The sequence below is a fragment of the Rhineura floridana genome, chromosome 11 (genome assembly GCF_030035675.1).
Source record: "Rhineura floridana isolate rRhiFlo1 chromosome 11, rRhiFlo1.hap2, whole genome shotgun sequence".
NCBI lineage: Eukaryota > Metazoa > Chordata > Lepidosauria > Squamata > Rhineuridae > Rhineura > Rhineura floridana.
This window is the reverse complement of record NC_084490.1, coordinates 48763620-48835154: the sequence shown is the minus strand read 5'-3', so window position 1 is coordinate 48835154 and position 71535 is coordinate 48763620. Positions and strand designations below refer to the sequence as shown.

The window sequence follows — 71535 nt, the reverse complement described above, 5'->3', positions numbered from 1 at the left end:
GTTCTCACAGTTGCCAGCCAGATGCCTGTCGGAAGCTCACAAGCAGAACCTGAAAGCACAAGTGCCTTCTTTTGCATGCTGGTGTTAGGGTCACAAAATAGTGTGTATGCAGCAGGCAGGAGGGCTTGCTCGTTGTCAGTGATGTCACCAGCACTGTCCAATAGGTACCTGTGACAATTATGCAACTGCACTGAACATATGAACCTGCCTTAGTGTAAGACCATTGGTCCATCTAGCCCCATAGCATCTATTCTGACTGACAACAGCTCTCTGAGTTCTTTCCCAGATCTGGTACCTGAAATTATTTTTCATTGGCAGGATTGAATTTGGGACCTTCTGCATGCACAGCAGGTGTTCTTGCTAGGGCCTTTCCATTTCTAGGTGGTGCTACAAATTGCACTGGCCCCGCTGGCTGACACGCTGCAGTCTGTCATTATTCACCTCTACTCTTGCAAAGGAGAAATCAAAAACATTTTAAATGAACACATTTTCCCAATAAGAAGCATATGCCATTCCCCCCTCCAAAAGCTTTCCTTGAGGAAGGCAATTCCATGCAACAAACGAGGAACAAGTGTGCTTTTTCTGTATGCACACATGCATGCCTTTCTTGTAGCCTTCTAGATGTTGTTGGATTCCAACTCCCATCAGGGATGATGGGAGTTGTGGTCTAGCAACATTTGGAGGGCCCAGATTCTCCATCCCTGCCCCAAACTGATGATGTGGGAAAGGATTGGCCTTGGAGAGGATTAGGCCCAACTCCCTGTGAATCACAGTTCATTCTTTTGACAAGAAGCAACGTGTGCTTTTCTTGCTTGCCTCAGCAGCTTCTTTGCTCTGTACTTCACCGAGGGCTGGGGAGGCCCCAGATCAACCGTGCTGAAACTTGCAGGCAAACTAATTACAGGGATGGGTGAGATTTTCAAAGCTTCTGCATTCCTTCTCACCGAGCCGCACCCGCATGGCTGGACTTTTCTCTCAGTTGCTTAATAAGTGTGCCATACCTTTCCACACCTTGCATGAGAAGGAACCTGGCCTTCTGGGACACAGATGCGTGAGAAAGAGAAATGCACCAACTCTATCTCCTTCCCATCTCCAAACCTGGGTCCCCAACCTTTTTTATGCCCAAGAGGGGGGCCTATCTGGAAACAAAGGAGCAGGTCATGGGCACCACAAAATACCCATTTCACAGAAGAAAAAACAAGGATGCTCATAACTCCCTCCCCCAAACAATGGGCCAAACATCGATGCATGTCCCAAAACACAACAAAAAGCAAGCTACCCCCACCCCGCAACAAGAACAGGCAACCCTCCAACCAAGCAACAGCAACAAAAATGCAACCCACCCCATCTCAATTCTATGATTCTATGCCATAATAGACTTCTAAGCAGGTTATATCCTTGGGCATGCCAAGTGTCACTTCTCACCTGACAACTGTTGGAAACAGTAGGGTACCTAGGAGGACCACCTTCTTCCTCCAGGTGAGAAGTAGCACCTCATGCATTGTTTTTGGCGTGGACTCAGTGCAGCTCTCTGGTGATTTTGCTCAAGAAGTGGAGCTGGTCAGCCCAAAAGGAAAGCAAGAACTAGGGCTGGGTGGTGAATATCACTGGATGGTCTCTAACCCCTGAGCAGATCAACTGGGAATAATCCAGATCTCCAGGCTGATGAACTTGGCTAACTCTGCTCTGTGCCATGCTTTGGACAGATGGAAAGGAGAGCAAAGGTTCCTGCATTTTTAATAGTCCTACTTTAAGGGGGAATTTTGTTGGGCGGAGGTAAAAAAAAACCCTGCACCTTCCCAAATGACCTCCTCTATACCGTTATTAAAGCTGCAGGAGACTTGTCACTTCTTTGCACTTCTAGATTCTAGGAGGTCTTTTCAGAGAAAGGAATTGAATGGGAGGCAGGAAATTGCAGGGCAGTTGGCTTAATGTCTGTTCAAAATAAAACAATTAAGAGCATAGAAGGACAAACCTTGTTGAGGAAGAATCAGCATAGTTTCTACAAAGGGGTTCCTGCCTCACTAAACATTTGAAGTTCTCTGAGAGTGTTAACAAACATGCAGATAAGGGTGATCTAGTAGTCATAATATATTGGTCTTCCCAAAAGTCATTTCAGCTATTCTTCAATCATCCCAGCCATGCCATCAGGTCCTTAAGTATTCTCTTTCCTCTGCTAGTCAAGCAACTAGTATTTAATTCTTCCTTATTTATTTATTTATTTATTTATTTATTTATTACATTTATATCCCACCTTTCCTCCAAAGAGTTCAAGGTGGCATACAAACATGATTCAGTCCTCACAACAACCCTGTGAAGTAGGTTAAGAGACTGTGACTGTCGAAGGTCAACCAGTGACCTTCATGGCTGAGCAGGGATTTGAACCCTGGTCTCTCAGGTTCCAGTCCAACACTTTCACCGCTACACCACACTGGCTCCTTCACACCCCTGCGAGTTGCAAAAATAACTCTCCCACCACCAGGGGTGAGCACACATGCACACCCCACATACACTGAATCCATTATGTCAGCAGCCACCATGGAGGAGACATCATGTCTATACATCAGGGTCAGGGAACCTGTCCAGTTGTTGTTTGACTACAGCTCTGTTCTTTCCTAATCACTGGCTATGCTGACTGGGGCTGATGGGAATTGGAGTCCAAGAACATCTGGACTTCCACATGTTCCACGCCCCTGCAAATTCAGCATTGTCACAATTTTATCATCCAGTTATATGCCTTGCCTTTCAGATATTCCTAGATCTTTGGGTGAATTCAAGCAATCACCACATGGAATTGACAACAGTATGTATCTAATCCCATAATACTCTGGGGTGCATTCAACTAAGTCCTACTCAAGGTAGATCCATTGAAATGAATGAACCTGAGTTAGTCATGTCTATTACTTTCAATGGGTCTACTCTGAGTAGGACTAGCACTGAATGCCATGCCTGGTTATTTACGTTGTCCTAATAAGGGGTGAGGAGAATCTTACCAAATATCTGCATCAGATCCAAAATCTAGAGCAGAGACTGCCAACACGATGCCCTCAGGTGTTGCTGGACTACAGCTTCCACAATCCCTGAACATTGGCCATGCCGGCTGGAGCTGATGGGAACTGTAGTCCAACAACATTTACAAGGTTCCACATTGTCTATCCATGATCTAGAGGAGCAATAAGATTTCCCCCACCACCTTTCAAATTGGGCTACTGTTTGCTGCATGGCTACAGACACACCGTGGGCAACCCCCAAAGCCACCTCTGGATTGTTCAAATGGGCTTCAGGGCCAAGGGCAGCCCCTTCCCCAGTACCATTGCACCTGATCAAGTCACATACTCCATTTGGGTAACCAACCACCGGAGAAGAGGAAGAAACAGAGACTCAGAGATCTCACACTGGTTCCAAGCACAGGAGGATCTCATCCACCTAACCCAAGAACAGTTGTGTTTTGCCCAAGAAAAATACTTTGCAAAACAAGATCTAAAAAGGAAACGCAAGCCATGTGAAAGCCCCTCTTTGAGTTCCATCAAGTGCTATAAGTGCTTAACCAGATAAATATAGTACAAAGCGATTGATCGTTGGCCTCACTGGGCCTCTTCCTACGTCTTTTGTTTGGCCACAATGCCAGGAGGTACAGGCATCTGTGTGACTCATGCTGCAAACCTGGGAACTTGGCGGCAGCCCTAGGAAACTCCCTCACTTTTTGTGCTTGGACACGTTGAGGATGAAGCTCATGCACAGACATGTGAAGGAGCTTCCCAGCACCTTCTGGACACCCACCGGAACAGTCTGTCAAACACAGGAAAATGCCTTACCCTGAGTCAGACCATTGGCCTATCTAGCTCAGTATTGTCTGCCCCAATTGGTAGCAACTCTCCAGGATTTCAGAGACGGGTCTCTCCCAGATGTACCTGGAGATGCCGGGGATTGAATCTGGGACCTTCTGCATGCACAACAGATGCTCTACCATTGAGCAATGGCCCTTCCCAGACAGCACATATGCAACAAATAGTTGATACCAAGCCATTTCCTCAGCATATTTTCTCCAACCTCCGGCTTCCTTCAGCAACCCAAAACTGTGGAATGGAAACAGAAGGCCAGGTCTGCAGCAAGGGCTTGCTCAGACCATTTGGACACAGGTAGCCATGTTTCAGTGTTCTTAATACATACAGTCCAGACATGGACAGTTTGAGTTTAGTTAGGCAAGAGAAGGGAGCCTGTAGCCCTCTAGATCACTGTTCTTCAACTTTGGGTCCCCAGATGTTGGACTATAACTCTGGCCTTTAGATAAGCTGGCTGGGGTTGATGAAAGTTGTAATTTGACAACATCTGGGGACCCAACGTTGAAGAACAGTGTTCTAGATGTTGCTGGACTACATCTCCCATCATCCTTGCCCATTGGCCATGCTCACTAGGGCTGATGGGAACTGGAGTGCAATAAGAGGGGGTTGTGCGAGAAGCTTATGGAATTATAAATTGTGGATTTCTCTGTCAAGACACTTAGAATCATCCAGTGAAATTGGCTGTTAGTTCAAGGACAGATGAAAAGGCACAACTTCTTCACCCAAAGTATAATTCCTCTGTGGAATTCACTACCACAAGTTGTTCCGATGGCCACCAGTATTATTCTTTTATGTTACAGGGCTGTCTTGAGGATGAATAAGAAGATACTCTAGAATAACCGGTGCCAATTTGGGGCCCTCCAGATTTTCCTGGACTACATCTCCCTTCATCCCTGCCCATTGACCATGCCCCAGGAGGCCCAATGCAGTATTGTACCGGAGCATTGTGGGAAATGCCTAGGGCAGGCAGCTTCTAAGCCACTTCTTCCAGGTAAGTCCAAAGCCAGGGGGCCAGGGGAATACCTTGCCAGAGCACTTGCAAACTTGAAGGCAGCCCCAGCAATCTCCCCCTCATCCTCCTCAAACCTCAGACTCATTTCCCATCCCATGCCTTACAAAATACTATCACCCAACAGAGTTAGACCATCCAGGTGTGCAGGCCTGGATAGCCATCCACAGCTCAGGCTCTTGCCAAAAACCACACACACACACAAACATCCCTGCTGCAGGTTGCTTCCTTATATGGTTAAAAATATGGTCTGTTCCCTCGTAGGGTGCGGCAGGCAGCTCAGGTTATACAAACATCCCTTCCCACCTGCCTAACCACCTTGGCAAGGCCTGAAAGAGAAGGAACGCCCTGGGCAGAGCCCCAGAATCCTCTCCAGAGAGAGCACCCAGCTCTTCCCATTAATTAGTGACTAAGCCGGGGTGTGTGCTGCAAAGAAACCGAAGCGTCAGCTGAAAACCAGAGACAGACTGTTCTGCAAAGAATGTCCCATCAGCTAAAACGTGCTGGCCTTGTTTGGGAAAGTGACCTCCTGCTCTGAAAGTTGATGAAAAAGGGGTGTGGTAGTGGTCATAGACGGCTTGCTTTGCTATTCTGGCTTTGCCCCCCCCAGGCCCAGCTCTCACTGAGGGGAGTTAGCCTGTACCACTGCACATGAAGACTCCCATGACTGAATTCTCCTTCATAGACATCCCTGCGCATAGAAAACGCACATGTTGGAACTAGAGGCTAGAACCTTCCTCCCTAACATGCCAGATTTCTATTTGCGGGGATTTATTGTTTGTTTAATTATTATTTTGTATGGAGAAGCAATCATGAGATGACAACCACCTCAGTGAGGACTAGGCCCGTCTTGCAGCTATTCTTAGGTCTCATGGCTCCTCTTTTCTCAGATGGTTGCTGAATCTTAAAACAATATGCGGACTCCTTTTTGGTGTGTCTCATTTGAGTCAAATCTTCAGTTGTGCCTTGGTGGATTAGTACCAACACCAAATCAGTACCAACACCAAATTATGCACCTTAAGGAAGCCAGATTTCTGCCTTGTAAAAAAAAGAAGACGACGACCTCAGATTCTACCATCTGGCATGTGTCTCCTCTGTTTCTTGCAGATTGTGATGAGGGGAGAGAGCGGTGCTGCCCCACTCGTTCGTGGGTGACATTAACCCCCTGGTAAGGGTTGCATTCCAGAATACATTGCACTGCAGTCTCCTGCTGCTGGATAGAGCTGGGACAACCGGAGGCTCTTCTGGAGCCATCTGGTGCAAGGTGCTGTTTTGTAAAAGCATATTGGCTTCTGCTAGCCCACAATGGACAACTGCCCAGAGAGCTTTGGCTATGGGGCGGTATATAAATGTAATAAATAAACCAGCAAGTGCCCAGGCAGAGCAATAAGGACTTAAGAATAGCTGGCAGCCCCCAAGGCAGATCATCTTCACAGACCATGGTGTGCCCCCATCTCCTCTGCAAATACCTAGACTGGGTGGATCCTTCGTTTTTGCTCCTGCCCTCCGCAGCTTGCAGCTGAAGGGGCTATAATAATACAACAGCCCATCCTAATCCCTTTTGATTCTATCTGGGGCATCTTACTTTGTCCTCCAGGAGGGGGAATCCCCCCCCCCACCTTGGAGTCAAATTTAGACACAAGGAAAGATTCTAGCCTGTTAGGGAGAAGGGCCGTAGCTCCGTGTCAGAGCATCTGCTTTGCATGTAGAAGGTCCCAGGCTCATTCCAGGTAGGCCTGGGACCATCCCCTGTCTGAAAACCGAGAGAGTCATTATCAGTCAGTGTAGATCAGTGTTCTTCAACTGTGGGTCCCCAGATTTTGTTGACCGACTATAAACTGGCTGGGGATTATGGGAGTTGGAGTCCAATGTTTCGGGACCCAAGACCGAAGAACACTGGTGTAGATTATACTGAACTAGGTCAGACCAATGGACTGATTTGGTACAAGGCAGCTGCCCACATCCCTATGTTTATGAAATGGCCAGCTGGAGTCTTTCCATATCTTGGCTTTGGCATCTCCTGATGAGTCAGCCCCTCTGCTTGCCACTTGAGACAAAACTGAAATAAGACTTTAAAAGCTTACTGGAAATCTGTGCTTCCCATTTCCATGGGAGTTTTATTTATTTTTATTATTATTGCACTCTTATCCCACCTTTCCTTCAAAGAACTCAAGATGGTGTGCAAAGTTCTCCACCTTCCCATTTTATCCTCCTCGCACAACAACCCTGTGAAGTTGGTTAAGCTGAGAGAGAGTGACAGGCCCAAGGTCACCCAGTGAGCTTCATGGCTAAGTGCGGATTTGAACCCTGGTCTCCCAGGCTGTAGTCCAACTCTCTATCCACTAGACTGTATACGGCAGATCTGACATAGATCCGGTGGTCAAATGCAAAAGAATCCTGGACTCCTGCCCCTTGAATAGCAGCTTCCCCCTCCTTTGCAGTTCAGCTGCACCTACTAATGTTCCGTTTTCTACATCGCCTTTAACAAAATGCTCCTGTTTTGTATGCAATCACCTTAAGATGCTGACCATGGAAAAATGATTGAGTCTAGGTGAGTCAAACAGGCATAAACCTCCCAGAAAACATTTGCTATTCAGCAGTATATAAATACAGTAAATAAATAAAATGTATTTTATCCAAAGATGCCAGAAGGTGGGGGGAAATACCAGTCAAATCCTACTACCCAGTATGTGCTTTTGTTTGAGTAGAGTGGGCTCCCTTGAATGCATGGGGGACAAACATCCTGTGGGGTTTGACTGGAGTTTTGCCTCACACAGGAGCCTCCTTTCTTTTTTTTTAAGCCTTTTGCTCCAGTTTGATATTTCACTGATCAGGCAGAAACAAGAGTGTCTGCCTTGACATGCCGCATCAGTCGAGTTCCTCATGGTTCTTGCAGGGCCTGGCTGGCAAGGAGGAGGAAGCGAGAGAAAGAGAATGTTTCTCCCACCCTCAAGACTTTTGTCCCCTCCAGGCCAAACAGTGGCAGCCTGCCAAACACTCCCTTTTGGGAGCTGTGTGCAAATACCAGCCCTGCTCAGCGCCTGAGAGGAACCTGGGTCCTCAAGGCCTTACGCAGCCTTCCTTCCCATTCTGGAAAGGGGTTTCAAGGGGGATTCCGCTTACCACAAACCCTCTGAGGGGGCTCTGCAGCCTCCTTTTCTCCCTCAGCCCCACCCTATGTTTTTTCATAGGTGTACTTACTTTGTCCTGTGCAAGACAGTGGGGTTCAAGTGCATGGCAAGCCTCGGCATTTTGGAAACCATAAATGCATCAGGCAGACAGACAGACAGACAGACAGACGGATGGACGGATGGACGGATGGATGGATGGATAGATAGATGGATAGATAGATAGATAGATGGCACAAGATGTTTGACAGGTGAACAAACTGCCTCATAAAGTGATAGACTCTCCTCCTTCATTAGAGGTGTTTTAATCAAAGCCTGGATGGATGACCACCCATCGGGAATGCTGAAGCAGAGGATTTCCTGCATTAGCAGGGGGTGAGCTACATGACCTTTGATGTGCCTTCCAACTGTGCTGCTGTCATTTGAGGCCACATATCTTTGGCCACTTCATTCATGCATGGGAGTAATCTCTTCCAGCCTTTGCCAACCTGGGACCTACAGGATATTTCAGACTACCGTCAGCCCCAGCCCAAATATCTGGAGGGCCCCTGGTTGTTGAAGGCTGGCCTGCCCATAGGGGAAAGGCTGTAGCTCAGTGGCAGAGCATCTGCCTTGCATGCAGAAGGTCTCAGGTTCAGTCCCTGGTATCTCTAGGTAGGGCTGAGAGAGACGCCTTGCCTGAAACCCAGAGCTTGGCAAAGTTACTTTTTTTAAACTACAACTCCCATCAGACCCAGCCAGCATGGCCACTGGATTGGGCTGATGGGAGTTGTAGTTCAAAAATGTAACTTTTCCAAGCTCTGCTGAAACCTTGGAGAGCCCCTGCCAGTCAGTGTAGGCAATCCTGATCTAGAATATGGACCAGTGGTCTGACTCAGTATACAAAGCGGCTTCCTATGTTCTTAGGAAGCAGGTTACCTCACCAGGTTCTTGCAGTGCGCAGCTGATACAGCCACTGTATTTTGGGTGTAAAACCCTTCAGAGGTTGCTCTAGTTGTTCAGCCCTTTCATCCTATTGACTGGTGTGCATTTATTGTTGATGTAATTGGTACAAACCATCTGGAAATCACTGCTTAAAGGCAGGATGGGAACATTTTAAATAAACAACACGGTGCCTCTTGCACTGTCTTCTGAACAGATTCCCCCTTTATCTTATTTCAACCCTTGTGACAGGACAGTGGCCTCCACCACTCCTGATGCAGGAAGCCAGAGTCCGGTGACAAGGACAGGCCAAGCAGCAACCGAAAGGAAAAGCTGGGGAACTCAGGAGGAACCGTTGGCAGAAGCTTCCTCCACTGCTGCCCTCTAGGATCTGCCGCTTAAGGTGGCTGCCTCCCTTTGCCTAATGGTAGAGCTGGCCCTGGCTGGCGCCACTGTAACTGCATGGAAATATTTCTTTGGCTGGACAGTGCGCAGGTGATAGGTGGAGAGATGAGTGAGAGGCAGCAAGTTGCTGGAGGACAAGGCTGTGAGCACCACGCAGCCTGGCCTGTACTCCTTTTGTGCAGTGGAGGATGCATTCCCCCTGTGAGTGCTGAAGTTAGATCCAGCTGTTAGTGCTGTTGTCTTCTGCATGTGGAATGGTGGGGGTGGGGGTTCCATCTTGCCCTTTGCCTCAGGCAGCATAATGCTCCCTGCCCTTCTCCCTGCCAGCAGAACACTAGCATGTCAAGGTGAAGGGTGCCAGACTTGCCTTTTCATGGTGTGTTACAAAGCTATGCACAAGGAGATAGTTTTAAGGAGGAGCATTCATATATGCAACACCCTCTGAAACACACCGGCCGTGGTACAGTCTTATAAGGGCTGTAATGCACAATTACTTCTTTTTTTTACCCTGAATGCCTAGAGAAACTCTACGGCTGCCATGTTAAGCGCACGTAACTGGAACAGTCATCAACAAGACTTTCTGACAAGTAAATGTACTATTAAGACTGGGGGTGAAATTGCAGTGACAATCTTGCTCTGCAATGCTGAATTATTCCATTGGATTTCTGAGTTGTGCTTTGGGCTCTCTGATCGTTGTCTTGCCAAGAGTCTGGGGGCTCCCTGGCATCTGCAAACTGATGATGGGAGGACTGGCAAGCAGGGCCAGGTCTGACTTGGCGAATGCTCTTAGCATTTTTCTTGTGTTGGGTGAGTCTGATGCCAAAGCTTTGACTCAGAGACACTGGTGTCAATTCCATCTTGCATCAGAGGTACATACACTGCCACAGCTCTCTGTCATCAGTCTCACGTGCAAGAATCTTGTCTCTCCTGGGGATGTAGCAAGGACGGCCATCATAACCTTCCTTTTGGCAATGTTCTCCAACCTTCCTATACCCTTTTCTCTGCAACTCTCAGCAGAAATCAGTATAGGACACTGAGCACGGATCCTGCAGAGCAACCGAGGCTTTTTTGCAATCAAATGAGGCTCGGTGGTAGAGCATCTGCTTTCCATGCAGAAGGTTCAATCCTCAACAGCTCCAAGTAGGGCTGGGAGAGAGCCATCTTTAAAATCCTGGAGAGCTGCTGCCAGTCAGTGTAGACAATACTGAGCTAGACAGACCCATGTTCTGATTTGGTATAAGGCAGCTCCCCATGTTCTTATCATCAAAGCCAGGGTCAGCTCTGGGGTAGCGGACAAGGTCAGACATTTGAAGTGCCCTAAGAGTAGCAAAGGAAGACCCGCTGTCCGGGTGGCACTGTCGTGCTTAATTTACATGGAGCGCTCAATGAGATGGATCCAAGACAGGCAGGCCATTTCCGGGTTTGAGGGAACCTTCCACTTCGTGTCTTTTAGGGCACCCCCTCCTAAAGTGGTGGCCCCTTCCTTTGCAGAGGAGCCCTCCCAAGCCTAATGTGGTGGCAATAACAATGGCAGGCAGCAGAGCAACAGCAGTGCTCCAAGTGACACCAGGCAGCCAGGCCTGGGAGCTGCCCTTTTAATTTTCCACCGTGCCTGCAGCGACGTGACATCAGGAGCACTTTGGGGAAGTAAAATGGTGGGTCCTAGACCCAGCCCGAATCTATTCAGGGTGTGGAGGGGGGGGCACATACTCTGTTCAGAGTGTGCTCGGGGCTGGGGTGAGAAGAGCCCCGGCAGCTGCCCAAAGGTGCCAACTGCTGGCACCCGAGAGAAAGTGCAAGAGGGTTCCATTTTCATTCTCTGCTCCTGGCTGGCTAAGAGGGCCCACAAAGGGTGTCCTTCCCAGGGGCCTCCACATCCTGCAACTGTGCAGCCAGCTGCTGGACTGTATTTTCAGAACAAAGAGAACGGGCCTTGAAAGTGAAATACCAATAAAGGCAAGAATGAGGCTTCAAGCTTGAGCTGAATGCCTTGCTTTCACTACCAAGGAAGGGACATAGCTCAGCAGTAGAGCGTCTGTTTTGCATGCAGAAAGTCCCAGGGTCAATCCTTGGTGTCTCCAGGTCGGGCTGGGAATGTCCCCTGCCTGAACTCTGGAAAGCCTCTGCCAGTCAGTGTAGACCATACTAAGCTAGATGGACCACTGGTATAAGGTAGCTTCGTATGTTTCTACTGCAAACCTCAACCAGCAAATGCACACACAGAGATGAGCAGACGTATACAAAAGTCTGCATTTCAACATTTTTTTCATTTTTGTGTGCATTTTTCTATAAAATCATTTTTGCAGTTTTTCTCCTGAGTATATGCATTTTTATAGTGCATCACAAAATTCAGAGAAGTGCAAAACTGCAGGATGATTGCATTCTGATCTATGTATTAGTCTGCAAAGTATGAATAAGGTGAGTTTGCTTTAAAATGCAAGCCTGTCCCAGAGTGGTTTGTGCTAGAAACCCACCTGCTCTGATATAGGGCAGCCGTTTCCTTGACTTACTCATAATACTAGTGAACATGGCACCCACAGTCTGTGGCTGACATCCCAATGCGAGGAGGACACCTCTATCTCTTTTGCTATCCTGCTCCATGCCAAGGAGCAGAGCAGGAATGGGGTACCTGTAGCCTTCTAGATGTTGTTGGATTACAACCCCCATCATCCCTGGCCATAGACCGTGCTGCCTTGGGTGGATGGGAGGTGGGGCCCAACAACATCTGGAAGGCCACAGTTTCCTGCTATAGACTAGAAGCTGCTCACTGCATTTTCAAATTTCCAGTCTCCTTCCCAGGCTCCCAGCAGGCCCAAACAAGACAAGCCATTGGAGATTCATGATCAGAAGACCTGTCTCTTTGAATTTCTTTAAAAGAAAAAACAGCTGTGGGGGCACCCAGATTGGATTGCACCCTTCCCTAACCCTCACTCACCCATCCCAGTGCTGTTTCTTCCATTACAGAAGACAAATGGTTCAGTTAGGGGGCAATATGGAGGAGGGTGTGATCCCCTTTGGGCTCCCCAACAGCTGCCTTTAAAAGAAATTAGACCAGCATCTGGTCTAGTATGGCTCTGAGAAAGACAGCTTGCTCGAGTTGCCTAGGCTTGGCTTACCATATGCATTCCTTGTCCTACTGCACCCCTAGCTGGTGAGCTGTCCACAGTACAGCCATGATTTCTACTGACACATCCCCCACCCTTCTTAACATACAGGCTGCACTCACACCTGGTGGCCATACTTGGAACAGCACAAGAACTGTTGACCATCTTAATAGCACCCCCTGGCTTTTTCTTTTCTTTTTTCCAATGTAGTATCAGGTGTTGGCACACGCTAAATAAAATTGGGTTTAAGATAGACAGCTCTGCTTCTTTCGCTCACATAGTTCACTTAGAGACTTTGTAAACCTGCACTGATTTTTTTGAAATTCTGGATGTTTTAGAAACCCAGGACTTGGAACAGACTCAGAGTGGACCATCTAGCAACCCACTGACTTCCAACTGGTGGGTCGTCTTCTTGCCTACAGGAAACTTGTAACTTTTTAATGTGCCACAGGACTCTTGCTTTCCCTGATCCCCCAGAGAAACTTTCTACCCAGTTTATTCTACCATCTAAGTTAAGAGAACAGATGTTTTCATTCAAGAGTACTGAAAAAAACTACCTTTAACCCTTGCAAGTCTGTACAGCAGCACAGTGTAGTGTAGACAAACAACAATTGCTATATCCACTCAAAATTAGCTAGACATTTCTGAACAGGGTGGTTCACGACAGATGCTACTGGAGGTTGCTGATTCGGTGGGTTCTCCGACACTGGAGGCATTCAAGAGGCAGCTGGACAGCCATCTGTCGGGAATGCTTTGAATTGGATTCCTGCATTGAGCAGGGGGTTGGACTTGATGGCCTTATAGGCCCCTTCCAACTCTACTATTCTATGATTCATAAGGTTGCCATAAGTCGTAATCGACTTGAAGGCACATAAAAACAATAAGTTGGTACCATGGTCTAATTATGCAGCTTCTACTGCCACCTAGTGGCAAGAAGAGGCAAAGACAAGGGTTGTTGGGAATTACAGATGAGTTTCCCTATGACAGATAGCCAACACGGTGCCCTCCAAATGTTGGTCGACTACAACTCCTGTCATCCCTGACCATTGGTGGGGCTTATGGGAGTTGTAGTTCAACACTATCTGGAGGGCACCATGTTGGTTATCCCTGGCCTATGATATGTGCAGGCCAAAACAGATATCACAAGCCTATTATACATGTCTGCTCTATTCGTATATAAAGGGGGGAAGGGAGGCTCTTAAATGAGAATGGAAAAGAGTGCTGAACACTTCCTTCCACTTATACACATGCTTTAACTCCTGACAGTTGGCAGCCTGAACCACTTTTCTCCCTTACTGAGTCTGATTTTTTTTTAATTTGGAAAAGTTTTAAAAGTACTTCATTTTTTTCAAAAAAAAATTCTAAGTAGTGTACATAAAACAATATAAAACATTTATAAATAAAATATAGATAAAATCAGTGCATCTTAAAAACAGGTATACATAGCTAAACAATGTGTCTGGATAGGCTTGCTGGAATAAAAAAAGTTTTAGCAGGCATTTGAAACGGTACAGCAAAGAAGCCTGCTTATTATTAATGCTGGACAGAACTGCAGAGAAGGTTCAGCATCCCTGCCCCCACACTCTTTATGCCATTAAAGTAAGACCTCCCCACTCTCTACAAATGTTATATGTGAAGGGAGTGGAGGTGTGTAATCCAGGTGTGTTGAACCTTTGGCCCTCCAGGTGTTGCTGAACTACAAAAGGTGTTGCTGAACTACAACTCCCATCAGCCCCAGCAAGCATGGCCAATGGCCAGAGATGATGTGAGTTATAGTTATGCAACATCTGGAGAGCCAAAGATCCCCCACACCTGCTGTAATGAAACAATTCTGTCACTGGCACATGTAATTTGGCTTGAAATCAGATTTTATACCAAATTACCACTTAGAACAAGGTTGAGGACTCCCATCAACCCTAGACAGCATGGCCAATGCTTAGGGATGATGGAGGTTGGAGTCCAACAACACCTAGGGAGCCACAGACTCCCCAGCCTTGACCTAAACTGCGTACGCACCATATATTTAAAGGACATCCCCCTTCCCCAAAAAAAGAATCCAGGGAACTCTCATTTAATGGTGCTGGGAATTGTACCTCTCTGAGGGGTAAACTACAGTACCTAGGGTTCTTTGGGGGGTGTTTTAAATGGATGGTGTGTACGCAGCCTCAGAAAACATGAACTTTATATGAGCATAGAGAGCTGCCTTATACCCTTGGTCCATCTAGCTCTGTATTGTCAGCACTGACTGGCAGTGGCTCTGCAGGGTTTCAGGCAGGGTTGGGTTCTCTCCCAGCCCTACCTGGAGTTGTCAGGGATTGAGCCTGGGACCTTCTGCATGCCCAGTAGATGTACCACTGCGCTACAGCCCTTCCCCTGTGAATGGAGGAAGGGGAGTCGGATAGGAAACATAGAACGTTGCCTCATACTAGGCCGGGCCATTGGTCCATCCAACCCAGTTCTGTCTAGTCTGGCTGGCAGCAGTCTTCCAGCTATTACCTGCTATCTGATCATTTTCACTGGAGATGCCAGAGACCGAACCGCAAACCTTCTGGGAAAAGCATGTGCTGCATCATCAATGACCAGTCCCCCCTCCCCCCAATAAAGCACACCGGTGGGATTGAAGGGAGGGGTAGAACCAGCGATCTGGGAAGTCAAAAAGCCAGGGTGACCAAGGAGGTACAGGTAGAGGAGAAACATCACATGTTGATGCAAAGGTCCCAAACCCCAGTGGTGGCTGGTCCATTAGGGCACTGACCCACCAACCTCAGTCTGTCCTCAGCCAGCTCCCAGTCAGCCTGCATCCAAGTCCAGGGAGTGGCCCTGCCGGTCACCTTCCTCCTCCTCAGTCTCAGTGTTGCCCTTATAGAACTCAGTGGGGAGGAGGATGGGGAGCAAAAATAGAATTAGTTGGCTCTGCCTTCTCATTGGCTCTAGCTCCACCTGCGACTGGTTTCCTTGCATTCCGCCCTACTAGTCTCAGTGGACACCAGCCACCACTCCCCAAACCCCAGGGCTGTATCCCAGAAATCACAGCAAAGCAGGTCACTTGGTGGAAGTGAAAGACTCATTTTATTTCCAGACCAAAGTCTTAATACAAAGAATCACTTTGGTGTGACAAGTTATGCAGAGTCATGCCCTCTCTCTTCCCTCTCCGTCCCACCACCCGCCACTGCCACCACTCTGCTGCCCCTTCTGTGGCCAAGCCGGCATCATTCAGAGCTGGTGCTCCACCTCCTCCACCCGAGAGGACACCACCTTGCCATCCACCAGCTCTTCAATGAGGGTCTTCACCCGGCGGCTGGAGGTGGGCTCTGTAAGGAGGGACAAAAGACACACGAGTATGGCACAGAGAATTGGGAGGAAGCTGGGATGGGATATCCAAGATGCTAGAGATGCGGGCAATCATAAGTGCTCAACAGGGAACATCTCTGCAGGCCTGGTCCCACACGGATACCCCAGGTAGAAGTCTGAATAACCATTGTGTATGCAAGGATTCTGAGATTATGGATACACACTGGGCACCAGGTGTTTCTGCTTAGTTGATATATATCAGCTAAACCGCTTTAATTTAGATGTGTTACATTGCTTGCATTGACGTGTCTGCCACAGAGTTCTTGGGAGCAATACTGATTCTGCACAAGGAGCTTTGAGACAGCCACCGTGGAGCAGTACGAAGATGGGCAGACATTAGGCTTGCAGGATCTGCTGTGTTATTTACTGGAACTCCAAGACCCACTAACTGGAGGCAGGTGTCAAAGATATACATGTAACACTGCCAAATTCTTAGCCCAGGAATTTGCTTGCTAAACAAAAACTGGACTAAGCTCACAAAAATCGACTCTTGGTAACTATGATTGGGTAGACCCAGCTTCAAATCCCCACTCAGCATGAACCCCACTTGTTGATCTTGAGCCAGTCATTATCTCAGCCTACCCTGCCTCACAGAGTTGATAGAAAGACAGATGGATAGATGTTCCGTCACTGCAGCCCTCGGCACCCGCTACCCTGCCTCTTTGCTCCAAAGAGACTTTGCTGATTTGCCACCCAGTTGCCCGCAACTTCCCAGCTGCATATTGCCTCTCCCACCATAGTCAACCTTCCGAGGCCCTCCTTAATACCTTGGGGCTGCAAGCCCAGCTGAAATGTGCGACAGCAGCCTCTTCCAATGCCAAGCCACCCATTTGCATCTGATGCTGAACACCGATTGCAGCTGTTGCCGCCCCACTGCTGACCCTATCCCTAAGCCAGCTTTGGCAGGCAGCAGATGCTGGATGAAGCAAACACAGCAAGCGCTGGCTGGGTATTGCACAGGCTCACTTTTTTCATAGCCAGCATGCACTGAAGCTATTAAGGGAATTGCCCCTCGATTACTTGCTTTTGCTCATGTTCAAAGTCAGACTGTCCTTGGGAGTCTAGAAGGCAGCGAAAGCTGGTGGCTCCAGGTCAGCAGGGCAGTGGAATCCACTACAGTGGTTTTTGCAGGCACTGCCCAATACGCTGGAACCCAGGTTCTAGCCTCCACTGCTGTTCAGCTTTTCCCCGCCACCATCTGAGGTCAAATTGCTTTGGCACCCCTGGGTTTGTTCATGTTATCCTTCTCTTTCACATAAGTGTGTGACTTGGCTACCTTGCCTGAGCCTCTGTGTTGCAGTGCACATGATCTCAGCTTGTATGGACCTGTGAGGGGCTAGTAAGAGAAAATTTCTCTGCCTTTTAGGGTTGGTTGTATTGGATGGCCTGGGCTCTCTTCCAGCTGTGATGCTCATATGATGCTCAGACACAAGCCAGGGTTACTGCTAGCGACAGGAGTGCTCTACCAGTGCCATCCTGACTGTAGTGAGAAGACACTGCTCCCTAGTGGAGAAATACCATTGCAAAAACTTGACTACTACAATCTCCCCAATCAGCTGATTCATTCAGACAGTGGCAGCTGCCTGGACAGCTCCTTGAAAGTTCGGGCTAAAACTCAGAACAAATTCCACTGTCCCACTGACTTGCCACCAGCCACCACTGCATTCAGGGCTGACTTGTTTATGTTGTGTGAGAAAGTCACCATAAACTGCATATTAGGAGTGTTGTGTGATTTGCTCCAGATTGAAGATGTAGGCTGCAATTCTAACTGCATTTACCTGGGAGTGAGCCCCACTAAATTCAATAAGACTTACTTCTGAGTAGATATGGTTAGGATTGCAGCTTTATTCTGCATGTCATGATTTAACTCATATTTCAAAAATGTGTTAGTTTCCAGTATGTGTGGAATTATGACCTGGACAAAGTCTGGTCCAGATCACAATTCATCAAACACATCTTCATCAACATTTAAACAAATTTTAAGTTACTTTAAACATCACAGCTGCTCCCCATCACCACCTTTGTAAAGAGTCATGAGACACATGCAGGTTCTGAGAATTCCTTGGCAGAGACCCTACAATTTCTAGGATTTGGGGGCTGGGAGTCATGACAATTAAATGGATTTAAATTTATAGTGTAAACATGCCTACCACACATGGAAATCTTTTTTTTAATGAGTTGAATTGGGACAAGTTAAGCATACCAAAACCTACCAAAAAAATCACCTTAACATTACTGTGCATGAGCTCTCATGGACATCAGCTGTTCATTGTAAGTAATAGAAGCTCAGCAGTACCCTTAGGCTATATTAGGCATACACTTCAGACAAATTCTGAAACTGAAGTGCATCACTTTAGATGTATTTGGACCTCTTCTGAAGGGATGCAGGTCTTTTCCCAAGCAATCCAAAGGAAAGCAGGCAGGTCACAAAGCTTTGGACACACTTTGGAGATTCGTAAGGTGCTGGTGCAGTTGTTAATGCCCTGTTGTGCAGCTTCAGAACAATCCCTGCAAGTCTCCTATGCAAGTTAGTGAGATAGTGCTGTCCACATTAATCTGCATTGGGGGGGGGGATAAAGGCTGTACCTCTGAAAATGGCTGGTGGGAGGAAAGCCAAGCAAGGATCCTGTTGCTCCAAGGATGCTTTGTGGAGGTGGGCTCCCATAATGGGTTCATCACCTTGGACAGCTCCTTGAAAGTTCAGACTAAAACCCAGAGCGGATTCTACTGCCCCACCAACATGGAGCCACCAGCAGCCTCTGCCATCACCCCATCCCCAGCTGTTTGGAAGAATGCAACCTATCAAACACACACCATGCAAGTCAAAGGAGACAGTGCTGGGAGTGGAAAGACATCTGAAGCCCTGGAAAACGGAAGCAAGGCTCTGCCTTAAGTTTGAGACAAAGTTAATCTTGCCTGAAGCAGGCTGAAGCAAAGCAGACCCTTTCCAAAATGGGTTCCAAAGAAATGTATTTTTCTGTGCATGCCCCTAGGCTATATGATTGCAAAGCCCATTCAATCCAGAGTGTGGAGCAGAAAATAAAAATAGAATACAGGGAACCCCTTTGGAGGAAGGCATTCCCAAGAGTCAGCAGAGGAAGGGACAGCTGTTTTCTTTGCAAGGGTATGATTTTCTGTAAGAGAAGCTGGTGGAGTCTCAGTGTAAAATCATTGCGAGATTGCAATCTGTTTTCCAGATTTATGCACGTTTCTCTAAGGGACAGCCCTAAAAACTGAGTTGTTCTGCTTACCTGGAGAAGCCAGTGGCTCACCTTCTGACCTAAAGGGAGCAAAAACAAACCCTGGATGAGTTAGAGGCTTTGGAATCGCCTGAAATGAAGGTCATTGCCACTATTCAGGTCTCTTTGTTACTCAAACAGTGCAAACCTAACCACGCCTACTCAGAAGCAAGTCCTACTGAACTGGTATGTAAGGTGAGGATTATATCTACATTGCAAATATAAAGCCCTGTTTAAGAAAATGGATGGGAGTGGCATTCTTTAGCACAGTATTTTCATAGGATAAGCCATATAAACTTTCTCTTTGGCTTTGTCCTTGAAAATTATAAACCTACTTCACTGGGAAGAACTCTATTACAGTAGGGCCCCGCTTCCCGGCGCTCCGCTAATGTGGCGGCTTTCCTCCCCTCTTTAAAAGCCGCTTTTGCAACATTTTGCGGCATTTTTGCGCGACACGCCCCATTAAAGTCAATGGGGTTCTGCCTTACGGCGATTTCCGCTTTACGGCGGGGGTCTGGAACGGAACCCGCCGTATAAGCGGGGCCCTACTGTAATACATTCCATCAAATTACCAAAGGCCTCCTCCAGAGGACCTAGTTATTGAGCATTCATCCTGATTTGCTTGTGCAAAGCTTACACAACTTTAGATTCTATCTGGTATTTATTGAGCATCTGTTCTGCTTTCTTTGCAGGGAGGTTATGCAACAATGAATATTCATCCTGATTTATTTGCAAGGCGATTATGTGTCTTCCAGCCAATCGTTCATTCTTTCCATACTTTCAAGTGCATTTCCCCATCACTTTCCTAACTGCAAAAAGTCTTATTTCTTTTTTAAAGTAGATTTGTTGTGCAAGGGCAACATAGTATTTTAATCCACTTGAACTGCACAAACCTAAATCTCCAAGTATGCACTTGAATCCCTTTGGCAAAACAGTGACAGGCTGGAGGCACCTTAAGTGTTTACAACATCACAAGCATTAAAAAAAAATCACTACTACTTTATTAGTACTACTACTGCTACTAGGACTACTCGTAGTAATTGTTACTACAATAACCAACGTTGCAGTCTGGAGTGCTCCTGTTCAGTGTTCCAATCAGTCAGCAAGCCATGCCCTCATCCATAAAATTTCAACCCATCCCCCTCCCACCTGGTTTTCCATTCTCCCCATGACAGACAGTCCGTCCTCATTGTACTGTGTTGGGGGTCCCCACCCCCCACCTTAAGGTTTGTTCTTCTCTAAAGCTTTTTGGTACTTCTGCACATTCTGGAGTTCCCCTGAACCAGCCGACACCCTTTTGTGCATGGCTGCTGCTGTTTTGGCGACGTAAAGATCCACACTCACATCTGAACTTCAGAAACAGAAAGAATGAGTATCAAAAAAGGCCAGCGAGACAAACTGTGATTTGCTTTCCCCCTCGTACCCTTCGAGAAGGCGCCGGTAAGTGGCAATCTCCTGTTCCAGTCTGTTCTTAATGTCCATAAGCCGCTTATAGTCCTCTGCTTGGCGCTGGGCATCCAATCTGAGCTGCAGCAGCTCTGCCTCCCTGGCAGCGACAAGATCACGCAGCCGCGATATCTCCATCCCGTAGCGGGATTCGGTCTCAGCCAGGGTGCCTTCCAGGGCAACTTTCTGGAAACAAGGAAGGGTGCTTTGTGAAGATTCCAAGCAGATGGCTGGCACTCCTGTGGGGCCTGTTATTATTTCATTTCTATCCTGCCTCTCCTGCAAGGTGGCGTACAAAGTTTCCCCTTTTGTCCTCAACAACCCTGAGAGGTAGGTTAGGCTGAGAGAAGGTGACTGGCTCAAGGGCACCCAGTGAGCTTCATAGCTCAGTGAGGATTTGAACCCAGGTCTCCCAGTCCTTATTTAGTCCAGCACTCTACATGCTATGCCACACTGGCTCTTTTCAAATCAGGGGAGATGGATACAGATCAACAGGAGGCTCCGAGCAGCCTTACAAGCCAGTCTTCTTCTGGAAGAAAGTGTATGGGAGACTTGTAGGTCTCACAAATGTTTAGGCCAGCAAGGGTGAGACACCTGCAGACCTCCTGATGTTGTTGGGCTGCAGCTCCCCCCAGCCCCATCCAGCGTGGCCAAGAATCAGGGACAATGGGAATTGTAGTCCAGCAACATCTGGAAGGCCACAGGACAGTTCCCCACCCCTGGTTTGGGGTGAGGATAAATTATGAGTACAGAATTATTGCACAACAGTGTATCAAATCCAAAGGCAGAGCACACTGCTTGCCATACAGTCCAGGTCTTGCATTTACTTGGCCCGGAGCAAAAGGAGAGCCATGGTCTCCTCAAGCCCTTCTTTAAAGACAGCCACACATCGCCAGAATGTAACATACATTATTCCACTTGCCCTGTAGGGATGACAAGAAGATAAGCCACAGACAGCCTTGCTACCTTGTGATCTGGCCTCTTGTCAGGACTCGAGCCCAGACCATAATAATGTGGCACAGTGACTGGAGTGTCGGACTAGGGCTGTAAACATACTAGCGGCCAGAGCAAAGCCATTCCATTAGCCACACCTGGACAGCGAATGAGTTGATTTGTCAATCAGTTGCAAAATCTCTTTGAAGCTGAATTTTAAAAAGACTGAATTAAAAAAAAACACTCACGTTGCTCCCACCAGCTTTTACAGTAAAAAGAGGTGGGGTTTGATTAGCATTGTGTGCTCCTGTTTTCAGAAGAGAGAGGTGGAGACGCAGAACAGTGAGTGCATTTCTACCCTAGGGATTGGGAAGACCCAGCTTCAGAATCTCCACTCAGCCATGAAACTCACTGGGGCAGTCACTATCTCTCAGCCTATCCTACTTTGCAGGGCTGTTGTGAAGATAACGTGGGTTGGGGAAGAGCCATGTATACTACCTCAAGCAGGTCCTTTTTGGGTTTATGGGCACATTTCAAAATTTAAGAAAGTGTCATGGGCACCACCACAAAGTAGTTACCATGGAACTAATCACAAATGGTACATACCTTGCCCAAGAAACTGAGTACAAGACAGAGGTTGGGTCTGAGCCCCAAATGCCAAAGCATATATTTGGCATTATCAAAAATACCCATTTCCCCTGGTGATCCTCAGGGAAACACGCACCCTTCCCAAAACCACACACACACCCCTAGGCAAAACTCAGATGTTCCCAGGCAACCCCACAAATCACACACACCAAAACAACACACACATCTACCCCCCAAAAATGAGGCAAAACACATGTACCCAAAACATTAACACAGCAACACCCTCCAGGACGCCCCCACCCCAGCTTACCAAGCAGTGGTGGGGCCTTTTTTCTTTCTTTTCCCTTCTTTTGTTTTAAAAATTGCATTATTAAAATAATAATTACACTTTTAATAAATGTGGACTGTTTATTCTCTGTTTTGTAGCTGCTTTTCGTTTGTAATGTTTGATTCTACTGTTTTAGGGGACATTTATTTAGCTGCTGATTATGTTGTTCTAAAATACAATTTTCATTGTATTTCTTGTAGATGGTTTTCCCGTGTAATGTTTTTATTCTGATGTTCAAGGGGATGCCGTATTTCCCTGTTTATTGTGGTGTTCTATCACACGATGCTTTTTCTCTTAGCATTTTCTTGTATTAGGTCTTTGTATATTATGTTTAAGATGCCCCCAGCCGCCATCCTCCAAATTTTTTTGAGTGGGATATGAATTGTCTAAACAAATAAATAAAATATAAAGACAGCTTTCCTCTTCTAAGCAGTGGAGGCTGGTTCATTACAGCAAATGGGGCACTGCCCCACCAAGCTCAGTCTGCCCCCATCAGCCACCCCCCACTTGCCTACCTCCTCACTTAGATCCAGTTCAGGGGGTGGCCCCGGCTATCAGCCTCTGTCTCTTCCTTAATCTCAGTGTTGCCTCCTCAACAGGGAGCAGGACAGGAACAAACCCAGAATTAGTTGGCTCTGGATAATATTGGATCTGGATCCGCCAGCCATTACTGTGGGTCCCCCTATTGTTGGCCTCCCTGCCTGCCATCCCCCAGCGGTCTCAAAGGGCAACTGGTTTCAGTGCATCTCCATCTTTGTGTTGTGAATCTAGGGATACATATTCTGCCCCTTTTTACTCAAAACCTGGGATTTTTGAGAATGGATGCATTTTCCCTTCAAGCTAACTTGACGCTGACTTCAACACCGTTTGGTCAATCAACCCGTTGTGACTCTGAGGTATGTACTGGGCGGTCCTAAAAGCTTTGACATCAGCAGTGGGGCTGGGTGTATTCTAATCAAACTATAAAGATGCTTATAGCTGGGTTAAGATTTGTTTGAAACCTCACCCAGAAAAAATGATCTCGCTGCTTTTTAAGGAGCTAGTGTATGTGTAGCCTAAGAATGCCTCTGGGCCATGAAAGATGGCTAGGGGGGCTAGAAGCTGGAGCTTGCCTCTCCAAAATTGGGGAAAAAAACTTTAAAAAACCAGTCAGGAGGGGCAGGGGACCTTGAGGGCACCACGCAGCCATCGATCTCACAGTTGTAGGGAAAATTGAATGGTTGCATGCTCCCATCATACCTACCAGGTAATAAGTAATAGAAGACTCCCCCTCCAAAAAATAAAAATATCAAAGCTCTTCTTCACCATGGTCACCTAAATTCTGCACCAAGGAAAGGTAACTTCTGTGACCTGTATAAATCATGCAAATTAAATTCTGTGCCCACTAGTCATGAGGACAGGCATATAGATATGGAACATGCTGAAGTTCTGTCTCCCTTTTAACTGGGAATCCTGTTCAACATGCACACACTGACAAAGGCATTGCCCATAGATTTCAAAGCTGTGATTGGATTTCTTTACTTCTTTTAAAAAAAAAATAAAAAGGAGAGTGGGTGAAAACTGAGATTTAAGTTCCATGTTCAGTACCAAATCTGAACAATGCAATCACAGAATCCACATTGCTCTGCCAATATTTTCCTGTGCATGGCCCCTCAGCCGCAAGGAAAACCCGCTGGTACTGACCATACTCCGGAGGGACTGGAGCTCAATCTCTAAAGCCTGGGCCAAACGTTTCAGCTCTGTGACCTTCAGCTGAGCAGCCTGGAGAGCTTCGGTATTGACAGCAACCTCCTGATTGAGTGCATCAATCTGCAAGAGAGAAGAAGTAATCATTTCTAGTGGTGTGCCCTCTCCACATCCTCTCCCAGATGGACCTCTTATGTAGAAGGGTTTTTGTTTTGCTTTTTAATTAGATCAAAATTCTGCATCAATGCAATTCAACATTTTCAGCCAACCATAAACCCTGCCCAAACTTTTGCAGATTAACTTGATGGTGCAAATTAAATGCATTTGCTTGTGTTTGTTTCCTTGTCTTAACATTATAAATTTTGCTTCTGTTACCCACAAGGAAAAGCAAGAAGCAAGGGATTGAAGGAAGGACACCTTCCTTCCTTCCTTTGGCTTGTGAGATTTCACAAAGCAGTGGGCGCTGCCCAAACGTTCTTAACCTTAATCTCCCCAGTCATCAGGACTAGAAACTTTGGAGGGTTTAGGAAAGAAGGAAAAGTTATTTGAATGCTCAGCATTTGCAAAATGTGGTTGCAGAAGAGCAGAAAAGGCCATTTCTAGAAGCTGCACGTGGATCAGGCTTCAGGACATCACAAAACTATATCGCTACCTATGCCCTCAATCTTCTTGAAAAGGGAAAGGGTCCTTAATTGGATTTGAGGGCCATGTCCTATCCTGCCCATTATTTCTGTCAATGGAAGTGCACTCCGGTCTTCATCCCTAACAGCTGCACAGAATGAAAACAGATCTTCCTGCCAGCGAGATTTGGCTGGAAGGGAAAAGTAAGCCTCGTTGTTTTTTGTGTTGTTTCCCAACAGAACTACGCTTGCTTAGGCAGGATGCAAAACCCATGTCATCCTTTAGTTCTAAAAAGGCATAGCCTTCCTTGTGGCCACAGTTTTTTGGATAATGGGGGGGGGGGACAAAGAGAAAGAAGGGGATTCTGGATAAATAATGGTATAAGTAAAAAGCCTTTATGCATGGTCAGGAAAAAAGCAGTCACAGAGAGCCTCTCAGGGACATGATCTAACTACTCAACCAAAACCAACATCTCAGAGAAACTCAACGGTTATTGTTGTATCATGCATCTTTCCTACTCCTGCATACCCCCTCCTCCTTTGCCTGAGATCACTTTATAGCAGGAGTGGGGAACCACCAGCCAGGGACCAAATGCAGCCCTCCTGGCCTCTGCATCTGGCCCTTGGGACTAATCCCCAGGCCACACCCATCATTGGCCCTGCTCCGCATCTTCCCTGAGTGCTTTGCCTGGCTGAAATGTGTTCTTGAACTGTGCCAATGCCTCTTGCTAGCCTGGACAGAGAGATGTGTGCGTTTAAACCTCAGATTTACTGCACAAAGGTAAGAGTCACATTGCTTCACCCACTTTTGCCTCTGGCCCCACTCACCACTGGCATCTGGCCCCTGGAAGCTTCCCCACAAGAGAATGCGGCCTGCAGGCTGAGAAAGCATTTTAAACAGCATTTAAATAGCACGTTTTTAACTTGCCTATCAGTTTTTATGGGTTTTAATTTGGTATGGTTTTAAATTTGTAGACTTGTTTTTAATGTTTTTAGTTGCTGTAAACCGCCCAGAACTTCAGCTATGAGGCAGTATATAAATGCAATAAAAAAATAAATAAAGGGACCCCATCCCTGCCATACAGTGACTACCTTTGTACCTTGTGATAAACCGGTCCCAGGTTCAGATATAACTTGCGGGACCACCTTACTTCATAGGCGCCAGCTCCAGCACTTTAATCTACAGAAGAGGCACTTTACAGATGCCACAAAATACTCATCCCACACTTGTATGCAATCGTTCTTTTAATGTGGCAGCACCTCATTTGGAACTCCCTGCCTATTGACATCAGGCAGACGCCTTCGCCGTATTCCTTTCGGTGCCTGGTGAAAACTTTTCTGTTTAGGCAGGTCTTTCTAGACACATGTTGTCTATTAATCTTTTTAGTCAGTAGCTGTTTTAATTGTTTTTAAAATATTTTTAATTACTTGTTTTTAACTGTTTTATCAATAATTGAAATGTTTTTTGTAAACCGTTTAGAGTTTTTTTCCCAATAAAGCAGTATATAAAATAACACTAAGCCACAAATTGTGGTTTGTTTTGCAAAAGAGTCCACTTAAGTGCATTTATGGTAAAATCTGCAGCCTTCACCAGGCTGGTGCCCTCCCATCTGCCCCAGCCAGCAAGCCTTTGGCAAGTTGCCACCTTCCCTTTTGGCACATGAGCCATTTCACCCTCTTTCATTGCCAAGCCTTCCTAACCTGGGATTTGTGCAATGCCTCAGCTTCCTGGCGGTTCTTCTCCATTACGTCCTCATACTGATCACGGATCTCAGCCAGGACTTTCTGTAGGTCAGCACCAGGCATGGAGTCCACTTCCACGTTGATGGTGCCCCCAAGCCTTCCCTGGAGAGAGGCCACTTCCTGTAGGGTGAGGTGATTATACATCAATGGGAAAACAACCAGAAACCGCAAGGGGCAGAGGCTGGACGGATAACATACAGCAATCATCTGTATCGTGTCCCAAACATTTACTAAATGAAAGCAAGTAGAACTGTTACAAGTAGGAACTGCAACAAAATACTGCAGTGCAGAGTATTCCCATACAACATTCCAGGCAGTCAACCATGTCTTCTTCCAGGACATTCAATTCCACTTCCCCTCCCACCCAGTTTTTCCAGTTCCCGCCCCAACCGTCCTTATCGGCATCTTCCATGCTACTATTCTATGTTTGTATGAGTCTATGATTCTATAACCACTGAATGAGCATGCTCAGTCCTCATTAGGCTGTTTCTGGTGCCCCCCTCCCTTTTGGAGGTTTTAGGAGTTTTTTTTTCTTCCCTAAAGCTTTTTTGTATTTCTGTACTTTTTTGTACCTTTGAGGCCTGTTAACCCTTCCACTTTTGTGTGGATAGTGGTTTTTTTTGTTACATAAACAGCAGTTATCAGAAATAAAAGGAATGGAATACCCTACCCCAAGAAGTTCGCTCTGCTCCCTTCCTGTTGGTTTTCCGGAGACTTCTGAAAACAATCTTGTTCCGGAGAGCCTTTGGGAGGGACTGAAGGTAGAGCCTGACACTGATCTTATGTCTTCTATGTTAACTTTTACCTTTGTAGTCCCTTTAGTACCAATGCCTATATATTTGTATATGGGGTGTGTGTGTGTGTGTGTGTGTGTGTATTGTATTGTATTTATGTATTTTAATTGTATTTTATGTATTTTAATTTATTTTAATGTTTTTGTGATTTTACTGCTTACAATTTTATTATGTACATGTCTGATTTTATTTTTGTAAGCCGCCCTGAGTGCCCTATTATAAGGTAGAAGGGTGGGATAGAAATATTTTAAATAAATAATAAATAACTATTCAGTGGCATAGCAAGTGAGTAGTGTGTACAAATCACTTTCAGATGGCCAGTGGAGGGTGCTCCATTAGGGCAAAAGGTGCACTGCCCCACCAACCTCAGTCAGCCCCTACCTGACTGCCTTCTTGCTTACAACCTTTCAGGGGGGGAGGTGGCACTGGCCGTCAGCTTCTTCCTCCTTAGTTTCAGTGTTGCCTTTGTAGAACTCAACAGGGAGGAGAATTAGAAGGTGTCTCTGCCTGTTGTTAGCTGTGGCACCACCCACTGCTGGTCTCCCTGCCTTCCAACCTAACGGATGGGCACCAGCAGCCACTGCTGCAGATGGCTCTAGTGATCAGCAAGCATCATGAAGGATTCAAAAGGTGCATTTCCCTACTACCTAGAAACCACTTTTAAAAACCGGAAGCTCACTAATGTATTTTCTTTAGATTTCCAGCCCTCTGTGTACCAAATGGTTTTGGGTAAATAGTAATTAAATTAAATACACATCTATTTAGTTTAGTTTTGCATACTGAAATAAGGGCAGATATAAGCAACAATTTAATTGATCAAGGAGTTACTTAGGAATTAGGGACGGGCAAGAAATTTAATTCAGTCTGCATTTCAAGCCGAATTTAGCAAATGTGCACTTTCCAAAACAATATGAGAACTGAAACAGAAATTCACACTTATTCAAATTTTGCAATAGTTTGCCAACCAACCAATCTTATTAAAAAATGCACGTTAGGAAAAAGTATGCATAAAAATGAATATATGAGTAAAAATAACATACAAAATGCATTATAAGATGAGAAATTGCTTGCAAAAATGAACATTCGTCAAAACCGCCTACAAAAAATGTGTTTATTAGGAGAAATTCACATTAAAATGCTGGAGAATTTTCATGATGACTTTTTTTAACCAAAAAAAATCACAAACTGCTGCAGAAATGTGGAGAGCTGAATTTAAGATTGGAAAAATGAGAAATGGAGGGAACTGAAATTGACAGGTCTTTCCATCCCTATTAGGAACATAGGAAACTGCCTTAACACTGAGTGAGACCATTGGTCCATCAAGTTCAATACTGACTACCCTGACTGGCAGTGTTGCTCCAGGGTTCCAGACAGAGATCTAGTCCCAGACCTACCTGAAAATGTCGGGGGCTAAACCTGGGATGTTTTGCTATATAACAAAATGCATGTAGTCAACTCTTTGGAAACCCCAGATGCCTATACCAAGCGGGAAGGACAATCTCACCATTCATCCCATACAGATGTGCAATAAAATAGTCATCGCCGGTATCTCAACCTACTTTGCTCCCTCATTAACTCTGGTGGTCGTTCCCTTCCATGCTATTCTCAGTGACACTTTAAATGAGGGCTAAACTACTGCCGTTTCACTCTCTGATTTGAGCCCATGGTGAGCAAAATGGCAGGGGCAGACCCTAGAACCATAGCTCACTTGCAGAGCACACACTTCTGCATGCAGAAGGTCTTCGGTTCAGTGCCTGGCATCTCCAGTTAATAGGATCTCAGGTGGCAGGTGGTGGAAAAGATCTCTCTCTGCTGGAGACCCTGGACAGCTTCTGCTAGTCAGAGTAGACAGGACTAGGATGGATGAGTCAATGGTTTGACCTGGTAGACGGCAACTTCCTACATTCACTAGTCCTTTGCCTTGAATATGGAAAGTGAGGCATATTATCTTCAAAAACAGGCATCCTGCTCAACTATTTATGTTTAGAAAGGCAGACAGAGTCCCACGATGCTCCCTAAACTAGCAATAAGGAACCTCCAGCCAATGAGCCTAATTAGAGTCCACATTTGACCTGCAAGGCTGTTTCAGTCAAGCCACGCCCATCTGCCCTATGACATCAGGTGCAGGGAAGGTGGGTGTGGCTTGGCCCAAACATGCCATCAGGTGTGGGGCAGATTAGACATGGCTGAGCCAAAAAGGCAATTTGTAGGCAAAGCCCTGCATACCTGGCTTTGCAAGTGCCAACAATCAGCTGATCATCAGAGCTTGCAAAGCATAGTACACCAGCCTAAACAGTACAGCACTAAACAGGTCTACTAAGAAGCAAGTGTCATTGGGTTCAATGGGGCTTGCTCCCAGATATAAATATAGTATTGAAGCCAAAAATCCAGAAACTTCATGTCAGACTCTGGCAGCACTACCAAAGGAGGGGAGAAATAAATAAGCACTAGCTGTAATAACTGAATGTCAAGCTGCTGGTGGTGAAACACAGAGCAGCAGGGCAGATCCAGCCTATGTTGTATGAGTCCTGCCATTGCTGAGTCCTCCCAGACAGCCCTTCTCACCTCCTTGTGGTTCCTCTTGAGGCAGGCCAGTTCCTCTTCGAGGTTGTCAACTTGCACCTGCAAACTAGCTCGGCTTGCGTTGAGCTCCTCCAGGGCCTTGCGCAGCCCGCTGAGGTCCCCCTCCACGGAGAGGCGCACAGCCAGCTCAGATTCCAGCCTACAGGGGCAAAATGGTCTGTATAGCACATTTCCAGCCATGGCTCTCCAAGACCACATAACTGGGGGTCCATTGTGGCAATGATCTAGGCCAAGGTTGCAGGGGTGGCTGTGGCTCCATGTCAGTGGAATCCACTCCAGGTTTTACTCTGAATTTTCAGGGAGTTGTCCAAGGTGCTGACTAAAACCCAGAGCAGATTCCGCTACCCCACTGACATAGAGCCACCAGTCAGCACTGCCAGGTTGTCTTGAGAGCCTCTAATGTCATATTGGAGTACAGAATCTGGGGCCTAGAGAAAAAAGCTACCTATTTCTAAGACAGATCTTCCTCCTTTTAATTCTGACCTCACAATTTCTGTGTGGATAATATTAAGTCCAGGGATAATTAATGCAGGCAATGAGGAAGGAGGATCATGCCTATGGGCCCCACTCACAATCGCCATGTGTTGGTTAGGTCTTCATTATGGAACAGGGATAGGGAACTTGTGGCCCTCTGCATGTTCGAATCCAACTCCCATCAGCCCCAGCCAACATGGCCAATGATCAGGGATGGTGGGAGTTGTAAACCCACAGCTGGAGGGCCACATCCCCACCCTGGGTATAAAGCCTACTATATAAGAGACCAAATCAACATGTGGAGAGGAGATTGGGAGCAGGACTGTCAGGTGTGATTCTATTCCTGCTCTCCACATATTGCTTATCTCTGGATTTCACATCATCTTTCCAAAGCTCTACTTTCCAAATAGTTTAATTGGCAATTAAAGTGATAGATCAAAGCAAAGCAGCATGGAAGAGAGCTCCTCTGCAAAAAGATATTGGGTCTTCCAAAGATCTATTTTGTAAGTAATCTAGGACAAACTTCCTAATTGCACAGCTATTCACAGAATGTCAGAAATTAATGTCAGAATGTCAAAAATTAATCCAGATCTTCTGAATTAATGACAGATGAGCCCCCATGACTCCAGATCCATTTGGGATGCCTGGTGCTTTCAGCTGGACATCAGCATGGGGATGAGATCACTGGGCCAAAAATCCAGCAAAAAAGGACAGAAAAGATCAGGTTTGACTTGAACCAACAACTTTACTCGAAAGATCTCCAGAACCTGAGCTACCTGATCTAGATGAAGACACAACTCCTTTTTAGAACTGAACTCCTTTGCATGCTGTTGTTGTTGTTATATGCCTTCAAGTCAATTACGACTTATGGCTACTCTATGAATCAGTGACCTCCAATAGCATCTGTCATGAACCACCCTGTTCAGGTCTTCTAAGTTCAGGTCTGTGGCTTGCTTTAGGGAATCAATCCATCTCTTGTTTGGTCTTCCTCTTTTTCTACTCTCTTCTGTTTTCCCCAGCATTATTGTCTTTTCTAGCTAATCATGTCTTCTCATTATGTGTCCAAAGTATGATAACCTCAGTTTCATTTTAGCTTGATAGTTCTGGTTTAATTTGTTCTAACACCCAATTATTTGTCTTTGTAGCAGTCCATGGTATGCACAAACCTCTCTTCCAACACCACATTTCAAATGAGTTGATTTTTCTCCTATCCGCTTTTTTCACTGTCCAGCTTTCACATCCATACTTAGAGATCAGGAATACCATGGTCTGAATTATCCTGACTTTAGTGTTCAGTGATACATCTTTGCATTTGAGGACCTTTTCTAGTTCTCTCATAGCTGCCTCCCCAGTCCTAGTCTTCTTCTGATTTCTTGACTATTGTCTCCATTTTGGTTAATGACTATGCCAAGGTATTGATAATCACTGACAAGTTCAATGTCCTCGTTGTCAACTTTAAAGTTACATAATCTTCTGTTGTCATTACTTTAGTCTTCTTGACATTCAGTTGTAGTCCTGCTTTTGTGCTTTCCATGCTTTGCATGCTAACATTCATCAAAAGGATAGGTCTGGGTTAAGGCCTTGTAAGCAGGCCTTGGAACACTGCAATCTGTTTGTCAGCCAGCTATGCAGAATGTGCCATGCTTAGACTAGAATATAAATCTGCTGATAAGCATTAACCAACAGCAGTCAGGCCCAGCATCACTGGGCGGCCAGTTTGGGCCCTGACCAGGGGGCCCTGTACAACCCCTTTAGGGTGAAAGAGTGGCACTCCTGCTCTGCTATCCACAGTGTCAGGTCAGGCGACCCAGTACTGCCACGGATTATACAGTGGGCGGTCCCAGGCACACACACACACAATACAGGCAGCACGGACTTCAATAAGACCACCTGCCCCACCTATCTGTTGTGTTAGCACGTCACTGCACACACCCTGTGCACTGCGCATGCATGCCTACCATCACCAGAGATGGCGACATGGGTACCCCTAAGGGACTGATGCCCCCGCCACCATTTCAGTTGGTAGAAGGCATGCCCACGCAGTGTGCACACTGTCAAAAGAAGTAGGTGGGGCGGCTGGGCCTATTTAAGCCCCACACTACCTGTATAGGGAGGGGTTGTTGCTTGTAACACACCACATGCCCAGTGCAGGCTGATGCCCAAGGGCCCACTGATGCCTGGCACCGGCCCTGACAGCAATATGGATCATCTTACGCTGTGTACAATACACACTGTACATTTAAAGCACATGACTTTCCCCAAAGAATCCTGGGACCTGTGGTTTGTTAAGGGTGCTGCGAATTGTAATCATGTGAGGGGTGAACTACAGTTCCCAGGATTCTTTGGGGGAAGCCATGTGCTTAGTTTTTCTTCATGGTGACTTTTCAGAATTCTGAAGCTTCTCAAGTTGGATAAATTACAACTGAAAAAGGAGAATTCTAGGAAGGAAAACTAGTGCCTCTTTGTAGCCTGCATGACAACAGGCCCTTCCTGGGAGCCAAGACCCCTTTGCTTGTCATCAGCTAGGATGGCTGACCATAAGGGGTGGTGATGGGGGATGGAGAGCAACAGCCTGACCAATTTTTGACTTCCAGGCCTGTTGCCAGAATTTTTCCATGTAAAATTTAATCCCTGAATGGCAGTTTACAAACTGTTCCAGGCAACCCTACCTCTAAAACAAGTAATATTGCATGTATGATGAACAGAAGGAGGCAGCTGTGATGAAGATATCTTACTTCACTCTGAAATCATCAGCAGCAAGTTTGGCATTATCGATCTGTAAGAGCAGCCCAGCATTTGTCAAGGTCTCCTGTTGGATCTGCAGAGAGATGAAAAGGTAGGTCAGGCTCCAAAATGCGATCACAGTTCCAGGGTAGGAGGTGTAAAATGGGCAGTTGCCATCTCCTAAAGGACAGGCTTCTGTTAGTGCAAAAATAAGCCCATCAATAGGCAAAATCAATTTGTTTTGCACATCCCTAATGTGCCAATCATCCAAAAGAAGCCCACCAGGATTTGATACCCATAGAATGGAATCCTATAATTTACAAGGGCTGCCTTTGCCAACCTGGGGCTATGCCGGCTACGACTGATCAGAGTTATAGTCCAAAATATCAGGAGGGAGCCAGGTTGGCGAAGGCTGTGCTAGGAACTCACTAATAGGCAAAAAAAACCTTTGCGGTTTAAGAATGTACCTATGGCCAACAGATATTTCTATCAAACTTTAAAAAGCAGGGAAATTGGGCAGCTATAGTGAATGCACTAGGAGAGCAGGAGACCTGACCTCCTCTCTGCCCTACACTTTTGTAAAAATGCAAAAGCAACTTGGGTTGGTTTTTCACAGTCCAATCCACTTCCTGTGTAACTTGGAAGAATTTGGTAGCATGTGCCTCTGAGCATATGGTGAGTGGTGGCAACACCTGCCATCTCAAAACATGGAGAATTACATTTTTGTATGTTTGTTGGTGTTCTTATTTTGCTTCTTTCCTGTGTTACTACTATTTCTACAGAGAATCTAACCTAGAAACTTATATTTCTTTCATTATCCATCCTAGAAATCTGTGTCAAATTTATTTTTTATTAATTTCAAAGCCTTTTTATTGGTCAATGTCATATGATGGTGAAGACAGCCTTTTGTGTTTCAAACTGGAGGTTATGCTCTATTTCTATTTTGGGCACATTAACAGTTGAATCTGAAACTGCACTTTGATGTAAAATTAGACCGATTGCAATATGTTGCTACTTAAGCAATGACTCTGCCTGTTGGAAAGAACAAATGTGGCCTGCCCAAGATGCATGTTTTCAGCCTGCTATACTTAAAGCACTCCACTTAAGGAAAGGTGGGCATGGTCAATTAAAAACATAGAGCACAACTAGAAATTTGCTAGAATATATTTCACCTGCCTCTGTTTTATTTTGTACAAACTGAGACACTCCTCATGTCCACTGGAGACTATTCTGCAGAATAGTCAGTGCCATTACAGCATTCTACAATTATTTTTGGAAATTTTTTAGTGTAAATTTTGCAGAGTGTTGCTGTACTTCACATATTCACAGAAACAGAAGCAAAAGAGAATGATTTACTATAGGAAACTTCACTAAAATTACAAAGTAAATCAAACATATTTCAAGTGACTGAACTATATCAACTGTTTAAATATCGTTGCTCCTCCCTGCTAAAACAAGATCAGCACATATCTTTTTTTCTGTTATTTGGGCTGATTGCAGATGTTGCCACCACTCACCATATGCTCAGAAGCACATGTTACCAAATTCTTCCAAGCTACACAGGAAGTGCATTGGATTGTGAAAGACCAACCTTAATTGTGTTTGCATTTTGACAAATTTGTAAGGCAGTCCAATATCTCAGAGAGGTCAGGTCTCTGAGTCCTGCTCCCCTGGTGTACTCACTATAGCTGCCCAATTTCCCTGCTTTTTAAAGTTTGATAGAAATATTTGTTGGCTATAGGTACGTTCTAAAACCACAAGGAGTTTTTTTGCCTATTAGTGAATTTCCCTGCTGTTTAATCCAGGAGGTAAGAAATGGGATCCTGTGCAAGTTTGCTGAGAATGGATTGATCATTTGCATGCTTATCAAGCTAAGTGGGATTTACTCCCTTGCAGTCATGCTTAGGATTGGAGGAACCGGCCATGGGGGCAGGAGGAGCAGGAGGAGGAGGGAAGAAGGGCTGGAGTGGCCAGGGGAAGAGGTAGAAGGAAGAGGGGATGGGAGGGAGGAGGAAGGGAGAGGAGAGGGGAAGGAGAGGCAAGGGGGGAGGGGAAAGGCATGTCTGATCATTTGCATGCTTATTGGATTCAATGGGATTTACTCCCATGCAATCATGCTTAGAATAGATAAAACTGACCATGGAGAAGGGAGAGGGGACAGGAGAGGGAAGGAGAGAGGTAGGGGAAGGAGGGGGTGGAGATTGGAAGGACATAAGGAGGGGGAGGGAAGAGGCAAAAGGGAAGGGATAGGAGGGAGAAGAAGAAGGGGAGGGCAGGTTTGTCCATTTGCATGCTTTTTGAGTTCAATGGGATTTACTCCTATACAGTCTTGCTTAGGATAGGTGAAACTGACATGGGGAGTGGGCAGGGAGGGGGAGGAGGGAGAGGGAGGGGAGGAGATTGGGTAGATCAGCACTGGGCAGAGGGAAAGCCATTTTCCTGTCAGGGGAACAGAAGTCTCCTAGCAACTCTTAGCACCCTCCACAAACTACACTTCCCAGGATTCTTTGGGGGAAGGCATGATTATCTAAAGTGAAATAAAGGTCTGGCATGGGTGTGGTCTCCTCATTAACCAAGCCAAGCAGCTGTGAGTCTGGCTTTTAGAACACTGAGCATGCCCAATGTTATAATAGACTTCAATGTTAAATTTCTTAAATTAATTAGAAATCAGCCATGCATTTTTTTTAACTTTTAAACTGGAGAAGATAAAGGTCAGAGTATGGGGCAAGGTCAGTACTAGGATTACAGGTACTCTGTGAACATGTCTGGATTTTAATTAATTTCAACAAATTATGAGACCACTGATAGAAAAAAGTCCAACAGGGGTCTGGATTTCCCCCCCTCGTTTTACACTTTGAACTCTTGATTCTCTCTGTTGTGTGTATCACCATGAAAACTGAGAGGGTTGTTAAGCAAGCATTTCTGAGTTCAGGACTATACGTTTTGTAAGGTTTTGTTTTAAAATGTACTTATAAGCAGCAGCAGAATGGCATGAGGGGTATTTTCAATTGAATATTGTGGAATGCAAAAAATATATGGTGGCTGTATAATAAGCCCCACTGAATACAGTAGCGTCTTACTTCTGAGTAGACATATAGAGGATTGCATCATGTACCTTCCAGAGAAGTGAGTTTAAAACATATGTATTTGTGTTGGTGGGCCTTCCAGACAAATATGTGCTTTGTTAAGAATTATGTTTTCATTTTTAACAGCTATTACATTTAATTGTGCTTCTAAGTTCAATGTATTTATCGTTTGTGATAAGCCACAGTGATTAAATATATTTCTTTATTTCTTTAACGAAATTAAATGTATAAGGCCGCAAGGAATGAAAAGATCTGTCAGCTTCGGTGTCTCGTTTTTCCAATCTTAAATTCAGTTCTCCACATTTCTGAAGCAATTTGTGGATTAAAAAAAAAACTCATGAAAATTCTCCAGCATTTTTGTGTGAATTTCTCCTAATAAACACATTTTTGTAGGCAGCTTTGATTAATGTACACATGTTTGCAAGCCATTTCTCATCACATCATGCATTTTTGTATGTTATTTTCATTCATACGTTCATTTTTATGCACACTTTCCCCTAACATGCATTTTTGTAAACATTTGTTGGTTCGCAAACTGTATTGCAAAATTAGAGTAAGTTCGAATTTCAAAGGACAGCTGTGTTTCAGTTCTCACATTGTTTCAAAAAGTGCGGATTTGATCGATTCAGCTTGAAATGCAAATTCAATCAAACTTCTCTCCCACCCGTAATAGGCCGTCCATCAATGAAATTCCTTAGGTGGCTCATAAGAATATGAGAAGAGCCTGCTGGATCAGACCAAAGACCCATCTAGTCCAGCATCCTATTCTCACAGTGGCCAACCAGATGCCTAAAGAAGCCCATAAGCAGGATCTGAGCACAACAGCACTCTCCCCACCTTAAACTGCCTTCAACAGTGGGAGGAGATTATAGCCACTATGACTAGTAGCCATTGATAGCCTTCTCCTCCGTGATATTTAAAAATATATCATACAATATTTAAAAAATGTTCCCTAGTGCAGACAGAATAAAACAATTTGCAGCTCAGCTGTAGACCACATAAGGAAAAGAGTGGGAGCATACTAAGGTTATTTTAAGCCATATGTGTATAACACAAAGTGAATTCAAAGAAATGTGGCTGGTTTCTTTTATTGATTATCATTTGGTCAAGAAAATTCATCTATTGAAGTGTGCTTCTGCTAATTCTCAGAGTAGCAACTGTCCTGGCTAGGACATGGACCCAGATGCTGCTTCATCAGTAGAGAAGTCCTGATACCATGAGGAGATCTAGAAGATCTTCTCCACAGACTATCTCAGGAAGCAGCCACAGAGGCAACTCCACTGTTAAAGGTTTCTGTAGGTGAGGAGACCTTGAGACTCATGTGGAAGACAATTCACAAATTAATAAAACAACAACAACAATGCAAAGGATTGTGATAGCCCCATCCTGGGCTAACTCCAGGGTTGCATGGGCCCCTCACTATGCCTGTAGCCCCCCAACTGCAATGGGTGAAGGGTGGACCCAGCTTCTCTCTTTCTCCTGCCCCTCTATCCTAGAGCTGTTTGCTGGTGGTGGACAGGTAATGGTAGTGGTTTGCATACATTGGGACTGGTAGAGTGGAAGGCAGGAAGCCAACAGTAAGTGGCGCCAGAACCAATGAGAAGCAGGGTCAACTAATTCTACTTTTGTCCCATCCTTCTCCCTACTGTGTTCTGCAAAGGGCAAAACTGAGACCCAGAAGGAGGAAACTAACAGCTACTGCTACCCTCTGGACTGGTTGTAAGTAGGATGTTAGACAGGTGGGGACTGAGGTTGGTGAGGCAGTGCCCCACTGGCCCTAATGGAGCAGCCTCCCGACAGGTGGGATCTCCCTGCACACAGCAAGGAAAAAGAAAAGATTCAGAAGCAGCTGGGAGCCAGTCCTCTCCTCTTGAATAAGTTTCCTTGCCCATATCCTCAGACACATCCTCCTCAGAAACTCCCTTAACTCTTGGAGGCCTGCCCTCATCAGCACACCCCTCCCAGGGGCAGCAGGGAACATCACAGCCTCACTGGGGCACATGCCTTGGGGACAGAACATGGCCCCTTTAACTGAACATGGATTTCCTCCAGCAAGGAAGAGCCTTGCACTCACACTTCCCTACAATATTATTTTTGCCCTCTCTAGGCTCCAGATGGATGCTGGAGCAACTCTCCAAGCCATAAGCCATTAGAAAGGTAAGATAAGATAATAGATATACATATATATAATTTGTTGTTGTTATGTGCCTTCAAGTCGATCATGACTTATGGCGACCCAATCAATCAGTGACCTCCAAGAGCATCTGTAATGAACCGCCCTGTTCAGATATTTTAGGTTCAGGTATGTGGCTTCCTTTATGGAATCAACATATATATAATATATATACATAAAACAAATAATATTGTGCTTCAGTGCAGCACTTTGTCAACAGTCACCTCAACAGCTGCTAAAAAGGTACTGCATGTAGTCCATTATAAAAAGCTGTTTTACGTATGCATGTAATCACTTATGTTCTTGTTGCTGGGTGATGCAACACTTTTTTGACTCACAACTAAATTTGAGAGCTTGCTTCCACTGAAATTAGACATGCAATTCAATAACGATAATTTTAGGTAAGATGAAAGATATTGGTTCAAAACAAGAGACTGAAATAGGATATCCTGCATCACTAGCAGGATTTTAATAGCACAGTGTTGGAGAGATTCAAAGGCTCCAGTACTGATCTCATGAAAATTAAGATGGCAGTCCTATATGCACTTCCGTGGGAGTAAGCTCTGTTGACAACAGAGACTTACTTCTATATACACATGTATAAGATTACACTGCATCTGGCGTCTTTTAGGGAGGTAGATGAGAAAATATAAAATGGATGGTCCGTGTCAATAATATGTTTCAATATTGGAACAGGCTTTACACTGTGTGTATATTGTTGTGGTCAATTACCATCCCTGAGTTTGTCTGAAATCTGCCCACATAAGGTGTGTCCATGCTGCAGACTAGAATTGGTTTAAAAGTCGTTCCCTCTTTCAAGGAAATCCTGGGAATTGTAGTTTTGTGATGTGGGGTCTCTAACAGAGAAGCTTCTGCATCTTGCCAAACTACAGTTCCCAGGATTCTTTCAGAAAAGCCCAAAGTGCATATAGAATTGGTATGTGTAATATAGACATGCACCCACTGCCCACAAGTCTTCCCAAAGAAATATTACTAAGTGCAGCTTCATGTTAACCTGTCTGTAGCCGTGCACGTCCTAAGAGGAAGAATCAGAAATCCAGGGGCAGTGCAAATTCATAGGAACATAGAAAACTGCCTTATACAGAGTCAGACCATTGGTCTATCCAGCTCAGTGCTACCTCCAGTGACTGGCAGTGGCTCTCTACGGTCTCAGGCAAGGGGACATTCCCTGCCCTACCTGGAGATGCCGGGGCCTGAAACTTCTGCCTGCAAAGCAGATGCTCAGCCACTGAGCCACAGCCCTTCCCTTTCTAAAGATGTAATAATCCAGGTACCTTAGACTTCAGCTCTGTGATGATGTTGAAATAACCGCTCAGGTCCGGACCCCCAGCTGATGCTTGCTTCACATAGGTCTCCCGGATGTTCTGCTCCAGCTGAGCATTAGCTTCCTCAAGAGAGCGTACCTGGCATACGGCAGAGGAAATCAAATTGGATGTTGATGTTGACACAGAATAAAGGGGTTGCTGAACCCCACCGAGGACAGACGTTTAAGTAGTCTAAGCGCTAAAGGGGGCTGGTGACCGCTTTCCATGTATCCACAAGCAGTTAGGGGCTCAAGCAGGCCAATTCCCTTCCAACTCTATTTTACTTTTACTTTTATTTCCAGTTGACACTCTCAGCATTCTACAGGTCCTGGAAACTACTGAGTGCAAGTCCTTCTCTGGTTGTTCTCAGGTTGTTGCTTTTAAGACATCCTTTTATCTTAATTTAACAAACCTAGGGAGGACCCTCTGTCTGGATTCAAAAACAACTACCTTATTTTTGAGTGGTCTCGTTTTCCTTCCAAACTGATCGGCCCAGGAACCATGAGGGTTTGATATTAGAGGGAATTATAACGGGGGTACACATTTGTGCCTTTTGTAAACAGTCAGAGGTGGCTGTCATGAAGCCTAGTGGCAGGTCATGAAAGCTGTGGAGAGAGATTGACATCATCTGACCCATGGAGTGTGATCCACTGAGACATTCACTCACAGGGACCCCATGGAAAATGAGCAGGAGCTGAATTACGATACTCTGGACTCTTCAAATGGTCGCTCTGCGGCAGGATTAAACTATTCTCCTTGCACTCTGCTTTATCCTCAAGCTAAAAAGAAAAGTAATGTCAACCCTGCACCCTGCACACGAAAGGAGCTTCCAGGTGACCTGCTTATTGAGAATTCATTCTGATTTGTTTGCAGGGAGATTAGGCAATGTTGCCTATTTAATGAGCATTTATTCTGATTTGTTTGTAGAAAGGTTAGATGATGTTGCATCTGATCTGTCAATTTCAGTTGTCTCAGTTTCTCATTTTTTCAAATCTTAAATTCAGTTCACATTTCTGCAGCAATTTGCAATATTTTTTTCAAAAACATGCTCATGAAAATTCTCCAGCATTCTAGTGAGAATTTCTCCTGATAAAGACATTTTTGTGGGCAGTTTTGACTCATGTACACATTTTTGCGATCAATTTCTCATCATATAATGCATTTTTGTGCATTATTTTTATTCATATATTCATTTTTATGCACACTTTCTCCTTACATATGGATTTTTGTAAACAAGGGTTGGTTGGAGAACTGCATCGCAAAATTTGAATAAGTTTGAACTTTTAATGATGGTTGTGTCTTGATCCTCATATTGTTTTGGAAATTGCAAATTTGGTAGATTCGCTCAAAATGTGAACTGAAACGAATTTCTTGCCCATCCCTAGTTGCATCAAGCAATTTTTATTCCACACTTTCCAGTGCATTTTCCCATAACTTTCATTGCAAAATGTCTAATCTTTTGGGAAGTGGGTTTATTTTATTTATTTATTACATTTATATCCCGCCTTTCCTCCCAGAAGGAACAGCAAACAAAAACACAAAAAGCACTTTAAAAACTTCTTAAAAACGAAAGACTTTAAAACATTTTCTTAAAAATTATAAGCATATTAAAATAAAACATCTTAAAAACTCTTTTTAAACAACTTTAAAAACATCTTTAAAAACAATTCCAAGGACAGGCACAGGCTGTGCAAGACTTCCCAATCAACAATAATTGCACGACCTGAATTTGCTGGTATGTGATTGAATCCCATCTTAAAATAGAGACAGTCTGGAAGCACCTTAAGTAAGGGGAAATGGATGACGCTGCCTTTCAAAAGAGCACTCTGTTTCTGCTCTGGAGCACTTGGATTTGGTATACTATACTTCAGAAGCCTCTTCTCTCATTTTCAAGGATCTTGGGAGGAGACGAGCAGTAAACAATGAACTTTTATATTCCTAACCTGGGAGGTTCAAGGTGACTAACAGCAATGGACATGCATGAATAGGTCTATGCCCCTGAAAGAAGGGGTCGGAGGAATCTGGATCCAAGACAGTCACAAGACATTTTGCTGCCGGAAGCAAAGGACAAGATGGTGCCCCTCTGCATTCCACATACAGAAGTCGGCTAGACTGGAAGCTGAATCATATTTCAACACTGGCAGCAGGACATTACCCTCTGCCCCACCTGAGGGCAGCCTAGTTTAAAGGGCACAGGGCAGGCTGCATGGCACACATGGCTCTGTCCTCCAATAGAAAGGAACAGCCAGCAGGCCCAGGATGAATGGTGGGAGGGAGAGCTGCCATTGCCACAGGCTAGCATCTGCTGCCTGAGATGGCCACCTCACCCTGCCTAATGATAGGGACAGCCCTATCTGTATCTACTGAAGATCTCTGGCCGACTTGCAGTACATTCACAAAGATTTCTGACTCCCAACTGTTTAACATCTTGGATCTTGGAATTCTAGTAAAAAAATATTTCCACCCCAACCTTAAAGAACATAGAATCGTAGAACATGGGGGCAGGGGGAAAGAGACACATCCACCCATCATAAGAAACTGAGCAACATGGAAGTTGGGGGTAACTTTGGGAGGAAAAGGGATAAAAACAGAATTTTAAAATACTAAACTCTGCCTATGGAGAATGCTTAGTTCCTTGGAACATGAGAACCAGTGTGGTGTAGTGGTTAGGGTGTTTAACTAGGACCTGGGAGATAATGGTTGAAATCCCTACACACCCATGAATCTCACTGGACAGCCTTGGGCTAGTCACAATCTCTCAGCCTAACCTACCTCACAGGGCTGCTGTAAGGATAAAAAGAGGAGAACCACAAACTGTTTGCGGGAAAGGTGGGGTCTAATTAAATAAACAAATTCACTAATAGGCAAAAAACCTTGAGGTCTAAGAACGTACCTATAGCCAACAGATCAAACTTTAAAAAGCAGAGAAATGGGCAGCTATAGTGAATGCACCAGGGGAGCAGGAGACCTAACCTCCTCTCCGAGATACTGTACTGCCTTACAAATTTGTCAAAATGCAAACACAATTTGGGTTGCTCTTTCACAGTCCAATCCACTTCGTGTGTAGCTTGCAAGAATTTGGTAACATGTGCCTTTCAGCATATGTAAAACTGACTGGGAGGGTGGGAGGAGGGGCTGGAGTGGGCAGGGGAGGAGGAAGAAGGAAGAGGGGAGGGGAGGAAGGAGGAGGAAGGGAGAGGAGAGAGGAAGGAGGGGAAAGGCAGGTCTGATCATTCGCATACTTATTGGGTTCAGTGGGATTTACTCCCATGGAATCATGGCTAGGATAGGTATAACTGACCATGAGGGAGGAGGAGGAGTGGAGAGTAGAGGGAAAGAGAAAGGAGGGAAGAGGGGAGCAGAAGGAGGGGGAAGGAGGGGGTTGGAAGGGGAGGGAAGGGGGAGGGAAGGGGCTGATGGGAGGGAGAAGGAGGGGAAGGCAGGTTTGATAATTTGCATGCTTGTTGAGTTCAATGGGATTTATTCCCATGCAATCATGCTTGCAAATGAAAAACTGCCTTCAAGTAGATTCCAACATACGGCGACCCTTTGAATAGGGTTTTCAAGATAAGCGGCATTCAGAGGGAGTTTACCATTGCCTTCCTCTGAGACTGAGAGGCAGTAATTGGCCCAAGCTTCATGGCTGTGTGGGGATTTGTAGTCCTAGGATAGGTAAAACTGATCATGCGGGGGGAGGGCGGAAGGGAGGGGGAGGAGGAGGGGGGAGGGAAAGGAGGGGTGAAGGAAGGGGGAGGGAAGGAGCAAGAGGGAGGGGATTGGAGGGAGGAGGAGGGAAGGACAGATTTTATCATTTGCATGCTTCTTGAGTTCAGTGGGATTTACTGCTGTGCAATCACGCTTAGGATAGGTGAAACTGACCTGGGGGAGGCACAGGAAGGGGAGGGGGAGGGCAGGAAGGGGAGGGGGAGGGCAGGAAGGGGGAGAAGAGGGGAAGGGGTAGATTGGATGGGTGGGCACTGGGCAGAAGGGAAGTCCCTTTCCTTTCCAAAAGGAAAATATTGTAAACAGTATTCTTTTTCAGGGTTTCTCCCACCTTTTTATTCTATAGCAGGCACATGTAGCCAGAGCTTGGAAAAGTTACTTTTTTGAACTACAACTCCCATCAGCCCAATCCAGTCTCCATGCTGGCTGGGGCTGATGGGAGTTGTAGTTCAAAAAAGTAACTTTTCCAAGCTCTGCGTAGCTTCCCACCCAAATTTAAACCAAAGTTGTCCCTGGCCACATCTACCCCAGACCTTTATTTCCCTTTAGATACTCATGGCTTCTCCCAAAGAATCCTGGGAAGTGTAGTTAGTGAAGGGTGCTGAGAGTTGCTAGGAGAGGCTCTGTTCCACTCACAGAGCTTTAGAGTGACTGACTGTTAAACTACTCTGGCTACTCCTCTCAGTACCCTTCACAAACTACACTTCCCAGGATTCTTTGGGGGAAGCCATGACTGTCTCAAGTGAAATCAAAGTCTGGTGTGGGTGTGGCCCCCTGATTAGGAAAGCCAAGCAGCTGTGAGTTTGGCTTTTAGAACACTGACTGTTGGTTCTTACTGAGCATGCAGACATTATAACAGACTTCAATGCAAAATTTCTTAAATTAATTAAAAATCAGCCAGACATTTTTTTAACTTTTAAACTGCAACAGATGAAGGTCGGAGTATGGGGCAAGGTCAGTATTAGGATTACAAGTACTTTGTGAATATGGCTGATTTTTAATTAATTTCAACAGATTATGAGAACTCTGACAGACAAAAGTCCAAAAGGGATCTGGTTTTTCTCTCTCTCTTTTTACACTTTGAACTCTCAATTCTTTCTGACTATTTTGTGTATTACCATGAAAATTTAGAGGGTTGTTACGCAAGCATTTATGGGTTCAGGACTATAAGGTTTATAAGGTTTTGTTTTGAAATGAGCTTATGGGAAGCATCAGAATGGCATGGGGGATATTTTCAATTTAACATTGAGGAATGCAAAAAATCCATGCTGACTATAGTATACAGCCCCTCTCGTGGCTGTATAATAATGGGGGAAGAAAAACAGCAAGTGGGACAACTCTAGCGTTCCTGGAGGAGGTACGTGACTTGGCCAGCTTCTCTTTGTCTTTTCTCCTGGCTTCTTCACACCTACACTACCACAAATCATGTACAAGCTCCACACACATCAAGCACACCTCCACAAGAACATCCAACAAAGTACTGATCTTATTAAAGGGCCTAATGACATATTCCACTAACAGCTCTGTCCTAGACATTTGTTAACTCAGGAAGTCCTACTGAGTCCAGTGGGTCTACTTGGTGGGGGTTTTTTTTTTACTAGAACCCCAATATCCATCAACTGGAGACAGGTGAAAAAGACATCCGCCCTTAAAATTAAAGAATTCTGAGACAAGTAATTGAGCACCAGAACTGAAAGAAGCTCACAGTCCTTCCACACAAAAATCCACTCCCGGTCACCCCAAGCTTTCTTCATTTCAGCAATAAAATTTAAGGTGGAAGTGGGAGAGGTTTGTTTTGTTGCTGTGGTTGTTAAACAGTTGGGAGGCAGAAGTCCTTGCTCATCTACTGCAAATCGCCCAGAGATCAGCTGCCATATCCAGATCTACCTCTTCTGCCTACCCTTGGTGTAAACCGGTGGGAACCTGCCAGTGTGTCTGTAGAGATTAAGAGGCAATTGTAACCCTCCCATCTATTAGACATTGTTAGTTTGACTCACTGGGACTTTCCCTCAGGAATTTTCAGCACCAGAATTCAGCGGTCAAACTTAAGGAGTCACAGAAAAGTTCCTTTGAGCATGTGCAGAATGCCTTTGCCCCTGCACAGTTGGGATTAGGAGGAAGCATTGCCAGAGTAGAAGGTGTTGCTTCTAGGTATGTTTGAAGCATGGCATCTCTTTTGGTTTTTCTCTTCAGGTTCTCATTTTTCTAGTCTTAAGTTCTGTGTTCCACATTTCCACCATCACTTTGCGAAATTTTTTTTAAATCCTCATGAAAATTCATCAGTATTTGAGTGCAAATTTCTCCTATTGCACACATTTTTGCAAGCAATCTCCCCTAATGTAGCACCAGAGACAGAAAATCCTACAAGTCCCATTCAGTGGGAGTAAAACTACAGTGATATAAATAAATAACAATTTGTTGCATTTCCATGACACCCCAAAACAGCTGCCTGGGGCATCTGCCTCACTCTGCCCAATGGTAGGGTCAGCCCTGTGGCAGAGGTCCCAACACGGTCAAGCAACAGCATCCACTTTAAAACTACCTCCATTTCCATTAAGTGCACTCCAAAAACACTGTCTGAGGCAGGTAGAGACTGGGTTTTGGTGGTACTCTTGTACCATCCACCCACATATCTTGATTCTGGTACTCTGCACCTGACTTCACCACTAGGAAACATCTTCCATCTACTCACCCTGTCCAGGTAGGCAGCCAGGCGGTCATTCAAATTCTGCATGGTGCCTTTTTCATTCATGTCAAGGATGTTTGTCTCCATAACGCCCTGCCCATAACGCCCTGCCATACTGTTCTTGGCAGGGGTCAAGAAGCTACTTTTGATTCCAGGGGCACCCCTGTAGATACTTGACTCTTTCTGAGACCTGCCTAGGCCAAGCAAGCTTCCTCCTTGGGATCCCTGGATACCTCCAGAGAAGGACAGGCTGCGGCTGGAGTAAGTAGCCATGGTTCCCTCCAGTGGCAGAAGGCAATGCAAAGTGGGAGAGTCAGCAATGTCAATCTTAAGAGAGTTCCCTTATATAGGCAAGCTGAGGGGCCGGGCTAACTCACAGCCTTTCCCCCACTGGATCATCTTGTCCTTCTTCATAGGGACATGGAACAAGAAAGGCATTTTTTTGGAAGCCAAGCTCTCCAGGTAATTCTCCCTTCCTCCTACTTGAGGCAAATTTGCAATGCCATTGCAACATCCATTGATCAGATTTGGATCCCAGCCAATTTGTCAATGCCAGATGGATGCCAAGATAGCCAAGATGAAATATCCATTTCTCGTCTCCCCGCTACAGTCCCAGAACCAGATGTAAACTGTGGATGCAAAATCTCTTCATGCATGTGTGTATGGGGTGGGGGGATAAAAGGGAACCTTGCAGGTTTGAACCTGCAAGAACAGGCTAGAGAAAGCAGCATGGAATGCAAGAATCATTAACTGTCAGGGGTGTCCTTGATTTTAAACAGAATTTTTAAACTGCTGGACAAGTCCATACTGCTTGTAGGCCAGCCCTAACATTAGACAGTATGAGGCGGCTGCCTCCGTCAGCAGACGCTGGGGAAGGGGAATGGCAATGAGGTGTTGAAGAGCAGAGCTGTGCGTGCCACACTGACCGCCCTGCATCTCTTAAGCCTGGGTACCCTCCAGTCTGTTGGAGGCTCCCATCTGCCCCACAGATCAGGGATGATGGGAGTTGAGAGTCCAACAACGTATAGAAGGCACCATGTTAATTCCCCCTGCCCTAAGCGACCATGCAGCCCTCATGTGTAGCAGAGGACATTGTTCCATCACCAGTGCTGAAAGAAGATTCAGCAGCTGGTCCGGTCAGCTTCTGTACGTGGAATGGGGGGAGATGCCATCTTGTCTGTCACCTCAGGCAACAAAATGTCTTCAGCCAGCCAGCCCTGGCATTCACACGTGATCACTGGCAGTTGCTTGGCATTAGTTCAGGACTGCAAAATCTGTACTTTAATGCTGTTTCCCCAGCGCTGCTTGAAAGTAATGAGGCAAGGAGTTCTGCTGACGAATATGATTGCAGTGCCCTTTTTTCAAACCTAGCATCTGCCATCATCCCTTGTTCTATGCAAAGAGATTACTACCATCTTCATTGCCAGGGTCAGAGAGAACAACAGGAGCTTCATTCACATCAAAGTGACTGAGAGTAAACGACAAAAATAGTTTATTCTTGCAACCTCTTTGATGGGGATTAAGCTGCTGCTCTTTAAATCTTTTGATGCAAAGACCCCTGCTAAGCTCTCAAAGTCCCATGTGATTTATTTGCTCCCCTGTTCAGTAATGACTGCCAGACAACACTGATGCCTTTCAGAGAAGTGGCCCTATGCTTGATGTGGCAATCGTATTTTCTATCAATATTGCATACAAGTCATTGGAATAAAAAAATTTCTTCCACCGACAGTTTAAGGGTCAGGAATCCACAAAAGCCTTGAGCCTTTCAGCAAGACTTGGCCTGCAATCCTAACTGCATTTCCTAGGGACCCAAAGCCATTGAACACAGTAGGACTTGCTTCCAAGCACAACACGCATCTAGATTGTACTGTTAAGCTGCAGTCCTGCACACGCTTACTTGTGCTGAGTGTAGCATGTGAGTGTAGCAGACAGGGAAAGGGAAGAGTATGCCAAGTCTGGGGGTTGAGTATTCTATCCTGTTCTGTAATTCGCAGATGTCAGCATTTGTGTGTGCAAGATGGTGGCAGTGTTGATTAACTCCACCATGGGCCTTGCTTTCGTGACTGCATCCCTATCTTGTTTCATGACCTCCCTGACTTGCAGGGGGTAGAGAGGCTGCAGTCAGAAGACACTGGACCCACACTTGCTTCTCCACCCTAGACTTTGTTTTCCTGATTGCATCTATGGCCCCCTCCAGACGTCCTCTCGATTGCACATTCATGGTGATTTGTGTTCATGATGCTATAAGGGTGGTCATAAGCAATCCTGCTTTCATTACTGTTGGCATCTGCAAATGTTTTGGAGCTGTTGTACTACTTTATGTCCAATCAGTGCATGTCCTGTAACTTCCTGCTAAAATCCCGTAACTTTTCATTTCAAGGGGAGGGGGGTTGTCATGCTATAGCCTCTAGACAGCAATAATATGGTAACACTGGGGAAGCATCATGGAACTAATAAAGCAGAATAAATCCAGCAGCAATACACTATTATTGTGTTAAGAGCATGTTGCAGAATACACCCACAATAAAACACTGGCCCAAGACAGGGGACCCTGTCTCTCTTACCTGCAGCCCCCGACACTTTCTTCATACAAGCCAATGGAGTAGATTTGATTTTGGATTTAACATCATAAGAGGAAGGAGACTGACACAAAGCAAAGACGTTCACTCATCAGGCCACCCTAACCCACCTATGCAACCCAGATCACAATGGTCCCAAGTTGAGGGAGGGTGGAAGGAAGGAGAGACAGATTTCATAGCGAAGAACTCCAGCTGACCCAAGTGCTGTGGAGGGAGTATATATCTTGCTTTATGAAACGCACATTGGCTCTTTAGAAAATGGAGAGAAAGTTCCTTCAGTATTTTGATTATCTTTTCAACTGTCGAAATTGCAGAATGTTGCTCTCCTCAAAAGTCAAATACATGTCTTTTTTTTTCTGAAAGTCACCCTTGACCAACACCCAAGTCAAAAGTTAAACAGAAGAATGTTGAAATTGAGGATAGTTCACATAGAAAAATGTGGACATTTCAACAAGCGTAGTGGACTGAGGAGGGCAAGGAGCAGAATGACTATTGGAAACATCAGCACAGGTATGTGGAATTTTCCAGTGCAAGGAATGTTCCATGTTTTTTTCCATAAACTGGATTTCACAAACATAAAGAATATGGAAAATCCCTGGCCCTAGCAGTTTCGGCAACACATTCCAAAGTACAGCTCTGAAAGTGCAGTAGGCTTACAATGATGTGCCCAAGACACCAGCCACAACCTACAAACTTCAACGTTGGCCAGAAGGGGAGAAGTAGCTTATAATGGGACTTCTGAGGGGCAGCTCAAGAATGCATTGGGCCACTTTCCTCCCCCCCCCCGCATTTATTTTCTTCACTATAGAGGTCTGGCTTACGTTTCTCTATGAAGCACCATGTACAGGGATGGTGGTTTTGATAATACCATGACAGTCTCCCTATTAAAATATTATTAGGTGTCCTGCATTGTGGATGCGCTGAGCACCAAAACAGGCCTATGCAGAGGGGAGGGAGGTGAAAACAGGACACTCAAGCAATGCGGCAAAAATTCTAGATACTGGGGGTGGGGAGCCAAAAATGGGGGTAATTATCAGGCTGTGCATGTGGAATTGGAGGATTTGAAGGATGAGCAATGACAGCTAAGAGGAGCAAAACTGAGCAGACTGATCTGTTCACATTCTGCTCAGTGTCTCAATGGGTGGGGGGAAGTTGCCTTGAATACAAGCAAGGAGAGCTTCTATTCCCCACCCACCTGCCCACCTCCAAGAGACTTTAAACTATGAAGGTGAATGTTCTCTTGCAGTTTTAATAAAAGAGGGTGTTGTGCCATCATCATCAGGCGCAAATCCTCAATTCCAATTGTTTTATTATTTATTTATTATTAGATGTATATCCCATCCTTCCTCCCAGCAGGAGCCCAAGGCGGCAAATTACAATTACACAAACATACTCCATAGAGGTAGATCAGGATCTAGTGGCAGATCTCTGGGTGATGTAAAATAGATCAGTGAGGATTTCTGACTCTAAAATGTTTTAACATTGGCAACAAGAAAAAGACTCCCCACACTCCAAATTATAAAATGAAGAATGTTAGCAGTGGAGGGGGAACTAGAGAGTGGATTTTTGTGCAGAAAAACTGTGAGCTCTGTCAAGTTCTGGTACTCAAAACAAATTCCTGGACTCAGAACTCTTTACTTATAAGTGCATCTCTTTTGCACCTGTGGTTCTGGCTGGTGGGTCTCAGGGTTCCGAAGTAGATCCCACAAGCCCAAACCATACCCTCCCCTGCCATAGCAGGACACCCACCACAGCTTCTCTGTTCAAGCTGATCTCTTCCATTTGGAGCAGAGAGAGGCTGCAGCAGCTGTCAACCAGTTCCACCAAACTAGGCTTCTCCCAAGTAAGGAAGTCAGTGTAGAAAGAGGCTTCTAACTGGGTATTGTTATATTGGGAACCAGTGTTAAGTCAAATGTGCAACCCACTAAGCATCAGAGTGCCATTGCCTTGCTTTCATTGAAGGCACATTTGGATATACATCCCCATTCACATTCTGGATGCACGTCTGAATGTCCAATTGGAGGCACTTAATTCATGCCAATTGGTGGTCCTGATCCATCAGGTATGCAACAGCAGGCTGGTTTTGCATGCAGATCTCCTTAAGCAGATCAGGGTGAGGAAGCAGAGGCAAGGAAGAGAGGGAAAAGGGAAATCTGCCCTCCTGTCTCCCCTTGCAACCATTTTTTGCAGGTTTCACACACACACACAGAGGAGCAACAAAGATAGGATCACTACACCAAGACAGCAATTCCCCCCCCCTACATTTCTACACTCGGGCTGTGAGGATAAAACAGGGAACCAAACCATGCATATTGCTCTGGAGGGTGGTGGTAGGTGAGAAATGTGATAAGTATGTTTAAAATCTTCGAGAAAGAGACAAGAGGCAGACATTGGGGGGTTGCAAAATGTGTAGCAGGGATGAGAAAGGAGGGAGGGTATGGAGATACAGCCAAGATAAAGCCAGGGTGAGGCAGGAGAAGCTTCACTGAAAATGTCATCCTGGACATTGGTGCATCGGGTTGGCAGCTTTTTATCATGGTCCTGCTCCTGTGTCACAAATAAAACAAACAAGCAGGAGTGAGGCACCTGTTAACCTCCAGATGTTGCTGGGCTCCAGCTCCCATAACCCATCAGTATTGGCCATGCTAGCTGAGGCTGATGGGAGTTGGGGTCCAACAACATCTGGAAGGCCCCAGATTCTCTATCTCCTCCCTAGAACTAAAGCTTTTCCTGGCTTGGTGACAAAGAAAGTGATAGGAAAAGTTAACTTCCTTAATTTTTGTGTGTCAGGCTGTTGTTCAGGGTACACAGGAGCAGGTAAAAAAAAAGATGGCAACCCTAATTGAACACTGTTTTTGTGAGGATCCATCACAAATAATTCAAGGACTGTCCACTACATTACAGAATCACTTGCTTTAAATTCAGGTTCCCTTCCTAACTAGTCCATGTGCTCTAAAGATGGAAAGATTTAGCAGTTTTGGTTCTCTCAGTTTCTTATTTTTCCAATCTTAAATTCGGTTCTCCACATTTCTGCAGGAATTTGTAGAAAATTCTTAAGCATTTTAGGCTGCAATCCTAGCTCCACTTATCTGGGAGTAAGCTCCATTGAATTCAGTTGGACTTGCTTCTGAGTAGCCATGGTTAGATTACAGCCTCATTACGAATTTCTCCTAAGAAACATATTTTATATGCAATTTTTGCTGTACAGATTTTTGCAAGCTATTTCTCATAATACATTTTTACTAATAACTATGTTATTTTTACTAATATATTCCTTTTTAAGCACATTTGCCCTTAATATTTGCATTTTTGTAAACACTGGTTGGTTGGAGCACTGCATCACAAAATTCTGTGAATTTCAAAGCACGGCTGAGTTTTGACTCTCATATTGTTTAGGAAAGTGCAAATTTGAGAGATTTGGCTTTAAATGCAAACAGAATCAAATCCCCCCCCCATTTCTATCTCAACCCTTCATCGCTCCTCTCCTCTCCTTTCTGAACCATTGAGCTCTTGCATTGGCCCTTCCCCCTTTTATTGTAGGACTGCCCTCTTTTTTTTCTCTCTCCCCTGAAAGAGGCCCCGTGACTTGTTAACAGCTGCCTGGAGAGTGGAAATTCAACAAGTGCTGCATTCTGTCTCATGGAAGCCATGCCTGTTGAATTTCTTCCTGTTAGATAGCCATTAAATTATCCCTGGGGAAAAGAGGAGATAACCTATCCAAAGTGGAATAGCACAGCAGACAGAATCTAACACATGCTGTGCACAGTAGGCTGGTTCTCTCAAGCGTATTTCTGCCATTTCCCATTAACCAACTTTTTCCTTCCAAAGTACACACACAGGGGATTTCATGACTTCCAGGAAAACCCTTCTGCTTTCCATGTAGCTGGGAAGCAAGCCAGGTTTTAAAGGCTCCTTGGTTCATTGTTACCAGTTTGCCCTGATTGGAGCTCTAGAACAGCCTTTCCCAACCTTTTGGTCCCCAGATGTTGCTGGACTACAGTTCCCATAATTCCTGACCATTGGACATGCTGGCTGGGGCTGATGGGAGTTGAAGTCCAGCAACATCTGGGGATTCCAAGTTTGGGAATGGCTGATCTAGGAGAAGGTGGTTCCCTTAAGCTTTTTTGCCTGACTGCTACATATTGTATAAGAGGGGTGGAGAACCTCAGGCCTGGGGACCAAGGTGGCCCTCCAGGCCTCTCTATCTGGCCCTTGGAACTCTGCACAGGCCACACCCCCTCCTAAGCCACTTCCTCTCACTGACCCTGTTCCACACCCTCCTCAGATGCTGTTGCATGTTCTTGAATTGTGCTAGTGCCTTTGGCTTGCCTGGATGGAGAGATGTGTGTGGGAGAGTGTGCATAGAAACCTCTGGCTACACATAAGCCAAGCTAAGAATCACTCCGGTTGCTCCACCCACTTTTCCCTCTGGCCCCGCCTACCACTAGCAATATGACCCATAAGGAAACGCAGCCCTTGGGCTGAAAAAGATTCACCTCTCCTGCTCTATAGTCACAACCAACCTGGGATTAATTAATTGGGCTGAGCATGGCCTCACCTCCAGAGAAACTAAGGGTACAACCTGGAATTGTTAGAATCGGGGGGGAGGGTTTGCTGCTGAATGTAATGGAGGACGCACTGGGCCCCCACCAAGCTTCTGGAGGCTTGTAAATCATCGGTGGTAAGATCATGGAATGAAACAATGGATGGAGTCCAATACTATCTCACCCAAGTGCTCTACACCTGACACCATCCATCAGATCTAAACCATCTTCTCTGACTTCTTGCTGAGAGACATTCCAACCACGAAAGTTGAGATTATTGTGAATAGAAGGTGAAGGGAAGAATCTCAGAGAAGAAAATCTGGTCGGAAGGAATGTTTTGCCTGGAGGCTGTTCTGGAGAGGTGGACAAGATGCAACAGGGGCAAGCTGCCTTTAAGGTTGTTCTAGGATATCCCCTATCCAGTTTCTTGATCATATCCAAGTACAGCAGAATGTTCAAAAACTGTGGGATGGGCCCTGGCAAGCCGTGATGCAAAGTTCCAAGAAAAGACAGGATCCTTCCTGACGCAGCTGGTGCCTCCTCCCTTCCTCATCAGCCCAGACCCAAGGAGATCAAACACTCCTTTGCAAGAGAAGGGCCATTGGAGATATGCTGTTCTAAATCCTCTTCCAAGTGCCAGTGTGGGATTAATACCCCAGACCACACAGATCTTTGAACACTGCCCTGGTATTTTATGATATGACAGTATAGAAATACTTTTATAAATAAATAAATACATAAAAGGTGCCTTGAACTTACAGAGAGTGCTTTTCCTGAGTAACAGGCCCTATGCATCTGGATTAAAGGAAAGGAATCCCCAAGGAAAGAGAAGGTACTTCTAAGATGGTTTAAATTCTGGAATCTTCCCCTTTAGAAATTTAGCACCAGCAGCCACCCCTTCTCAGTCACCAGCCTGCTCTTGCATTTACTTTACATTTTTACCTACAGGTTAGATCATTCACGCATCTTCTTTCTGCCTACTCCATCAGTCTATAAGCTACACCCTTGACAAGTGCTATTAAAAGGAGGAGGGCAGAGGGCACAGTCCCCTGCTTGTGTTTCAGATAAGTGATTATTGCCCATGATCACTCTGCATCTCTGGAAAATTCAACACCTCAAGAAAATTGCACTGAACTTTTTATTCTCAGAATTTATACCTAGCTCTTTCTCTTAGAATTATAGAATGAATGGGAAGGGAACACTTTCTGCCCCACTACGAGGGAGGACTACCCATGTCTGGGATGTCATGAAATCCACAGAGGGACATGACACATGGAAACATTCTCAGGTGTGCAATGTTTGGAAAGTTTTCCTTTTCCTTACAAGTTTCATACACTAGCCCCCATATGTTGATTAAATCTGGTACAGCCTCCAGGAGCCAAATAAAATTGCTTTGCAGACCACATCTGGTCTGTGGGTTGCTAGCTGATCTGGACAACCAGCAGTATGCTGACAGCAGGCACACTGCAGATATGATATAATGCAGATTGTACATTTATGCATTTAATTTCCCTCTGACCTCATTCTTAAAATCCCTCCACCCAGCTAAGTATATATGTCTGCAACCCAGGATAACACTTCATGCATTAATGGTTACCAGCCATGATGGCTGTGTTCTACTTCCACTGTCAGAGGCAGTATGCCTTTGAATACCATTTGCTGGGAATCACAAGTGGGGAGAGCACTGTTGTGCTCAGATCCTGCTTACAAGCGTCCCTAGGCATCTAGCTGGTCACTGTGGGAACATGAAGCTGGATTAGATGGGCCTTTGGCCTGATCCAGCAGGGCTTTTCTTATGTTCTTATAATGAAGTGGAGTATAGTCCATGACATGTTATGGCATGATAAATGGGTTCATCTTTATAACACTACAAGACTCTTTGTTGTTTATAATGCAGTGTTTTGCTTCAGACCACGAGTGAACCAAGCTGCACGCCACTGGGGACGTGTAGAAACACTGGTTCACAGGGGAATGTGAACCTAGCTACATGCCATGGGGTGAGGGGCGAGCAGAAACATTATGGCATCAACATGAGAAAGTTATCTACTGAACCAATATGGTGACCACCAGACTTCTGTTGCAGAAACCCCAGCAACAACACATTATCATTATCTTTTGATTTCTTCTTTTATGCACATTTCTTCCTGCCTGCATTCCACATGGAAAATCTTTAATTCATGCAATGTATGTAGTAAGAAAGTGAGAAAAGGAACATGGAGAAGGCCAGAGCCTTGGGCAGGGTGAACCCATAAGTTTGGATATGCTTACAATGGACATAAGCTGATCCAATGAGAAGCATCACTTCCCCTTTTGCATAAAAATAACCAGATCAAGCACTGTGACAAACACCAGTCAAACCCATGACAAACAGAAAGAGTTAATCCACTCTTAAGCTTTAACCTGTACTGACTGACTGGACCACATTCCTCTATGGAATGATGGCTTATAGACAATCTGGAGCAAGGTCAGCCAAAGAGTCTATGTTTGAGGGCTTGTTTGTGTGTGCTGCACTCCATACAAAATACAAATCGGTTTTGCCAGGTATGTTCTGGTTCCAGCTAGGGGCCACAGTCATAGGAAAATAACATCCAGATGTTTCCCTGCATTGCTTTACTATAGGAGTCAAGCACCTAGCTCTCCAAGGTCAAAACCAATTCAAGGAGTTGGCAACTAACCGTGGGATGCAAGCTGTGAAGCTGCAGCAACTCCCAGACTAAGAAGAAACATCCCAGTTAAACAGCAGAGAATATATAAAGCAGAGAATACATGAAGTATCTGAATGATGGGGAGAATTGTAGCAGAAGAGAATGGGAAGTATATCGCCCCATTTATTGGCTCTAGAGATGAGCAAACAAATTCCCTCTAGTTAATTCCAGAAATAGTTTGGACAAATGGGGCATCTGCGGAATTCTGAATATCTGAAATATGTTGTGTGTCTCTCTGGGCACATACAAACCGTTTTTCTATCACCAATGAATAGACTGCCCTCAGACGACTTTTTGGATTTCAGGACACTAAAATGCTCTTATTTCAGAAATAAAAACACGTGATTATCATAGCTTCCCCACATATGTAACGTGCAAACAAAACACTCCGATTCCCAAAGAAAGCCTGTCCTGATAATACGCATGCGCCAACTGTTCAGTTTCCCCCCCCTCGTTTTTTTTTTAAGACTCTGGGGCAAGACTGCCTTCCCTCACGTCTCAGAAAGTGCGCAACCCCTCCCCGCAACGCGTAGGTATGAGACGCACGACTGTTTCCTCCTCCCACGTTCTTTTTCATCCGATCTTCAACTCTTAGAGACCAAAGACGTCACAAGGGGATCCAGCCGTATCCAGTTTCCCTCCTCCTGCATCACCCAATGCGCAAGCGCACTGGGCCACACAAATATAGGGTGGGGAGGGGCAGAGCGTGACGGCCGTACAACTGCAGCCTTGATTCCTCCCATCCCCCTCCGGCGTTTTTTTCCTTTCTTCTAGCCAATCACTTCCTTCGCCTTCCGGTACGCGTTGACGTCATAAAAGCCTAGCCCCTATATAAGCCGTCGGCCGTTTAACCCCGCCCTTCCTGCTGCCTTTTCCTTTTTTTGGTGTTCCCTCACAAAGGTTGAAGAGCCGTTTCCTTCGCCGCCGCCTTTTGCCGTCGCTGCTCTTGCCTCCGACCCGGGAAAAAGGGAAGCGAAGCGCGTCGTATGTCCGCTATCCAGAACCTCCACTCCTTCGGTGAGGAACGAGGCGAGGGGGCTCCGAAGGCGGGAAGCCGCAGATGATTGGGGAGGGGGGTCAGGGGACAGACGAGGGAGGGGGAAATGGGCCGCACGGAGGACGCCTTGTGGGGGGGGAGCGAGGAGGGTTCCCATGCCGATCACAGGGCGGGACCCTGTTGGGCCCTGAGCGGCCATTAGGCAGGCTGGTGTGGGGGATGGGGAGAAAAAAGGCTGACTGGAAACTCGAGGGGAGGGGACATTTTTGAAACGGGGAGTAGTCATGGTTGCGGCAGGGGGCGGAGCCTCTTTGTCCGACGATGGGAGGGGCTGTGCTACAATGAGGGGGGCAATGGGGGAGGAGCCCCTTAGCCGCGGGTGGTGGATGGGTGCGGTGTTGAGTAGGCGAAGTTAAAACTAGGATGGTTGGAAGGAAGCTAGTATGGAACTTGACGGCGGGAGGGAAATATGAGGGGGGCGAAGGGGAATAATTTCTAATAGAAAGGCTAAGAAAATGGGGAGAGAAATGCAGGTAGTGGGCGGGCTAGATCATAAGTAACAAGGGCTTTAGTGTAAGGGAGGGGTGGGACGGGGGGTTACTGTGAGAGGGAAGTGTGAGGTGGTGAAGGTTGGGAGGCCAAATGGGGTAGTTTCGCCGACCATCCAAGCCCTAGGAGGGCTGGTGGAATCGGATCCAGTGTCTTAAGTCGGAGGTCAGAGCAGCAGCAGTATAGTTTTTAGAAGGAGAGGCGTGGGGATGTGGCATTATGGAGCAGCCGCTGCCATCTTTCTTCTCTATTTCTCTCCTCCTCACTGACGCAGTTGCTAATTCTTTCTGGTTGCGTCAGCCGGAGGAGGGGAGTGGCTTTGGGACAGGAGAGGCAGCTCAAAGGATGTCACGTGGCCGCATAGGAAAGTGCCTGTTTCAAGACCTGCAAGAGGAAGGGGGGTATGGGTGTTATTGAGTGGTAGAACAACTTAGTGTGTCTTGTGGCAGCTCTGTTTTTGGGATCTTGTGGTAAGTAGATGCCTGTGTGGGAAATGTTTCTAGGAAGATGTGTTGGTGACTAGCTATTTTTAGCTTACTTTGTAGCTAAGAAAAATAAAATCTTTCCCATTTCTTATGGGAAGCAGAAAGGATAAGCAGAAATTCTGTCTGTTCAGTGAGCCTGATGTGAGCACACCGACTATTTCTAGCAGGGGTGTAGTATCCCCGTGTGTAGTCTTTAACTCTTTTTTTCTCTTTCTAGACCCCTTTGCTGATGCAAGTAAGGGTGATGACTTACTTCCTGCTGGGACTGAGGACTACATCCATATAAGGATCCAGCAGAGAAACGGCAGAAAAACCCTCACCACAGTCCAGGGCATTGCCGATGATTACGATAAAAAGAAACTGGTGAAGGCCTTCAAAAAGGTAAGTGAACTTCAAAAAGGTTGCTGGGGGGGTTGGCCTTTATCCTTTCTGAAGACAATTTAAGCTGGAAAGTGTTTGGAGGTGTGCAGGACAGGTGCTTAAACCTTAGTTGTCAGAAGACAGACTGTTTCTGGACACCTGAGAGTATACTCTGACAAAGCTTTGCACACAGCTAATCTCTTTGAGTTTTCAAAAAAAGTAGCTGCTCAGAGCTGTATAACTAATGTGTTTTCTTGTTTCTATAGAAATTTGCTTGCAATGGTACTGTGATTGAGCACCCAGAGTATGGAGAGGTGATTCAGCTTCAAGGGGATCAGCGGAAGAACATTTGTCAGTTCCTTATTGAGGTAAGTTAAACCTCTTAATTGTTTGGGTTAATACCATTTGTTTCTCATTTTAAGATGAGTAGGTTCATGTTGGATCACAACAACAGAATTAAGACAACAGTACGCTGGAGAAATTGGCTTTTTACCTTGTATGGAGGTGTGGAGGATGCAGTCAACCTATGCCATTGTTGAGCTATTAAAAACACTTAACTTAGGGTACGGGAGTGTTCATGAGTTGGTGTTGGAAGCCACAATTACCTCTCTCTTTTCTTCTGCAGATCGGACTGGCTAAAGACGACCAGCTGAAAGTCCATGGGTTTTAAGTACCTGTGGTTTGCCAAAGTCTCAAGGGAGAAGACATCCTTACGATGAGAAATTCCTTGGGTGCCCCACATCACTAGTTTAAAAACAAGCCAGCTTGCATAATGTAATCACATCAGGTTCCCTTTAGTCTGGACTAGTGTAACTCAGCAATGTAATAAACTGACAAGAGCCCAAGTTGTGTCGTCTTGCTGTCCCTCATTTAAACCAGACCCCATTGTGATGGTATCAAGCCAATAGTTTTTTCTACACAAGACATTTCTGGTAAAAGGCCATGGATGTTCTGGCTGTGTTGGGGACTGTCTAAAAAAATGAGACCACTTTCTGTGTTCTAGAAATTGAGGCTAATAACTAGAGGTGCCTGTCCTGGATGAACTGTGACACTTAAGTGGCATAATGAACGGCTTGGGTCTGAATTTCTTTTGTATATCTGAACGAATCTTCCTTCAAAGGTATTAGGGGATGTGGAAACCAAAGTTCCCTTATCCAGGCGCATCAGTAATAGGCTCAATGCGTGGCTTAAAGTTAATGGAGCAGTTTTAAAATAGGATGTCATTGTGGAGTGCTGCTTTAGCAGATAATGACCCTGTGAAGCAACAGATTTTTTGGCTTGAGTCCTGATGTTCTGTGAAATGTATTTAAACACTTATTTAAATAAAAGTGATTTTCAGAAACTGTTGCCTTGTGCTTTCAATACCGTTAAGGGTAAAACGTGATAGCTTTTTGTCAGCTGAGGTATCAGTTCACAAACTTTAGCCCTGTGCTGCCGCCGCAAAAGAACTGGGCATCTTCAGAGGAGGAAGATGTTCTGGCTAACAGTCCTAGCTGTTGAAAAGCAGGGGTTCAGTAGATAATTTCCTGACTGGATGGAAGAAGCAAGAAAATTACAAAGTGCTGCCCTACCCTGGTATGTTCATGGCATGATGATTAGCCTGCTGACCTTGGAATTGCATCACAATGCTGAGTATGATCTCAGTATTATACTGCATCATCTCACATTGTTGATTAGGTCTCTTGAGTAGCAATACATCCAGAATGTGGGTTGTATATAAATACAGCCAAGAGACTTTCATAGGACTGAAGGCAGATGAGTATAAAGTTCATCCACTCAAATGCATACTCAGGCAAGCATCCCTGTGCCCAAATGTGACCCACAGACTAGCTACAGTACAGAATGAGAACTTACTCTGTTCAGTGTCCATTGTTGCTTTTTGTAGTTGGCGTATACTTGCTGAACTTGAAAAGTGCTTCTGTTAGGGACATGGCAACTTTGCTAAGACTAGCCTTGTGCTAATTGAGGTATTGGAGTGCTCTTTAGGCTAACAGCTGATAGAAACACCCATGCTACGTTTTCCCTGCAGCAAGAGGGAAGGGATGTGCAGCTTTTCCTGCTTAGTGGTTAGTGAACACTTATGGTCAGCTTGAATGTTTACGTCAATGACAAATCATTCCTTTACCCCAGTAAAATTCTGAATTACAATTCTGAAAGATCAGGGATTCTCTGTATGATGACCAAATCGTTGAAAGCAAAATTTTGGTTTGGACTTACTGAGCAGTTGAAACGGGGCTTCAGTGAGATGCTAAACTATTTGTATGCAATGTGTGTCTTTGGTTGTGCACTGTACATTGGGAAGGTCTGTTTGTGGCAAAATTGAGAGAACGAAAGAGCTTATGGGCACATTTTTGCAACAGCGGTACTCTTAATTTCAGGGATGGCCAGAGGGAGACTGGCATAGTCCTCCCCTACTGGTTTGAGAATGCTACAGACATAGATGCGATCTTCGGTGGAACTATATTCTATTAAGGGGTCCATTTTTAATTGTATTTTTATTACTGCTTTTCTTTCTCATTTGTTAAAATTTGGATTCTATGGAAAGTAAATTGTAAAATACAATATAAGAAATAAAAAGCAATAAAATAAATTAAAAATAACAGCATCTAGCCGCAGCATGTTAAATTGCTACGATGGGTAGGAAAATCATTAAGTAGTCCACCAAGACCATCAGCAATTCTCTAGTAGTCCATGGGGGGGAGTTTGGGAACCACTGCACTAGAACAAAGGTTTTGGTATTTTTGAGGTGGATTTATATCCTGCCCTTCCAGTAGGAGCCCAGGGTGGCAAACAAAAGCAGTAAAAACACTCTTAAAACATCATAAAAGCAGACTTTAAAATACATTAAAACATCCTTAAAAACATTAAAACATCTTCAAAAGCTTTTTTTTTAAAAAAAAGTCTTTAAAAATGTCTTCTAAAAGCTTTAAAAATGCATTAAAAAGCGTTTCAGATGTAGACTGGGACCTTAGTAAGGTCTGTACTTAAAAGGCTTGTTGAAAGAGGAAGACGTTCAGTAGGAGCCAAAAAGTTGCATGTTTAGAGTTTATATTATAACAAACTAAAAGTTGTCATAATACTTAGCATTTTTAAAGGGACCTCTTCTGGTGTATAGGTGACGGTTCCAAATCATTTGTGGCTATTGAGAGCTTTGCTGGTGGCCCAAATACTGATTTTTAGTGTTAAGATTTTGTTGCAGCACCAGGCAGAGAAATAGCTCAGAAAAATATTTGTGGTGGCTAAAACGAATGGCAAGGGACAAATCAGAATGCTTAGGGAGTGCCCCAGTTTTATAGTTAGGTGTTCCCAAACTGGTCCATGGACCACTGATGGTCCATGAGCTTCATTCAGGTAGTTTACAGCATGTTTCAATTTGTGGTTGAAGATGGGAGATGGTACATCCATTGCATTAAATAGTCTAAATAATTTTTAGTTGCTTTTTCTATTGTATTTTATTATACTACAATTTGAATTCTATGGGATACAATGTATAAGAAGTAAAAGAAGCAATAAAAATCATAGCATCTAACAGAGAGCATTACAGTTGCTGTAGCAGACAGAAAAATCATCAGTGGTCTACCAATGCCCTCAGCAATTTTCATGTGCTCCATAGGGGAAAAAGTTTGGGAACCATTGTTCTAGTTCGTAAGGTTTGATATTTCACTTTGCTTGTGAATGATCTCAAATATAGATGGCTGAGATGGAGTTGGAATTGGGAGGAAAGGTTTACTTAAGATCCATATTCAACCTGTCTAGCCTCACATATGTATATATCTGGTATAGGATTTAGCACACGTTAGCATGTATAGCAGTAACTTTAACTCTGAGCTATAAAAGTAACATCTGGATTAAGCTGGTGTAATCCTGCTTAGTGGAGGTTTTTGAGGGCAAGGATTTCAGATGCTTTTCAGTTTGTGGCTTTTGAATGGCCTAGTATCTTGCAGGCTAATAGACAAAGCCACTCTGTTACAACATGTTGGTGAAACTAATATAACTTCCTGTGCACATACATGTGCCTAAAAAGGCACATATTCACATCACATTAAGGGCATTGGTGATGTAAGGTGCTCTTAAGTTCCTCCTCAAATATTTAACCCGTGTGTAATCTGGAATGGTTGGCACTGTATCTGCATAGGGATGGAATTGATTTTTTTAATGGGCTGTCTCCATTCCACAATATTTATTAGGTCTTAACTTGGCTTGTCATCAGGCTATCTTATGTATGTGGCTTTTCAGTGAGTGACTGCTTGTTAATACTTTTCTGAAGAAGCAACATCAAGCCCAGTGGCTCATTAATCAATCCCTTACACGTTTAAGTCGAATCGATTAGTACTTTTCCTTTTTTTTAGTGTTAGAAAGCCAATTGGGTTCTGATAAGTTAGCAACAAATGTGCTCTCAGCTATTGAATTTGAACTTGACTGGGTGAGTGAGTTGGATTTTCATACTCATAAGCCTGAACAATTGTCATCTTCCCCTTTAGTAGAGTAATAGTCAAGTAACTTAACAGCCAGCTATTGTATGCTCAAAGAGTTTGTTTCCATCATTCACGTTGATTGTCTTATATACAATTGTATGTCTACATTCTAGCCATCTTACTGTTGAACAAGAAAGGTTAAATGTACTACATTGACAATTTGCTTCCAGATAGTAATGAGAGATGTAAAACTGGAATGTTCACATTTAGTGAAATGGGGAGGACTTCTTAACACCCATGTCAAAATGCTCTTCAGTGTGTTTCAGCAAATCACACTAGCATGCAAGGAGGGGAACTTGACCAGTTTACAGGAATTTTTTGAAAGTTTTCTCATTGTTGGGATGTGCCTGCAGGCTTTCACTAGCATACTCATTTAGGAACAGAAAATGTCTTTTGGGGCGTCAATTGAACTTCAGTCACCAATATTTTCTGAATGTTGTGGCTACTTCATCCTCAAGTTCTAAAGAGTGACACTTGATTAAAAAAAATCCACACAAGAGGGAATAATCACTATCAAGGGAAACTACAGAAAGCAAAAGTGTTCTAAAACTCTGAAACAAACGCGATACTTCACCTTGGTTAAGCTTCTCATGGAGTCTTGTACTTGCCCTTGGGGAACTGTGTCTTCAAAAAGATGGAGATAGGTGGAATGGCCCTTGCCTCTAGTAAGTTTGGGTTGTGTCCAGTGTTAGTCCTAAGTAGACTGATCGAAAGGAATGGACTTAAGTGAGTAACGTTCATTAATTTCAGTGGGCCTACTCTGAACAGAGCTTGCAGTAGATACAGCCCTTTGTTTAGAAATGCAGGCATTCATTCAGTCTTAGCTGTCTTGCAAATTTCAATACACTTTGTAAAAAGGTAAAGGTGTCCCTGCACTTGTAGCGCGAGTCGTTTCCGACTCTTAGGGTGACGTCTTGCAATGTTTACAAGGCAGACCGTATATATGGGGTGGGATTGCCAGTTCCTTCCCTGACCTTTCTTTACCCCCCAGCATATGCCAGGTACTCATTTTACCGACCACGGATGGATGGAAGGCTGAGTGGACCTCGACCCCTTTTACCGGAGATTCTACTTCCTCCTTCTGTTGGAATCGAACTCCAGCTGTGAGCAGAGCTTCGACTGTGTTACCGCTGCTTACCACTCTGCGCATTAATATGGATGTGCAAAGGAAATAACTGCAGTGCCAATGTTCAGACACAAGAGGATGCTTCTTGCATATCACAAGGAGTTATGGCCATTGTAAGGGACCTACTCTAGGACATTGTTTCTTAAACTGCTGTCTCCAATACTGGGGGCACCAGTATTCCCCTGTGATCCTGAAGGCCATGGTGAAAATAATGTAAGAAAAAGAATATAGTAAGTAAAATAATGTAAGAAAAAGCTGAATAGTTTTAGAAGTTTTTACTACATACCAATGAGGCAAGCTGCTTTTTTGAACTTGCTGTTTAATAATGCTGTTTAACATCTATATGACACCTTTAGGAGCTGTCATCAGGAAATTTGGGGCGAGGTGTCAGCAGTACACTGATGATACCCAGCTCTATTTCTCTAACATGGATGGGGAGAGGCTGTGCAAGCCCTAGACCAGTGGTTCCCAACCTGGGGGCCATGACCCCCAAGGGGGCCGCCAACAGTAAAGAAATGAATTATTTATTAATTTTTTTAAAGTCTTCACTACCTGAACTCTGTCTGCTCCCCACTGCTGCTGCAGACAACACATTCCCCTTGCTCCAACAAAAGGGAGAACTTTTGCTGAAGTGGCAGAGTGTCTTTCAGGCATACCGAGGGCAGGCATCTGCCTATAAAAAGCATGGCAGACCTCGAAGTAGACTGAGGATGGAGCTACCAGGAAGAAGAGAGGATTACTATCACCAATTCCCGTCTCCTCGCACTGCTGCTGCTGACAACACCCTTGCTCAGAACAAGAGGAGAGGGAAGATAATCAGGTACAGAGGTGAAAGCACTGACTCCCCTCCTCAATCTATCCACCCTTTTGTCTTCACAATCTAGCATCCCCACCACCCTCATTTTGCTGCTTCTTGATTAGTATTATTTTTTAAATGTTCAGCAGGTTGGTTGAGGCTGGGGTCCACATACTGCAGCTGAAATGTATTTAATTATTATTGCATTTATATCCCACCTTTCCTTCACGTTGCTCAAGATGATGCATATGGTTCCCCATCCCCATTCCATTTTGTCCTTGCACCAACCCTGTGAGAAAGGTCAGGCTGAGAAACAGTGTGTGATCCAAGGTGACCCAGTGAACTTCATGGCTGCGTAGGGATTTGAACTTGGATCTTAGTCCAACACTGTCACCCACTGGTGTTGGGAGACAGGACTGTACATCTTCAGACTGGGGGCAGGAAGGGGGATACCAATTTCATTGGACTTTTGCATTAACAAAAGAAAGCAACACCTCCCTGTCTGCAGGGAGCTTTTATGGGAAGGTTTATTTGGAGATGTGATTTTTGCCACACACCATTTTTTCAATTAACAGAGACTAAAATTACAGTTAGCATGGGGAGGGGGGGTCACACATTTTTTTGCTCTTACAAAGGGGGTCCTGTAATAATAAAGGTTGGGAACCACTGCCTGGACTTGGTGGTGGGCTGGATGAGGGCCAATAAACTGAATCTGAATCCTAGCAAGATAGAGGCCCTGTGGGTTGGTGGTTCCCGAGTTCGAATAATTGATCTATTGCCTGCTTTGGATGGAGTCGTACGCCCTCTGAAAGAGCAGGTTCAGAGTCTGGAGGTGCTCCTGGATCCATCTTTATTGCTAGAGGCTCAGGTGATCTCAGCAGTTAGGAGTGCATTTCATCAGCTTTAGCTGATAAGACAACTGCAGCCTTTTTGGGATAGCCTGACCACTTGTCCATGCACTGGTAATCTCCAGGCTGGATTATTGTAATGCACTCTATGTAGGGCTGCTCTTGAGGTTGATCCAGAAGCTGCAACTGATGCAAAATGTGGCGGTGTGACTGCTCACTGGGGCAGGGTCTCACCAACATGTTGCCCTGCTATTGAAAGAACTGCACTGGCTGCCCATTAGCTACTGGACTCAGTTCAAGGTTCTGGTTTTGGAGTTCAAAGTCCTATACAGCTTGGGACCAGGATACCTGAAAGGTCATCTTACCCTTTATATATCCAGTCGATCACTGCGCTCTGCAGGTGAGGGCCTCCTGCAGATACTATCTGATCAGGAGTTTCGTTACAACATAAGAAACGGACTATTAGTGTTGTGGTGCCAACTCTTTAGAATTCCCTTCCCTTAAATATTAGACAGACACCATCTCTGTTATCTTTTCAGTACTAGCTGAAGACCGTGCTTTCAACAACCCTTAAGTAGAGACCTCACCCCAGTCTGAGTCTGTGTTGGAATTGCTTTTTAAGATTCTTTAAAGTTTTTTTAAAAATACTGTATGTTTTTAAGATGTTTCATTTTCAGATGTTTTTAAGATTTTTCGAGTACTTTTAGTGTTTTTGTTTGTCACCCTGGGATCCTTCTGGGGGGGGAAGGGCAGGATGTAAATTTAGTAAATCAACAAGAGTAACTTAACTTACACTGAAAAGCAAGCTGTCTATCCAGGCAAACTTCAAAGAACAGATGGAAAATGAATGCAGCCAAATGGGAACTGGATCGTAGAAAAATTAGATAAGAAATGTCTTGAGCACCCTCCGCGCATGATGGTCAGAGGTTAGAAAACAATGTCCATTTAGAGCAATCAAACTCAAATGGCGGTCCACAGGGGCAACGAAGTTTAGGGACTACTTGTCTATAGAATTCAAGATGGCCCTTCGTATTGACATGGAATATTTCCAGGTATTTTGTAAGCATACAGAGTAGTGAAATACAGTGCCTTGCAAAAGTAATCAGACCCCTAACCAATGTTCTCTTGTTCTGTTTGATATTTTATTTTGAAACACTGAAACTCAATTATTGTAAGGTGACATTGGTTTTATGTTGGGAAATGTATGTAAGCAACATAAAAAACTGAAACATGCTGCTTGTGTAAGTATTCAGCTCCCACACATTAATATTTGGTAGAACAACCTTTTGCTGCAATAACAGTTTTAAGCCTTTTGGATTAGGTATGTACCAGCATTGCACACAGTGTCGGACCGATTTTGGCCCATTCTTCTTGACAGATTTGCTCCAGGTCGTTCAGGTTGGTTGGATGTCACTTATGGACCGCAATTTTCAAAGAGCGCCACAGATTCTCAATGCAATTTAGATCAGAACTTTGACTGGGCCACTGTAGAACATTCCCCTTTTTGTTCTTGAGCCACTCCAATGTTGCTTTGGTCTTGTGCTTAGGATCATTGTCCAGCTGAAAAGTGAATTTCCTCCCAAGCCTCAGTTTTTTAATGGACTGAAGCAGGTTCTCTTGCAGTATTTCCCTGTATTTTGCTCCATCCATTCTTCCTTTGATTTTAACAAGATGCCCAGTCCCTGCTAATGAGAAGCATCCTCACAGCATGATGCTGCCACCACCATACTTCATTGTAGGGATGGTGTGTCTGGAGGCATGGGCAGTGTTAGGTTTGCACCACACATAGTGCTTTGAGTTTTGGCCAAAAAGCTCTATCTTGGTCTCATCTGATCACAAAACCTTTTCTCACATCACAGCTGGGGCACTCTCATACTTTCTGGCAAACTCCAGACGTGCTTTCAGATGGTACTTTTTGAGTAATGATTTCTTTCTTGCCACCCTCTCATACAGGCCAGTGTTATGCAGAGTTCTTGATATGGTTGACTGGTGCACCATTACTCTACCCCCAGTGACTGAACTCTGTAGCCCTTCAAAGTGATTGTTGGCCTCTCTGTGGCTTCTCTCACAAGTCTCTTTGTTCAAGCGCTAAGTTTTGAGGGACGGCCTTTTCTTGGTAGCGCCTGGGTGGTTTGATGCAGCTTCCACTTCCTGGTTATTGATCCAACTGTGCTCACTAAGTTATCCAAACACGTGGATATTATTTTGTACCCCTTTCCTAATCTGCATTTGTATTACATTATCTCTCACTTCTGTAGAATGCTCTTTGGTCTTCATTTTCCTTCAGATCCACGGCCTGACCAATGATCCTTCAACAGTGGGTTTTTATCCTGACAATGTGACAGCAACTTTAATGGTTCACAGGTGGAGGCCAATGGTAAGGTCAGGGATGGTTCTAAAGGGCGGCCAGGTGGGGCACTAGCCCAAGGGACCCTGGAGCTACAGGGGCCCCTCCACTCGCTGGACAGGAGCTTCCAAGCCGCCTGCCATCCCCCTGTTTCACCTACCTTTCTCTCCACTGTTTTTTGTGGTTTGCCATCAACCAAGATGGCGGAAGAGGCTTCAGCCCCTTAGGGAAACCTCGGCCGCCATCTTGATTGATGGCAAACCTGTGTGCGCAGTGCGCGCAGCCGCAAAAAACAGCAGAGACAAAGGTAGGTGAAGCGGGGGATGACAGGTGGCTCGGAAGCTCCTGTCCGGCGAGCCGCAGCTGCTTCCGCGGATCGCAGAAGGGAAGCTGAGGGGCCCAGGGCAGGCTGGTGTCTAAGGGCCCTGGCATGCCTGGGGCCGGCCCCGTTTAGCAGCATGATACACACATACTCTATTTCTGCTACTTTTCCCATCAGTGACTCATATAAATAGATTCTTGAGTAAGGTTTATTTAGTGAAACAGCCTATCTGATCTTCCCGTAATGGTAGTATATTGAAAAGCTTCACTGCTTGAATTGCTGCCTGTTTTCCTGCTCTTTTAAAGCCATGGCCTCTGTCTGGTGAGGTGTGGGGAGGGAGGGAAACCCTATCTCCACATCAGACACTGTTTAAACTAGAAAGGATGTCCAACTGGAAAGTGATAAATCTTGTGCAAATAGATACTTGGGTTTAGCTAGCAGGAAAAGTACGTCTTGTCTTCCTAATCTTCCCAGTAATGGTAGAATGAATTGTTTGTGTTCCCATCAGAAGTGAGCATTAATGTCAAGTGGCCATTTTCCCATTTACTTGCCCTATTCAAAACCCAATTATTCCCAAGAAAAGAAGAGTTTGTTTAAAGGACAGCTTTGTGGGCTGATGAATGGCCTAACTTCTTACAGGGGATGCTAGGAGGGAGAGAGATCAGAGGCCTGATGGAGGGAAGAATGAAAACCGCTGACAAATCTATGTGACTTTGTGATGGTTGCAGCACAGGGAGGTAACCAGTGGCCACAGCACCAAGTCTGCTCTCCCCTTAAGGGTACCATTCCAACCCATGGGACTTGCTGTGATCTATCTGAGGGAGTAGGTAAGGAGGGCTGGCCTGCCACCCGTCATCATCTCTTCATACTGGCACTCCAGAAAAATGAATGGTTGTTGATCATGGGCCTAGAGGAGGAGGAGCCAATGTGATGTTCTCCAGATATTGTGAACTACAACTCCCAGCAACATAGTCAATAGTGAGGGATTATGGGAGTGGCCCACAACCTGTGGAGGGCATTGTGATGCGTCCTTCCCTGGCTCTCCCTGTCAGGTTCCTACCTGTGCGTGGCTGCTGCCTGTCACTAGGCACCACCAGGGACTCCACCAGTCCGGACCGCTCTCTCTTATGGTTTCTCTCCCCGCTCTAGCACAGATCTCAACAGATCCCCCTGCTAGGCAACCACCAGTAACGTCCCAATACTAGTATTCCCAGAGACTCTGAATACTGGTATTGTTATTCTCTTCACCGCTGCCACCATTTGTTACAGTTCCCCTTCAGCCTTGGTCATTACCTTACCCTCCCTTCTGGTCTGTGAAACCCCAGCCAAGGATCAGGCCTTTGGTAAACCAAATTAAGTATTTATTACAGATAACAAAGCTAACAAGATTAACAAGATTTCTTCTTAAGGCACATAAGCATATGGTTTTACTCAATACTAATCCGAACTCCACCTCCCTCCTGGTAAACAACTCTCTAAACCCCACCAAGCAACCCACTCAGTTCTCTTCTCCCCCCCAGATTCCACTCTCACTCTTCCTTTTATACACTCAGCCATTTTAAACACTCAGCCAATCATCTCGCATTTTACTGCCCATTCACTCCCCCTCTTTCACTCCACTTACCATGTATCTTCTAAACAACCAACACTTACCATATATACATTAATATAGGAACATCACATTTCCCCCCCCCCTTAAACAACAGCAGAGTATTATTCCTGTTCCAGGATTTATACGTCGCGTTAACAAATAAAAGTCTCTATGGGGAAAATGTCTTTCTTTGTTCCTCTGTCTGGTCACGTCACTGCAGTCCCAGCCACTTGCCTGGAAAGTCCATCGGCCAGTACATTGTCCTTGCCTTTTATGAACTGGAAGTCCACTTGATAGTCCTGTAGGGCCCAGGACCACCTCTGCAGCATAGTGTTGTGGTTTTTCATAGTCTGCAACCATAACAAGGCCCGATGATCCGTAGTCACTGTGAATCTTCATCCCCACACGTATGGGCGCAACTTGTTCAGTCCCCACACGACCGCTAGGCACTCCTTCTGGACCGACGCATAGTTTTTCTCCCTCGGCATCAGCTTGCGACTCAGGTACGCCACTGGATGTCTGGTGCCTTCTCTCTCCTGTAGCAAGACGACTCCCAGCGCCAGGTCTGACGCATCTGTAGCCATGATGAATGGTTTCTCATAGTCTGGTGCTATTAATATGGGTCCTTGGCACAAGGCTTGCTTCAGTAGATCAAAAGCCTTCTGACATTAATCCGTCCATACCACACGCTCAGAACACTTCTTCTTTATTAATTCATGCAAGGGGGTTGCTATTTCCCCAAAATTTCTCACAAACTTCCTATAAAATCCAGCCACACCCAGAAATGCCCTTACTTGTTTTTTGGTTAAGGGGATCGGCCACGCTTGTATTGCCTCCACCTTGCTCCATAAGGGGGTGATTTTCCCACTCCCCACCTTATGTCCTAAATAGATTACTTCCTTTAGTCCAAACTGGCATTTCTTAGCTTTTATTGTGAGGCCTGCTTTTCTTAAGGCCTCCAATACTGTTGTCAGGTGTTGGACATGCTCAGGCACCAACTTGCTAAAAATGGCCACGTCATCGATATAGGCCACTGCAAAAGCTGACATGCCTCGCAACACAGTATTGATTAGCCTCTGAAATGAACTTGGTGAGTTCCTTAGTCCCATGGGTAAGGTCACAAACTCATATAACCCATCTGGTGTACTGAAGGCAGTTTTGGCTCTGGATTGCTCATCTAGTTCCATTTGCCAAAATCCTTTACAGAGATCTAGTGTAGAGATAATGGTTGCTGCCCCCAATAACTCTAACATTGCGTCTACCCTAGGCATAGGATACGCATCTGGGACAGTAATTTTATTGATTAGCCGATAATCAATGCAAAACCTGGTCGTTCCATCTTTTTTCGGAACCAGGACAATACTTGAGGCCCAGGGACTGATGGATTCCCTGATCACTCCTAATTCCAGCATATCTTCCACCTCCTTTTTGATCTCATTCATAACTTTCCCATTCACACGGTACGGAACAGATCTGATTGGGGCATGGTCTCCAGTATCAATGGAATGTATAACTATACTGGTTCGGCCAGGTTTGTTGCTAAAGAGATTCCTATAGGTTTTCAAAACTCTCAGAATCTCCTCTTTTACTTCCTCCTTCACCTCCTCTGACCATTCCACTTGATCTACCCCTCCTTTGTCTTTGCTTTCCTGTACCAAATCTGGAAGTTCAGGCCCACTTCCCTCAGGGAATAAGGTAACTTGCAACATCTGTGCATCCCTGGTATGGTAAGGCTTCAACATATTTACATGAACCACTTTGCTTTTGTTTAATTGGTCTGTGGTAATTACATACGTCACTGTGTCAAGCCTTTCTCTGATGGTATATGGTCCTTCCCAGTTAGCCTGTAATTTGTCATGTTTCCTGGGTATGAACGCCATAACCATATGTCCCACATCAT

General features: G+C 45.1%; 2 protein-coding genes and 1 long non-coding RNA gene across 3 annotated transcripts; 2 read left to right on the top strand and 1 right to left on the bottom strand.

Moving 5' to 3' along the window:
• The first annotated feature begins 4052 nt into the window (after positions 1 to 4052).
• On the top strand, positions 4053 to 6015 carry LOC133366504 (uncharacterized). The gene is made up of 3 exons (XR_009758420.1): positions 4053 to 4139; positions 4643 to 4833; positions 5959 to 6015. It is a non-coding gene; the product is annotated as an uncharacterized LOC133366504 (long non-coding RNA).
• Positions 6016 to 15546: 9531 nt separating this feature from the next.
• LOC133368032 (keratin, type I cytoskeletal 17-like) lies at positions 15547 to 45998 on the bottom strand. The gene is made up of 9 exons (XM_061592114.1): positions 45918 to 45998; positions 39473 to 39601; positions 32930 to 33012; positions 29703 to 29859; positions 26302 to 26463; positions 23978 to 24103; positions 20423 to 20631; positions 19012 to 19040; positions 15547 to 15720 (listed from the first exon to the last, which is right to left on the bottom strand). The coding sequence occupies exons 1-9, from the start codon at positions 45996 to 45998 to the stop codon at positions 15623 to 15625; spliced, it is 1074 nt and encodes a 357-aa protein (XP_061448098.1). The 3' UTR covers positions 15547 to 15622.
• A 10591-nt stretch (positions 45999 to 56589) lies between these two features.
• Positions 56590 to 59472, top strand: EIF1 (eukaryotic translation initiation factor 1). The gene is made up of 4 exons (XM_061588860.1): positions 56590 to 56756; positions 57988 to 58151; positions 58397 to 58498; positions 58756 to 59472. The coding sequence occupies exons 1-4, from the start codon at positions 56726 to 56728 to the stop codon at positions 58798 to 58800; spliced, it is 342 nt and encodes a 113-aa protein (XP_061444844.1). The 5' UTR covers positions 56590 to 56725; the 3' UTR covers positions 58801 to 59472.
• Positions 59473 to 71535: the final 12063 nt, after the last annotated feature.

Coding starts and splice junctions, on each gene's coding strand:
- LOC133368032 (XM_061592114.1), bottom strand. CDS start 45,998: ATGGAGACAAACATCCTTGACATGAATGAAAAAGGCACCATGCAGAAT. Junction 33,013..39,472: donor TCACAGAGCTGAAGTCTAAG/GTACCTGGATTA, acceptor ATCTCTCTGCAG/ATCCAACAGGAGACCTTGAC. Junction 29,860..32,929: donor GCTGATGATTTCAGAGTGAA/GTAAGATATCTT, acceptor TTGCCCCTGTAG/GCTGGAATCTGAGCTGGCTG.
- EIF1 (XM_061588860.1), top strand. CDS start 56,726: ATGTCCGCTATCCAGAACCTCCACTCCTTCG. Junction 58,152..58,396: donor TGGTGAAGGCCTTCAAAAAG/GTAAGTGAACTT, acceptor TTGTTTCTATAG/AAATTTGCTTGCAATGGTAC. Junction 58,499..58,755: donor TTTGTCAGTTCCTTATTGAG/GTAAGTTAAACC, acceptor TTTCTTCTGCAG/ATCGGACTGGCTAAAGACGA.